A 72,089-nucleotide genomic window follows, 5' to 3' on the forward strand; every position below is an offset into this window, starting at 1 on the left:
GTCTGCTCTACTAACTGCTGCTGCTGCTAAGTTGCTTCAGTCATGTTCGACTGTGTGACCTCATGGAGAGCAGCCCACCAGGCTCCTCTGTCCACAGGATTCTCCAGGCAAGAATACTGGAGTGGGTTTCTATCTCCTTCTCCACTTGCATTGGCAGGCAGATTCTTTACCACTAGCGTCACCCGGGAAGTCCCTTTACTAGGTAAATATCTATTCAAATTTTTCATTTCTTTTTTAGCCATGTATGGTATTTTTGATTTTCTATCAACTTGTGCATTTCCCAGTTTCCCACGTAGCTCAGTTGGTAAAACATCTGCTCCCAATGCAGTAGACCTGAGTTCAATTCCTGGGTCGACAAGTTCCCCTGGAGAATGAAATGACAACCCACTCCAGTATTATTTCCTGGAGAATCCCATGGACAGAGGAGTCTGTCAGACTAATGTTCATGGGATCACAAGAGTTGGACGTGACTTAATGCTATCATTCTTTCTTTGTGCATTTCATCTAATCTAATTATCTAATGTATTTGTATGTACTTGTTCATAACAGTCCCTGAAAATCCTTTTCATTTCTGTGAGATTGGCCATAATGTTTACTCTATTTTTCTTTAATTTTAGTAATTTAAATAGTTTCTTTTTCTTTCTTTCTTTCTTTTTTTTTTTTTTCTGGTCTCAGGCAGTCTAGCTTAAATATGCCTATGTTGTCAGTTTTTACAAGTGAATATTTGTGTTTTTGTTGAAGTTGTCTGTTTTAATTTTAATATTATCTATTTCATAATTTCAGTGCAAATTTTATTATTTTCCTTTTAAATATTTTCAGTTTGCTCTTCTAGTGTCTTAAGATAGCAGTATAGACTATTCAGTTGAAATATATATATATATTTATTTATTTAATATAGTAACTTTCAGCTAAAAGTTACCTTTTAACATGGAGCAGCTCTATACAGGCAACAAAAACAAGACAAGGAGCTGACTGTGGCTCAGATCATGAACTCCATATTACCAAATTCAGACTTAAATTGAAGAAAGTAGGGAAAACCACTAGACCACTCAGGTATGACCTAAATCAAATCCCTTATGATTATACAGTGGAAGTGAGAAACAGATTTAAGGGCCTAGATCAGATAGATAGAGTGCCTGATGAACTATGGAATGAGATTCTTGACATTGTACAGGAGACAGGGATTAAGACCATCCCCATGGAAAAGAAATGCAAAAAAGCAAAATGGTTGTCTGGGGAGGCCTTACAAATAGCTGTGAAAAGAAGAGAAATAAAAAGCAAAGGAGAAAAGAAAAGATATAAGCATCTGAATGCAGAATTCCAAAGAATAGCAAGAAGAGATAAGAAAGCCTTCTTCAGCAATCAATGCAAAGAAATAGAGGAAGAGGTGGCAAGAATACACGGAAGAACTGTACGAAAAACATCTTCATGACCCAGATAATCACGATGATGTGATCACTCATCTAGAGCCAGACATCCTGGAATGTGAAGTCAAGTGGGCCTTAGAAAGCATCACTACGAACAAAGCTAGTGGAGGTGATGAAATTCCAGTGGAGCTATTTCAAATCCTGAAAGATGATGTTGTGAAAGTGCTGCACTCAATATGCCAGAAAATTTGGAAAAATCAGCAGTGGCCACAGGACTGGAAAAGGTCAGTTTTCATTCCAATCCCAAAGAAAGGCAATGCCAAAGAATGCTGAAACTTCTGCACAATTGCACTCATCTCACATGCTAGGAAAGTAATACTCAAAATTCTCCAAGCCAGGCTTCAGCAATATGTGAACCGTGAACTTCCAGATGTTCAATCTGGTTTTATAAAAGGCAGAGGAACGAGAGATCAAATTGCCAACATCTGCTGGATCATGGAAAAAGCAAGACAGTTCCAGAAAAACATTTATTTCTGCCCTATTGACTATGCCAAAGCCTTTGACTGTGTGGATCACAATACACTGTGGAAAATTCTGAAAGAGATGGGAATACCAGACCACCTGACCTGCCTCTTGAGAAATCTGTATGCAGGTCAGGAAGCAACAGTTAGAATTGGACATGGAACAACAGACTGGTTCCAAATAGGAAAAGGAGTACATGAAGGCTGTATATTGTCACCCTGCTTATTTACTTATATGCAGAGTACATCATGAGAAACCCTGGACTGGAAGAAACACAAGCTGGAATCAAAATTTGGGGAGAAATATCAATAACCTCAGATATGAAGATGACACTACCCTTATGGCAGAAAGTGAAGAGGAACTAAAAAGCCTCTTGATGAAAGTGAAAGAGGAGAGTGAAGAAGTTGGTTTAAAGCTCAACATTCAGAAAACAAAGATCATGGCATCTGGTCCCATCACTTCATGGGAAATAGATGGGAAAACAGTGGGAACAGTGTCAGACTTTATTTTGGGGGGCTCCAAAATCACTTCAGATAGTGATTGCAGCCATGAAATTACAAGACGCTTACTCCTTGGAAGAAAAGTTATGACCAACCTAGATAGTATATTCAAAAGCAGAGACATTACTATGCTGACTAAGGTCCGTCTAGTCAAGGCTATGGTTTTTCCAGTTGTCATGTATGGATGTGACAGTTGGACTGTGAAGAAAGCTGAGTGCTGAAGAATTGATGCTTTTGAACTGTGGTGTTGGAGAAGACTCTTGAGAGTCCCTTGGACTACAAGGAGATCCAACCAGTCCATTCTGAAGGAGACCAGCCCTGGGATTTCTTTGGAAGGAATGATGCTAAAGCTGAAACTCCAGTACTTTGGCCACCTCATGCAAAGAGTTGACTCATTGGAAAAGACTCTGATGCTGGGAGAGATTGGGTGCAGGAGGAGAAGGGGACGAAAGAGGATGAGATGGCTGGATGGCATCACTGACTTAATGGACGTGAGTCTGAGTGAACTCCGGGAGTTGGTGATGGACAGGGAGGCCTGGCGTGCTTCAATTCATGGGGTCGCAAAGAGTCGGACACGACTGAGAGACTGAACTGAACTGAGCGACTGAACTGAACTGAGTTGAATGCATGATTCATGGTAAGATGACTCAGGGGCCTTTTCAGTATTTCAACCATAATAGTTCTGCCTTTAAATTAGTTATCAATTAACATATAAACAAGATTTTCATTCAAAGATATGTTTTGTGTTTGTGCATACGTGACTGTGAATGATCTAAAACCAAATGCAGAGAACAAACTCTTAGAGAGAGCCTTAGTTGGAGTAGAAAATATATAAAAATAATAAGAAATTGGAATTTAGTGAATAATAGCACATCATAAAATGTGAAAATGGTGACAGATATTGCTATTTCATAATTTTGCCTTTGACACTTATAATAGAAACTTTTTATGCAACATATTTATGGGAAACACTTATTCATGTTTTTAAGACACACAAAGAAACAAGATCCACTCAACTCATGTTTCAAGAATATATCATGTATGTTCTTGATTAGGTGGATCTACACTTAAAACATTATTTATATATTCCTCCATCTGTAAATTAATTTTAATATAACATCAGATAAAATAATATTACAGTCAGATCTTTGACTTATAGAGCAAGCTGGTAGGAAAAGGAAATATGGAAACATACTCTGATATTTAGGTGCCTGTCAATTATGAAACTATAAAAAAAAAATGGAGAGAAAATCTATCTGGGATATTTAAAGATACCAATGTTTGCTCCTAATTCTAGTGATAAATACTCCATCTGGAAATTTGGAAAACCTTAAAAATTTAAAGAAGGATTGGAATTTTTTGGTTTAGGATAAATTTTCTGAGATATCTACTTCTTTATTTTTAAATTGGCATTACACAACTATAAAGTGTTTTCAAATATTCATAGAAACATACATGATGGACTAATTTAAAAATTTCTATTAGTACAAAAACACCCTAAGCATTCATGATGGAGAAGGTACCACTTTTCCCATACTATGGCAGTTGCCATAATAAATATTAACATCCCAGTCAGGAGGAAGGACATTCTCCGTCTTCACCTCTGAGTATGTTTTCAAATTAAGTGAAAAGTAATCCTTATGAAAGAAGTAGGTCCCAGAGCACTACAATTACCTTGACTATAAAGTAAACATGAAGATGAAAGTGGCTCAGTCTTTGAGACCCACGGACTATAGCCCTCCAGACTCCTCTGTCTATGGATTCTCCAGGCCAGAATAATTGATTGGGCACCATTCCCTTCTCCATGGGGTCTTCCCAACCCACGGATAAGACCCAGGTCTCCCACACTGCAGGCAGATTCTTTACTGTCTGAGCCACTGGGGAAGCCCAAGAATGCTGGAGTGGGTAGCCTATCCCCGCTCAAGTGGGTCTTCCAGACCCAGGAATCAAATCTAGGTGTACTGATTGGTGGCAGAATCTTTACCAGTTGAGCTACTAGGGAAGCCCAATGTGGACATAACTTATTTTTTTTAAGTGTTTATTACAGCAAGAAAATTAACAGTTACTTACTATTCTTGGCTGGAGAATCCCATGGACAGAGAAGCTTGGAGGGCTACAGTTCATGCAGTCACACAGAGTTGGACATGACTGAAGTTACTTAATATGCACAAGTACGCACATTTGAGTTGGCACCATAAGTTTTAATTCATGGGTTTGCTTTGCATAGGTAATTTAATAACAATTACAAGCAAGGTTTTTCTAAAACCAATAATTTTTATTTCTAAATTTTATAAAACAAAGCCAGATAAAAATGGCTATAAAGGAAGATGAATATTCATATCTCATGAATAAAAAAAAATCAATGAGCCAGGTTTAAAAAAAAAAAAAAACTTTATGAAAAAGAGAAAGGGGGAGAAAGTACCAAATATATCAGGATGTATAATCCATATAGGAAGAAACCTGAAGATATTCCTGAAGGATAATAATTTCCACTGGTGACATGTATTGGTTCATAAGCTTTGCACTATTTAACTTAAGAGCAATTTTATAATTTGACTTGTTTTTCTTACTCTGTCTCACGAGGGTTGATTCCCATGGTTATTCATTAATTTTCAATTCCTCTGAAATAAGCCATGCTTTTTAGTGCAAACTGATTCCATTATATATTATGTAAGGGGAAAAAAAGGATGAATTTTGATTTCATACGTTGTTTTGTATAATAAAGAATCATAGTAATGGGGCAGTTACTTCATGCTATATAGTGATATTACATGTCAGCACTTTAAATAGATACATAACTAATGATGAAAGTCTTTTAAATAAGGAGAAATTGATAGCAGAATCATCAGATCAAATTCTATTCAAATTATAAATAACTTAATCTAGATCTCATCCTTTTCACCAAAACTAACCCAAATCAATAAAATATTATATGAACATTCAAAATGTTCCAGGAGGAGGAGGAGACAATTATTCATAAATATTTCAATATTATAAAAAAAAATAGTAACTTTGATGTCTGTTTTCCAGTCCGGAAGATGATGGTTTACAAACTGACACTTTATCCTATCAACAAATAAAAAGCTATAAATTTTACATATTGTAGTTAAGGGCCTACTGCACAGCACTGGAATTCTACTCAATATTTGGAATGACCAATATGGGAAAAGAATCTATGAATAAGTAGACATCTGTATGTGTATAACTGATTCATTTTGGCTTTACCACAAAGTTTTAAATAAAATATTCCAATAAATATTGGATATTTAAATAGAATATTGGATATTTAAATAAAATATTCAAATAAATATTTAAATAAAATATTCCAATAAAAATTTAAAAATAAATTATCTTTATAAAACCAGTCTGTGCCAATACCATAAATGTCTTTTAATGTCTAAAAGTGTATTAGTTACATTTTGCATTGTTTACCTTTTCACAGGATTTTCTTAGATTTGGGACTAATTACTGATGCTAAAAGTCTTAATCACTCAGTCATGCCTGACTCTTTGCAACTTCATGGACTGTAGCCCTCCAGGCTCCTCTGTCCATGGAAATTTTGAGGCAAGAATACTGGAGTGGGTAGCATTCCCTTCTCAAGGGGATCTTCCTAACTCAGGGATCAAACCTGGGTCTCTTTCATTGCAAGCAGATTCTTTAGCATCTGAGCCACTAGGGAAGCCTTCCCCCACAAAGAAAAACATGATTACTATATCGTCAAACAATCCTACTTCTGTGTGGATTCAGTTATGTCTGACTTTTTGAGAACCTGTAGACCTGAGCTCACAAGGCTCCTTAGTTCATGGTATTCTCTAATCAAGAATACTGGTGTGGATTGCCATGCCCTCCTCCATGGAATCTTCCCAACCAGAGATCTAAACTACATAGCCTATGTTTCCTATGTTGTCAGGAGGGTTATTTTTCAGAAGTGCCACCTGCAGCCATGAAATTAAAAGACACTTGCTCCTTGGAAGGAAAAACTATGACAAACCTAGACAGCTTATTAAAAATCAGAGACATCATTTTGCTGACAAAGTTCTGCATTTTCAAAACTAAGGTTTTTCCACTAGTCATGTACAGATGTGCAAGTTGAACTGTATAAAAGGCTGAGTGCCAAATAATTCATGCTTTTGAATTGTGTTGCTGGAAAAGATTCTTGAGAGTCCCTTGGACTGTAGGGTGATCAAATCAGTCAATTCTAAAGAAAATTAACCCTGAATATTCATTGGAAGGAATGAAGCTGAAGCTCCAATACTTTGGCCACCTGTTGCAAAGAGTATACTCATTGGAAAATACCTTGATGCTGGGAAAGATTGAGGGCAGAGGGGAAGTGGATGACAGAGGATGAGATATTTGGATGACATAACCAACCTAATAGACAGGAATTTGTGCAAACCCCGGGAGATAGTGAAGGACACGGAATCCTCCCTGCTGAAGTCCATAGCGTTGCAAAGTGTCGGAAATGACTTAGTAAATGAACAACAACTGATGATGAGGTCACAACTCATTTAGAACTTTGTCATATGTACAGAAAACATGTACATATAACAGAAGAGTCTTTTGGGAAGGGAGAAATCCTGGAAACTTAATCACTTCAATTCATCCTAACATTTCTCACTTCAAACTAGCAACACACCAGCTTTATCCTTCATTCTGAGCCATTTGATGTATCTCAGGCCTTTTTCCGTTAATGCAAGCCCTGTAAGAAAGAAAGAACTCTTTCCTTATGCCTATGTATATGCATCTTACATATTAATATTCATGAAATTTAGGTATGGGTATTTTTTAAACTGCATTATCTAGTTTCAACAGTGTTCAGAGGATAGCTTTATAAATGTGAGAGTATTTACTTGGAGGTCATGTCTAGAGCAGACTAAATTTAAGGTATTTTTTGGTTCCAATACCAGAAAAAATATCCTAAGCACTGGAGGTGTTTTAACGTAATTATCTGTATGAATCTCTCTAATACATTTTTAGTCATCATAACTGCCGTATTTGGCATTTCTATTTTTCAGCGTCACTTCTTGTTAATGCACTAGTTCTATTAGTGTCATTAGATGACTTTTCCATTGTCATTTTACTTAATTAACTGATTATTTTCTAATTGCTATTTTATGCCAGTGTTTGATTCATCAGCTTTTAATGTTCCACTTAATTGACTTCTTTTGTCTAAATGATGTGAGAGAAAATGTGGCTGAATTAATCATTTAGCTTCTAAAGTCTGACATAGTGAGAGCTTATTTTGACAGTTCCATCTTCTAGACAGCTAAACTAAGGAAATATACCTGCAGTCTATTCATGTTTCTCACTAAAAATATTCTTACTCCTTGCTTTTTCCAATCTCTTTTAATAGTCAAATGATGTCAAGAACACCTAAGTGTACACGACATTTTGCTTTTTTGAAAATCTATATTGTCTCTAATTTTTTCATAGTATTTCCTTTGACATGATTATAAATCATAACAAATTGTGTTTTATATAAATTAGAAAAGAATTTAAAACTAGCACAATATTATAAATCAACTATACCTCAATAAAATTGTTTTAAATTCAGAAACTGTGAATCAAATAAATTGGTGATCTATCACATGATCCACAAAACCATCTCTGGATTCATGTTGATATATGGCAAAACCAATACAATATTGTAAAATAATTAGCCTCCCATTAAAACAAATAAATTTAAATTTTTCAAAAAAGTGGGTTGAGTAGCTTAAGTCTTACTTCTTAACCTTCTAAGGTTTCCCTTCTTCTCTTCTTATTGAAGACATGTCTATAGTTAATTTACACTTCTAAATGCCTAAGGTGAGGTATCACAAAAAGGGAATGATATCTTTATCACAAAAATATAATTCCACTCAATTTAAGCTGAAGAAAGGAAAGTACTGTGGTAAATTCTAATTATTCAGTAAATTATTCCTTTATTTAAGAAAACATGCAATTGCTATATAGTGTTATCTGTGCAGCAGTGGATAATTGTACCATAAGCACACAATCTTGAGATCAATTTATTTGGGGAGAGAGTATCATGGCATTTATGCTGATTATTTTTAGCTCCACTGCACAACTTGTGGGATCTTAGCTATCTGACCAGGAATTGAACCAAGGCCCTCAGCAGTGAAAGCACCAAGTGCTAACTACTGGACATATGGGGGATTCCTTGAATTATTATTATTATTAAGACTTTTTAAAGGTTCACAGAATAATTGAGGAAAGGTACAGACATTTCTTATACATTTGTAGCACTCACATAAACATATCCTCCCCTAAACCACAGCCTTAAGAATAAGTAGGAATGCATCGAGACAAAAAATACATATAGGCAAAAAAAAAAAAAAAAAAGCAAAAGACATTGGAACCTGTGACATACTGCAAAGGCTCTTGTTAGCTAAGTCAAAGAAATCTGAAAATGAACAGTAAGAAGCTGGATTAGGAGATAGACAGCAAAAACAAGGTTATGTGTGATCTTATTACTCACAGATGTTTAGAATCATATTTGAGCATTGTTTTGTTGCAATACATCAAAATATTTGAATGACTTTGATGATCAGGAGTAGTTTATTATTATTTTTGATTTAGTAACTCTTACATGACTGATTTTCAGGAAATATATGCTAGGAATAATGCTAGAGAAATTCAGAAATTTTAATATTGGATAACTCAGTCCTTAACCTAAAAGAACACATAATTCAATAAATTGAGAGAAAGGTTAAGAAAATCACTCATGGTAGGACAGATCAGAATATATTTTAGTCATGGTTTTCAACCTAACTTTTAAAACAGATGCTTCAGAATATTTTTGTTTTTTCCAATACCAAGTTGATTATGTCCCTTAAGGTCTGAGACTTAAGCAATGTAAACAAATTAAAACTGTAAGTTGAAAGAAGGAGATTTTGTTGAAGACAATCATTATTTTCTCAGAGAAACAACTTAATATGTCTTTAGAGAGCATTTTACTGTTGCTTAGCTAAAGAAGTGCTAAAAGAGACAACTACAAAATTATACTGAATGCTATTTCTCATACATCAGAATAAGTTCTTCCCATCATCATTTATTCAGGAAATAAAACAAAGCTTATTTGCATCAGTTCAGTCAGTTCAGTCGCTCAGTCATGTCCGACTCTTTGCGACCCCATGAATCGCAGCACATTAGGCCTCCCTGTCCATCACCAACTCCCAGAGTTCACTCAGGCTCACTTCCATCGAGTCCGTGATGCCATCCAGCCATCTCATCCTCTGTCGTCCCCTTCTTCTCCTGCCCCCAATCCCTCCCAGCATCAGAGTCTTTTCCAATGAGTCAACTCTTTTCATGAGGTGGCCAAAGTATTGAAGTTTTAGCTTCAGCATCATTCCCTCCAAAGAAATCCCAGGGCTGATCTCCTTCAGAATGGGCTGGTTGGATCTCCTTGCAGTCCAAGGGACACTCAAGAGTCTTCTCCAACAGCACAGTTCAAAGCATCAATTCTTTGGCGCTCAGCCTTCTTCACAGTCCAACTCTCACATCCATACACGGCCACTGGAAAAATGATAGCCTTGGCTAGATGGACATTTGTTGGCAAAGTAATGTCTCTGCTTTTGAATATGCTATCTAGGTTGGTCATAACTTTTCTTCCAAGGAGTAAGTGTCTTTTAATTTCATGGTTGCAGTCACCATCTGCAGTGATTTTGGAGCCCAAAAAATTAAAGTCTGACACTGTTTCCACTGTTTCCCCATCTATTTCCCATGAAGTGATGGGACCGGATGCCATGATCTTTGTTTTCTGAATGTTGAGCTTTAAGCCAACTTTCTCACTCTCCTCTTTCATTTTCATCAAGAGGTTTCTCAGTTCCTGTTCACTTTCTGCCATAAGGGTGGTGTCATCTGCATATCTGAGGTTATTGATATTTCTCCCAGAAATCTTGATTCCAGCTTTTGTTTCTTCCAGCCCAGTGTTTCTCATGATGTACTCTGAATATAAGTTCAATAAGCGGGGTGACAATATACAGCTTTGATGTACTCCTATTCCTATTTGGAACCAGTCTGTTGTTCCATGTACAGTTCTAACTGTTGCTTCCTGACTTGCATATAGGTTTCTTAAGAGGCAGGTCAGGTGGTCTGGTATGCCCATCTCTTGAAGCATTTTCCACAGTTTATTGTGAGCCACACAGTCAAAGGCTTTCGCATAGTCAGTAAAGCAGAAATAGATGTTTTTCTGGAACTCTCTTGCTTTTTCCATGATCCAGCGTAGTTACAGCAATAGGAAATAATAGCACTGTTACTTAGATGGTTCAATAATCTTTCTTATTTAATAAAAGCAATCTTCCTATTCTGGATCCTTTTTTGGACTGACCCAACAGAAAATGAAAATAATTACCCAGTAAATTATTCAGTAAAACTTCAATAAAGAATTTCAAAACTTTGTTAAGTCTTTAGAATGTCTTCCAAGTTCAAGCCCAGAGTATCCTCCTTACTGCTTTCACTCTAACACATGGTATCCATTGCCTCAGATTTTGATTGTTGTAATAGTGTTTCAGGTTTTGCTTCAATAACTGGCCCTCCAAACCTGAAAATCTCTTTCAAACTAGTTTTAAACTAACATTCGTTAAACATCATAGTTAATTCATCATTTCCTTATGTTCAAGAATGGAAAATGGGACTCTTTATTTGAAATAAAATACAGTGTTAAGTTTTAAAGTCTTTCATATTCGGGTTCCGTCCAAATTTGGTTTTTTTTTTTTTTTTTTTGCTCCAAAGTAAGTTCATGTTCCATACAGGACACACAATATTTTCTGTCACTATACTATGGAGGGATGTTCCTAGCCTCCACAAATTTGTATGCTGTAATCTTAAACTGCAGTATGATGGTGTTTAAAGTGGAGGATTTTATAAGTAATTAGGTCATGAAGGTGGAACCCTCATGAACATCATTAGTGCCCTTATAAGAAGAGAAAAGACCCTGGTTCTGTGAAAGGTTGAAGGCAGGAGGAGAAAGGGATGACAGAGGATGAGATAGTTGGATGGTACCACTGACTCAATGGACAGGAGTTTGATCAAATTCTGGGAGATGGTGAAGGACAGGGAAGTCTGGCATGCTACAGTTCATAGAGTTTCAAAGAGTTGGACATGACTTATTGACTGAACAACAATAAAGAAGACGTTAAAGAGCATGGTCTTGCTCTCTGATGTCTTGCCATGTGAGGATCCAATGAGAAGGCTACAATCTTCCAACCAAGAAGTGGCCTTTCACCATATTCTAGATTTCCCAATGCCTTGATCTTGGACTTCTAAGTCTTCAGAAGTGTAACAAATATAATTTCTACTTTTTAAGCCATCCAGTCTATGGTAAATTGTTATGGTATCCTTCAATAAGAAATAATACCATATGTTTATCTACTATATCCATTTGGTTTTCTAGCAAAGAATCCCCTTATTATTCATCTACTATGAAATTATATCTGCATTCATGTCCCACATTTCATAGTGTTCTTTCAACCCAAAACAAACAGGTCTACTTCTTTGCTTCATCAGCATGCATTTATATTTAGAAGTTTTATTTTTTTAAGTTTGTATTTCTCAAATTCCTTAAAAATAATGGGCCATATGTTTTCATCCTTTGTAGTCCTCCATGGTAGTGACTACCGTGGTTCTTAGTTTATAGAAAATAGTCTTTCCTCTCCCAGTCTCCTATTCGCTCACTGTTCTACTCAGTCTCAAAACATAAATTTAGATCTTAACTTAGGAAAGTGAAAGACACAAGAAGACATTTCTCTCATCCATCTTCTAAAAAATACAAAAGTTAACTATAAAAGAGTTGACTCATTTAAGGTCAATAACTTATGCAGTTGTTCTCATCCATAGATACTATGATTATCATCCATTCATTTTCTCAGCTATGAGTGAAACATTTCTTCTTTAATATTCATATTTTTCACATTTAAATACCTCTCCTGAGCTTAAAATAAAATATGTCTTTCCACACCATACAGTTATGACTCAGGCTGTTCTTGCCTTTCTTATTATTTGCTTTCAGTTAGCACCTGTGTACTAAGTATTTCTGAAAGTACCCTTAGATGGGCTTCTTTTCTGATCAGTATACTACTTATCCAATGGCTTATTAAAGAAATCAACAGTTGGTTGACTCAAACATGTAAAAAATTTAGCTCATAATCACCCCCCCTCAAAATAAAACCTAGTCTTCTATCAGAGAGTAGTAATCCCAACAAACCAAAAACCTAGAAGTCATCCATAACAATAGTCTTTTATTTTTACTCCTCCACCAAAGAAAATTAATCATAAAATCTACTCATTTTTACTTTCTCAGTACCATTTAACATCATCAGCTTCTGTTCTATAACCATCCTTCTACTTAAACTAAGTTTTTTAATGAATTCTATTTTGGCTTTTATTTGCCCCATTTCAAGAAAGCCACTCTCTATTACTACCATGCTTCTAAATAAATAGAAATGCCATTTCTTATCTTACTTGTCCTTATGGGAAACTCAGTAACTCTATTCTTTAATGCCCTCTCATTTAGAAATACTCTTCTTTCTCAGATTACATGGTTTCTTTCTTATTCTATCTCATTTTCTGGTTCATCAGTCTTAATTGGATGATTAAATATTTGAGTTTCAAACTGTTCTATCATAGACACTCTTCTTTCTCTTAAAAGATGACCTTATTAATTATTGAACCTTCCATCTTTGCATATGTGTGTATCATCTATTAATAAAAGCCTTTCCAAAACCTTCCTGTTGATGTCAAAACTCTTATTAAAGTTGTTATAATACATGTTGTTTTCCTTCATTGCCCTTATCACTGGCCTAACTTCATACATAATTATGTGATTCATCCTTCAATTTACTTCCCTGCCATTAGACCCTTGAATATGAGAGCTACAGTTATAACTTCTAGCTTTATTTTTCTTACTTAAAATATGCAGATATTTAATACATATTTGTTGAATTAATGAATTATTACAATAATGATTTAAATATTACACATTTAGTGGCACTTTACTGAGAAGTTAAATATATCCAGAACCAGATTAACAGTTTCACTCTAAACTTGGTCTTCCAGCTTTTCGTTACTTGGTGAATGTTATCAACCATCAAGTCAGAAAGGTACCATTTTCTTTCTTTTATCATACTTGTAAAATTATCCAGTAGAATTATTTAATAGTATATTAGTCATAGTATTCCAGAGCAACACACCCCCTAGGATATATATGTATGTATATACACATATGAAAGTGAAAGTAATTATTATCTGACTCTGTGCGACTCCATGGACTATATAGCCTGCCAGATTCCTCTGTCCCTAAGATTTCTCAGGCAAGAATACTGCAGTGGGTTGCTATTTTCTCCTCCAGGAAATCTTCTCAATCCAGGAATTGAACCCGGGATTGCTGCATTGCCGGCAGGGCAGACTCTTTACCGACTGAGCTACCAAGGTGCCTGTGCATGCGAGTGCACGCATGCGCGTACGCACGTGCGCGTGTGCACACACACACACACACACACATATCGTCTGCTATCTGTAAGCTGGAGACCCAGCAAAATTGGTGATATGATTCATTCCGAGTCTGAGAACCAAGGGAGTCAATGCAGTAAATCCCAATCTAAGGGCAGGAGAAGATGAAATGTTCCAGTTCACTTAGCCTTTTGTTTTTGTCAGGTTCTCTAACTGTATGAAGCTCAAAAAATTGGGGCACGAAATCTATTGAGTCCACTGATTCAAATGCTAATTTGGTCCCAAAACACTCTCACAACACACCTAGAAATAAGGTAATCTGGGTACTTTATGGTCAGCCAACTTGACATGTAAAATTAACCATCACAAATGGCATATTTTAAAGGTATATCAGTTTTGATCTGGCGATAGATTATTGCCTATTTATGAATCAGGTTGTACTAAAATTGATCGTTTTTCTTTTTTTTCGGTTCTATGAACCAATGAGAATGGTCACAATAAAATAATTTTGTTTTACTGATTATAATGAAGATAATGGAGACCTCCTTCAAAAGGTCCCATGTATGTACTGCTGCAATGTCCCCAACACTGCAGCAGGCCACCACCAATCCCTGCCTCTGCCAGAGACTACTGGCTGCTCACAGGCACAATCAACAGAAAATTGGATTAGAGATATATTGACGATGACTCCACTCATCAAAACAGGACCCTGTTTCCCCTATAGTCAGTCTCTCCCATCAGGAAGCTTCCATAAGCCTCTTATCCTTATCCCTTAGAAAGTGAAAGTGAAAGTTGCTCAGTCATGTCCCACTTTTTGCAACCCCATGAACTGTCCATGGGACTCTTTAGGCTAGAATACTGGAGTGGGTAGCATTTCTCTTCTCCAGGGGATCTTCCCAACCCAGGGATTGAACCCAGGTCTCTTGCATTGTAGGAGGATTCTTTACCAGCTGAGCCACAAGCGAAGCCCAAGAATGATGGAGTGGGTAGCCCATCCCTTCTCCAGAGGATCTTCCTGACCCAGGAATCCAACTGGGGTCTCCTGCATTGAAGGTGGATTATTTACCAACTGAGCTATCAGGGAAGTCCTTATACCTCAGAAGACAGGCAGAATGAAAACCACAATCACAGAAAACTAATCAAACTGATCTCATGAACCACAACTTTGTCTAACTCAAGGAAACTATGAGCCATGCCATGTAAGGACACATTTAGGAATTCATTCCTTCATGTAGGAATTAAGATATTCATGGTGGAGAGTTCTGACAAAATGTGGTCCACTGGAGAAGGGAATGGCAAATCACTTTAGTTTTCTTGCCTTGAGAACCCCATGAACAATATGAAAAGGCAAAACATTGGAAACTGAAAGATGAACTCCTCAGGTCAGTAGATGCCCAATAAGCTACTGGAGAAGAGTGGTGAAATAACTCCAAATAGGATGAAGAGATGGAGCCAAAGCAAAAACAATACCCAGTTGTAGAAGTGACTGGCAATGGAAATAAAGTCCAATGCTGTAAATAACAATATTGCATAGGAATATGAAACGTTAGGTCCATGAATCAAGGCAAATTGGAAGTGGTCAAACTGGTGATGGCAAGAGTGAATATCAACATTTCAGGCATCAGTGAATGAAAATGGGCTGGAATGAGCAAATTTAACTCAGATAACCATTAGATCTACTACTGTGGGCAAGAATCCCTTAGAAGAAATGGAGTAGCCATCATAGTCAACAAAAGAGTTCAAAGAACAGTTCTTGGGTGCAATCTCAAAAATGATTCAAGAGAATGATCTCTGTTCCTGTTCAAGGCAAACCATTCAATATCCAGTAATCCAAGTCTATGCTCCAACCAGTATTTCTGAAGAAACTGAAGTCGAATGCTTCTATGAAGACTTACAAGATCTCCTAGAACTATCATCCAAAAAAGATGTCCTTTTCCTCATACGGAATTGGAATGTAAAAGTAGGAAGTAAAGAGATACCTGGAGTAACAGGAAAATTTTGCCTTAAAGTACAAAATGAAGCAGGGCAAAGGCTAGCAGTTTTGCCAAGAGAAAGCACTGATCAAAGCAAACACCCAACACCCTTTTCCAACAACACAAGAGAAGTCTCTACAAATGGACATTACCAGATGGTCAATACTTAAATCAGATTGATTATATTCTTTGCAGCCAAAGATGGAGAAGCTATATACACTCAGTAAAAAATAGACCTGGAGCTGACTGTGGCTCAGATCATGAACTCCTTATTGCCATATTCAGACTGAAATTAAAGAAAGCAGGGAAAACCACTAAATAATTCAGGTATGACCTAAATCAAATCCCTTAAGATTATGCAATGGAAGTGAAAAACAGATTCAAGGGGTTAGATCTGATGGACAGAGTACCTGAAGAACTATGGATCAAGACCATCCTCAAGAAAAAGAAATGAAAAAAGGCAAAATAGTTGTGTGAGGAGGTCTTATAAATAGCTGAAAAAAAGAAGAGACACTAAAGCAAAGTAGAAAAGGAAAGATATACCCATCTGAATGTAAGTTACAAACAGCAAGTAGAGATAAGAAAGCCTTTCTCAGTGATCAATGCAAAGTAATAGAGGAAAACAATGTAATGAGAAGACTAGAGATATTTTCAAGAAAATTAGAGATACCAAAGGAGCATTTCATGCAAAGATGGCAAAATAAAGGACAGAAATGGCATAGGCCTAGCAGAAGCAGAAAGATCTAAGAAGAGATGGCAAGAATACGCAGAAGTACTATACAAAAAAGATCTTTATGAGCCATATAACCACAATGGTGTGATCACTCACTTAGAGCCAGACATCCTGGAATGAAAAGTCAAGTGAGCCTTGGGAAGAATCACTATGAACAATGCCAGTGTAGGTGATGGAATTCCAGTTGAACTATTGCAAATCCTAAAAGATGATGCTATGAAAGTGCTGCAGTCAGTAAACAAACAAATATGGAAAACTCAGCAGTGGCCACAGGATTGGAAAAGGTCAGTATTCTTTCCATTCCCAGAGAAAGGCAATGCCAAAGAATGGAATGTTCAAACTACCGCACAATTGCACTGATCTTACAAGCTAGCAAAGTGATGGTCAAAATCCTCCAATCCAGGCTTCAACAGTACATGAACCGTGGATTTCCAGATGTTCAAGCTGGATTAGAAAAAGCAGAGGAACTAGAGATCAAATTGCCAACATCCATTGGATCATAGAAAAAGCAAGAGAGTTCCCAAAAAAACCATAAACTTCTGTTTTATCGACTAACCCAAAGCCTTTGACTGTGTGGATCACAACAAACTGGAAAATTCTTCAAAAGTTTGGAATACCAGACCATCTGACCTGCCTCCTGAGAAGTCTATATGCAAATAAAGAAGCAACAGTTAGAAATGGACATGGAACAACAGACTTGTTCCAAATCGGGAAAGGAATACATCAAGGTAGTTTATTGTCACCCTGCTTATATAACTTATATGCAGTATACATCATGTGAAATGCTGGACTGGATGAAGCAGAAGACGGAATCAAAATTGCCAGGAGATATATCAATAACTTTAGATATGCAGATGACATCATCTTTATGGCAGAAAACAAAGAACTAAAGAGCCTCTTGATGAAAGTGAAAGAGGAGAGTGAAAAAGTTGGCTTAAAACTCAACATTTAGAAAACTAAGATCACAGCATCCGGACCCATCATTTCATGGCAAATAGATGGGGAAACAATGGAAACAGTTGGAGACTATTTTTTGGGCCTACAAAATAACTGCAGATGGTGACTGCAGCCATAATATTAAGAGATGCTTGCTCCTTGGAAGAAAAGTTATGACCAACCTAGATAGCTTATTCAAAAGCAGAGACATTACTTTGCCAACAAAGGTCCATCTAGTCCACTGGTTTTCCCCAGTAGTCATGTATGGATGTGAGAGTTGGACTTAAAGAAAGCTGAGCTCCGAAGAATTGATGCTTTTGAACTGTGGTGTTGGAGAAGACTCTTGAGAGTCCCTTGGACTGGAAGGAGTTCCAACCGGTCAACCCTAAAGGAAATCAGTTCTGAATATTCATTGGAAGGACTGATGCTGAAGCTGAAACTCCAATATTTTGGCCACCTGATGTGAAGAACTGACTTGTTGGAAAAGACTGTGATGCTGGGAAAGACTGAAGGTGGGAGAACGGGATAGACTGAGGATGAAATGGTTAAAATATCATCAGTGACTCAATGGACATGAATTTGAGTAAGCCCCAGGAGTTGATGATGGACTGGGAAGCCTTGTGCCCTGTAGTCCATGGGGTCATAAAGAGTCGGACATGACTGAGTGACAGAACTGAACTGATTAGATGCAATATCTGGGAACTATGTATGTTTCTTTTTTGGGGGAATGTGGTACTTCTCAGTTCAGTTGCTCAGTTGCACAGTATGACAACGCTTTGCATTGTCACCCTGCTTGTTTAACTTAGTTTGCATGCATACCGTCTATTATAGTTGTATTGTGTCCCACCTCCCAAAAGGTAGTTGAAGCTCTAACTCCATGTACCCTTAGCTGGAAATGGAGCCATTGTATATGTAATCAGGTAAGACGGGGTCATACTGGAGTAGAACGAGACTCTAATTTAATATGATTGGTTCCCTTATCGATTGAACATGTGAAGGTATGGAGACACTGTGAGAGCGACAGGTAAAAATGCACGCAGATATCAGAGTAATGCATCTACTAGTCAAGGGATGGCAAGGAACGCTGAATGTCACCAGAAGTTGGGAGAGAGGCTAGGAAAAGTGTATTGCTCAGAGCGCTCAGACAGAAGCAGCTCTGCTGACACCTTGATTTCAGACTTCTAGCCTCCAGAACTAACGATAAATGTCTGTTGTTTGAAGCTATTCAGCATGTAACACTGTATATGGCAGTACCAGTAAGTTGAGTAAACTAGATGAACAGTTGTATGCATGTACACATGTGCACATACATGCATAAACACATACATACACACATGTATGTAGCCAAATTTCTGCCACTTTTCAACCCTATCTTTAAGACAGAAAGAAAAACACCAATACAGTACACTAACACATATATATGGAATTTACAAAGATGGTAATGATGACCCTGTATGCGAGACAGCAAAAGAGACACAGATGTGTAGAGCAGACTTTTGGATTCTGAGGGAGAGGGTGGGATGATTTGGGAGAATGGCATTGAGACATGTATACTATCATGTAAGAAATGAATCACCAGTCTATGTTTGATGCAGGATACAGGATGCTTGGGGCTGGTGCACAGGGATGATCCAGAGAGATGATATGGGGTGGGAGGTGGGAGAGGGGTTCATGTTTGGGAACTCGTGTACACCCGTGGTGGATTCATGTCAATGTATGACAAAATCAATACAGTATTGTAAAGTAAAATAAAAATAAAAATTAAAAAAAAAAAGACTTAAACTGTATTTCTATTTAGAAAATTATATTGTTAGGTATGTTGAAAGCTAACTTAAATGAACTCAACTTACAAAATCTTATTTGTAAATCTTGTTTGTGTGAACATTTGAAATCAGCACAAAAATTAAGTGTAGGTGAAATCTATAGGTCTCCACAATCACAGCTTCACTTCTGTGTAGAAAAGCAATGACCATGAAACTTGAAAAATACATTCTCACCTGTGTCCTTTTAGGATCTTTGTATGTACCTTGAAAGAAATGTTCCCAAAAGGCAATAAGAGAAATTGTAGAAGTAAGACCATTTATCATTATAAATCAATTATAGGCAATCAAAATTCTCCAAATCTCTCACAGTATAATTAGACTATAATCTAATCAAGTGTCAAGGACCATTCTAAAGACTGATGAATACAGTTCTTCATAGATGGAGTATATACTGTTCATCCAATTTGTAGTATATCTTTACAATATCATAGGAAATCCAGGTAGCTTAAACACTTTCACAATTAAAAAAAACAACAGTAATTCTAATCATAATTTAATTAAAATGTGACAAATTTTAAAGTGATAATCCTTCAAAATTCACTCTTAAGAAAAAGGAAACTTCTAACCTTTATCTAAAGCCATCATTAGTTAGAATTAAAGATGGATGAAATGTTGACCAGTTGTTTCTGGAGTCTGGCCTTTTATGTAACTCACAGCTAACCAAACCTGGAAAGTGTTTTATCAATTACAGACACTAATTTGCATATTAAATACTGAACACTTGACTTCTGTTTCCAGCTATGACAGAATGGATTGTTTGAGGGCAAATCTCCCATGAAAAACAACAGGAAATATAGTGTACACCTGTTTGAAAGCATTTGAGTACTGATTAAACAATGAAAACTGGAGAACATAAGATTTTAGACTGGAGAAAAGTGCTAAGAAGAAACTCTTAGAATTAACTCTATTATCCTCTTGAGACATTTTCCATTTATTAAGTGGCAGACTAGATGTTGAGAAGATGAGGGAGTTTTAAGCAGTTTCACTAGGTTGGGAACTAGGTTGGACTCTGAACTCACAGTTGGAGTTCAGAGTCCACCGAGGAGGAGAAGCCTTGGTGAGCATGTGTTCCTCTGTTGGGAAATATGAAGGGCTGGTTACTCCTTAGAAGTGAAGGTGCAATAGAAATAAATAATCTGACACAAGGTTTAAATTCAAGCCATTTATTACGTCAGTCTCAGATTAGATCAAGATTAAATGTCTCTACTCCATGCCTCCTAAGAATATTCTCTCTAGAGCAAGATATAGATGCATTCTGAGCCTCATGTTTTCAGGCATACTATTGGTTTTCATTCTTTTAAATCTAGCAAATAAAGACAAAATAAAATTGGCAAAAATGAATATCTATCTATCTAGATCTGTCCATCTACCATAAAACTTTCCAATTATCCTTGGCATATTTTTATTAGTAAAAAAGCCAGTGTATATCACTAATTCCTTTTGCAAAGGTTTTAATACCTATAATGATATGCATTAGTCAGATTAACTCAAAATTTAGAGAGCTATTCCTCTAACACAATAATCTTTTAACTAGTACAGATAGTGTACAATTTACAGTTGTATAATGAAAGTTTAATCTCAAAACATCTCTGTTATCTTCTCTAAGATTACTGCTGTCTAATTAGAGAAAAGCCTGCATTGTTATTGCTTTAACTGAAGATCAGTTTCTCTATCACAAAGCACTGAGTGTGATAATACTTATTATTTCTGTCTTCGATTTGCTAGACCTTTCTGACTTGTCAATGTGTCTAGATTTGTAATAAATGTTAAGATAGTAGTTTATCTTTAATCTGTGAGGAGATTTGACAGCTGAGATTTTGTAATGATAAGCATCTTTGCCATCTCTGCTTATGATTTTTGAGAATACAGCATCACTCTGCAAATTATAATCTGTCTGCTCTGGTCTCCTGGAATGCAGGTTTATATCTACATCGTAGCTCTTACTACTCCATGATTCTTTCTTTCAAATGTCATAAAAAGACATAATTCTTTCTTCCTATCTCTGTTATTATTAAGTGAGGGGAAGTTTGTTTGTTTTTTTTTTTTTTCCTAGAAGCCAATTGGGGCTCCCCTGGTTACCCAGTGGAAAAGAACCCACCTGCCAAGGCAGGAGACATGGGTTTGATACTTGGGTCAGGAATATTCCCTGGAGAAGGAAATGGCAATTCATTCTGGTATTCTTGACTGGGAAATCCCATGGACAGGGGAGCCTGATGGACTATAGTCCATGGGATCACAAAAGAGTTGGATATAACTTCACAATTAAACAACAAGCCAATTAAATTTTCCTTTGACAACAGAAATAAAACACAAAGTTCCTACACCACTGTCATTATGTCAGTCTATTAGGACAAGGTAAATGATCCAATAAACTAGCAATAGAAATACTAGGAGCAAAAGTTCTTCCCAATAAAGAACATAAAATCTCAAAATATATCATTCTTTTGATGTTGCCTGGCCTTCTTAAGCCTGTGGTAGGTATGAACTGTGTACCCCTGGATCTTCCTAGAGGAAACAGTTTGCCATCCATCTGTTTAAGACTTAACTGAGAGATTCCAGCATTGCTCTCTTCAGCTTTTGAGTTGGGGCCCATGCTTTTTCCAGGCATCTTTCAGCAGATGACACTGCATGGTCAGCGTACTAATGCCTGGATATTTCTGCCCATAGTGAAACTCCTTTTACAGGGTAACTTCACTTTCAAGACTTTGTCTTCTGTGACCCAGTCTAGGACTTTCTCTATCTAATCCTGCTTCCTTTATATTTTCTGTTCACAGCTGTTTGATCTTTCCCAAGGTCTATCAGCTTCTCAGGTCACTCAGTAAATAGGCCCAAATAACATAATGTCATATTTGTAATGGACCAGGTGATATCTTGTGGAAGGATAAGGAAATCAAAATCCCTGTGAACTGAATTATCATAGAGCTGGAGACTGATGAATTCTTGAGGTAGGATGGTGAAGCTGGATTATTGATCTTACAGGTAAACCGATCCTGGTCATCTTTACTAATAGAAATGGGGGGGGAAAGAATTTTTCAGCTACATGCCAGGTACCAGGGCATGTGTTAATTTGCTCCAGTAATGAAATCATTTCTGGTACAGAGCTGCATTTGAAACAGCTATCTAGTTAAGCAAGTATTATAATCCACTGTCATTCTCTAAGATCCATGCCTTTCGCAGGATCCAAATAGATACGTTGAATGTGAATGTACTAGAATTCACAGGTCCTGCATCTTTTAAGTCTTTAAATGGTAGAACTAAGCTCTGCAGTCCCTCTAGGACTGCAGTAATGCATGTGGCTTATCCTTTTTTAGGTAGTTCTAGAGATTTCTGCTTGACCTTTTCCAATGTAATAGACTTCGCTTCACAAGTCAGGGAGCCAGTATGGGGATCTGCCTGTTATTGAAGACGACGTCTATTCTAATTATGCATTCCAGAAGTGAGGACAATAGGAAATCTTCAGGTTCATACCAAACTTGTAAAATACGTAGTCTACTTTTATTGCCTCCAATTTCTCATTGCAGTCAGTTCTCTTTCAATTTCAGATTTGCCTTCTATCAAGAACAATAGTGAGATTGTTTTTCCAAGGTCTACAGAAGATCTAAATGACAAAGCAATGATCATGTTTGTTCTTCATCTGTTTATTCCCTCTATGAAATTGTCAGTGTTAACATTTTCCCATTTTGTTTGTTTTTAAATTTTTCCTTTTGTGTCTTTCACAGCATGACATAATCTCAGTTTTCACCACCTTCTGTGTTAATCAGGATAATTTAACTACTGTGTAGTAATTAATAAACCCTAAAGCACAAATGATGATTTCTTTTTCTTGCAAAAAAATTCCAATGCAAGATCCAAGCTGCTTTCATTTTGGGGATCTGTCAACTCAACACATGATCTCCTTAGTTACCACAGAAGGGGAAGTAAAGAATGGAGGAGGCACATTTACCTCTAATTGTTTTAGCCCATAAATGTCAAGAGACATTTCTGGTCATAGTTTATTGGTCAGGACTGGTCACGTGAATGATTCTTCAAGGGTGGCTGGGAAATGTAAGGGAGACAATGAGAATATTCTGGCAACTAAAGTGTCACTTTGTTCATTCTTGTCAGCATACAGACTACCTACATCCTTCCAAAGAAATACAATCAGAGTTTCATCCAGTTATTATCTCAATTACAAGTTCAGGATCTTTGGGAATTAAATTCTTTTATCAATTCCAACTTAACATAGCTTTTTTTTTTTTTTTTTTTCATCTTGAGATGCATGTTTTAAATAAATACCATTGAAACACAAGTTTAAATAGTGGAACAGGGATAAGGTAATAATAATAAACAATAAATTCAAAGGAAATAAAATTAAGAGGTGCAAAGTTTATAGTATTTCAGAAGTCCCATTGTGTAAACATTGGGAAGCTTCCTATTCCATAAAAGTTTCCCCGATGAGTATCTGATTCTTCTGCATGGGAGCACCCTCTTATGTAGTGATTTCCAGAGCCCTTAGCTCTGTATTTCAGTTATCTATTATCTCATTATTTTTGCTGCTTCTTAAGTCAACATTGGGGAATATATCATTTTTTTAGTTAACTATTGCTTTATAACAAAACACTGTTAAAAATTTTGTGTATAAACAACCCCCCTCAATTTACTGATACTATGTAAAATAGGTAAAAGTTCACAATATAACCTGACTATTTCAGCCAAGCCATTTTAATTAACTGAGAAGTATTTTAGGGATGTGTTTCTCAAAGCCTTTTAAAAAGTCAGGTCTTAGTATTTGGAGAATAGAATTGATTGGTTTTCCCAGCCCAGAAAAACTCCTAATTCCCAAATTATCTCAGTTCCCTTTCATTTATTTTTGCAAACAAGCATTATGAAGTCTGAATTCACATCTTCCTGATTAACACTTTGCCAAATGTTTGAATGGCATCACCAACTCAATGGACATGGGTTTGGGTGGTCTCGGGAAGTTGGTGATGGACAGGGAGGCCTGGCATGCTGTGGTTCTTGGGGTCGCAAAGAGTTGGACACAACTGAGCAACTGAACTGAACTGAAAATGAAGTTAAAATTACACAACAGAAAATATCAGTATCCAATTTTATGTATTCTTCCTGCATAATTACAACCTTCTTAGGCACATAGACTCCTTTTCTGGTTGACTTAGATGATAACCTAGAAAAAATTACAACTGTATGCTATGGTTCTCCATCTAGCAGGCCTTTGATATCCATTTCCTCCACATATTCCATTCATCTATGTAGGCAAAACCATAGACTTTAGTTGTTGTTGTTGTTTTAGCACATTCCCCCTGTAGATATTCAAAGATAGGAGCTCTGAGAATGCTCAATTACAATTAACCTCAACTACCTCAAACAGGGAGTGATATAAACATTCCTATTTCTGAAAAGTGAATCATAACCAAGGGACACTTGAAAATATACTCTTTCTGCATGACAACGAAGAGGAGTCATTGTGGGAAGTATATTGTCTTTATCTAATATGCATGCATTCTAAGTTGCTTTAGTTGTGTCTGACTCTTCATGAACCCATGGACTGTAGCCTGCCAGGCTTCTCTGTCCATGAGATTTTCCAGGCAAGAATACTGGACTGGGTTGCCATTTCCTAATCCAGGGGATCTTCCTGGTCCAGATATTGAACCCACATCTCTTCTGTCTACTGCACTGGTAGGCAGATTCTTTATCACCAGTGACATCTGGGAAGCCCTTATCTAATATAGAAGGAATAATTATATATCTAACATAAAATTATCCAATATATAATTTCATTTTCATCCCTTTGATAAACTGTATTCTAACTTCATATTCTTAAAAGAACTTATTATATTTATAACTTTGTGCTATTTTAATTTTATATCCATTATAGCTTTTTGTTTTCAGAATTCCCCTATTATAGGAGTTCACTTAGTTGTATAAAAGAAAAATAAGCCATATAGAAAAACTGTCCAAATTCACCAAAATATGTATAGTAAAAACTATCTGACTCAGAAATAAATGTTCAGTGTGTTACATGATGCCACTTTAAATTTACCCGTATATGTTTTCAACCCTAATATTGACAGAGTATCAATTTACAAAATGAGCTTCATATGTTTTTCGAGTTATATAACCACAAGTCTAAACTACCTCACCACCCTGCCACCTTTTTGATTTCCCTAATTATCTCTATATCACTATGTCTCCAACCCAAATTCACTGCTTTTTTAAAAGTCATTTCCCAAAGCACATCTCTTTTGAAATGACCTCAATCTCAAAAGCTAAGAATCCTAGATGTGTTTTGGGACCCTGGACAGAGTGAAGATTATGAGCACATCAGACTTACAGAAAATTTCTTCCCGGATTAAACAAGAATTTCACTTTTGATATGTAGTTCCATCAAAGGGCCAACACACACGCTTGAGATACCAGACTAGAGAAAACAGGTACAAAACAAAAGATTCAAAGCAGAGCCTAGAACATGCCCTCTGCACTGGAGTTTAGCAGCTTTAGAAACTACAGATAAATATTTGGACTGGTTGTGAGGTGAAACTCTACAGGGCTGACCCAGATGTTGATTCCCATGCTTTAGTTAATGGCACTGGCATAGTCTGATTACTCACAGTTTTACTCTTGAAACTAACTTAGAGCCCTAGATCATTTTGTTTTTCTGAAAATCATTATCATTTCCTGTGAACTGAAAAGTTTTGTTATCTTGCTCAATATACTCCTATAACCCTGTTATCATGCTTTAACCTACTCCTATCACCTTAGTCCAGACACTTAGCTGTTTTTACTTTGCTCCTTGCCTCTTAGCTTGTCCTCAACTTATCTGTACAATCATTGCTGATTTTCTCTCCAATGGCCTTTCCTGATCCTACGTTTTTCTCCCTAGCAAACATGTCTTCATATCTTATAAACTTAAAAACCAAGAAACATGTTTGCTCAGAAGTGTAAATAAAACAGAATTTGTACCCCAATCCTTCTTAATGAAAGATAGAGGAGAGATGCAGGAATTCTTAGAAAATTTCCCTCCCTTAAACACATACACACACAAAGGCACACAGACCAAAGCACCATTTTCTTCTCCACTGGCAGTAACTGATTGTGTTTGCATGAGACACCCGGGGCTGCTAAATAGGCTGACCCTAAGAAGAATTTGCTACCACAGCAAGGATGAAAGAACAAAAGTAGGAAAATCTCTTACATCTTTGGTAATGTTGAACTGCTGAACCAAACTTGGAAGTTTTAGTTCTTCTTGGGCTTCCTAGGCAGCTCAGTGGTAAAGAATCCACCTGTGATCCCTAGGTCAGGGAGATCCCCTGGAGAAGGAAATGGCAACCCACTGCAGTATTCTTTCCTGGGAAAATCTATGGACAGAGAAGCCTGGTAGGCTATAGTCCAGGGGGTCACAAAAATGTCAGACATGACTCAACGACTAAACAACAACAACATAATACCTGCCTCCTGAGAAATCTGTATGCAGGTCAAGAAGCAACAGCTAGAACTATCCATGAAACAACAGACTGGTTCCACATTGGGAAAAATGTATGTAAAGGCTGTATATTGTCACCCTACTTATTTAACTTATATGCAGAGTACATCATGAGAAATCCTGGGCTGGATGAAGCACAAGCTGGAATCAAGATTGTTGGTAGAAATATCAATAACCTCAGATATACAGATGACACCACCCTTACGGCAGAAAGCAAAGAGGAATTAAAGAATTTCTTGATGAAAGTGAAAGAGGAGAGTGAAAAACCTGGCTTAAAACTTAACATTAAAAAACCAAAGATCATGGCATCTAGTCCCATAACTTCATGACAAATATATGGGGAAACAATAGAAACAGTGAGAGACTTTATTTTCTTGAGCTCCAAAATCACTGCAGATTGTGACTGTAGCCATGAAATCAAAAGATGCTTGCTCCCTGGAAGAAAACCTATGACCAATGTAGACATCACATTAAAAAGCAAATACATTACTTTGCTTACAAATGTCCATCCATTCATAGCTAGTGGTTTTTCCAGTAGTCATGTATAAAAGTGAGAGTTGGACTATAAAGAAACCTAACCACTGAAGAATTGATGTTTTTGAACTGTGGTATTGGAGAAGATTCCTGAGATTCCCTTGGAAAGCAAGGATATCAACCCAGTCAGTCTTGAAGGAAATCAGTCCTGAATATTCATTGGAAGGACTGATGCTAAAGCTGAAGCTCCAGTACTTTGGCCACCTGGTGCAAAGAACTGACTCAATGGAAAAGACCCTGATGCTGGGAAAGATTAAAGACAGGAGGATAAGGGGACGACAGAGAATGAGATGGTTGGATGGCATCACTGACTCAATGGACATGAGTTTGAGCAAGCTCTGGGAGTTGATGATAGACAGGGAAGCCTGGCATTGTGCGGTCCATGGAGTCACAAACAGGCGGACTTAACTGAGTGACTGAACTGAACTGATTGGTTGGATGTTCTGTTCCTTGCAACAGGAGGTGTCATAAATGATGAACTTCCAAGTCTTTTGCATTTTTCTCCTTTTCAAGTAAGACCCATCATTGCTGTTCAGATGTGATACATATGTTAGCCTTGTTCTTGTTTTCTTGCCACATACTCCTGAGAGGTCAGGCCTAACCACATAGTCAAGTAAACAAAATCATTTCCATGCTCTAAGGCTCAAGCAGAAGATATTAGCAAGCTAGTCAGATAAACCATTCCAGCTCTAAAATTGCATACACTCTGAACATTGAGCCCAAGATACCTACCTATAAGTAATGGTAGAAAGTAGTTTTGGTTTTCCATAGACCTGAGTTAGTGAAATCCATTTTTTACTGAGCAATTATGTGATCTTAAGAAACTTATTGAATCTCTCTTACTTTCATTTTAAAATGGACATAATGATACTTTTTTGCTGAATTCTTATGAAGACTAAATTCCAGTCCTTCCCTTTCAAACTCTGCAATTTTAAGAAAGTCCTGCTTAAGTTTCTATGTATATAAAATGTGAGTAGGTATGTTTACCTCATAGATCTTTGTTAAGTATTAAATAGGGAAATAAAAGAAGTCTAACACATAGCATGCTGTTTGCCACATAGACAGCATTATCTACTTTTTGTTGTTGTTGTTCTTAGTAGTTCACTGCCTGACACTGAGATATGTTTTTGATAAATACCAACTACTCATTATTATAATTGTTTTTATATATTTATTAATATTTTCACTTATCTAGAAAACACCTCTAACATGGCATGTGCCATATAGATCCTAGCACTATGCCCATAAATAGATCTCATCAGATATTTTAAAATTATGCTAATTCTTCAAATAATACCTAACACAAAGGACAAAACAATGCTAAGAATAAATTTTAAGAATTTTTGCCCCAGATATTAAGAAAACTGAAAGCTGTCACTGAAGTACTTGTAAAAATGACAAAATAATTGAATCAATATAATTGTCCACTTACAAATGATTGATTAAATAAATAATGTTACATTCAGCCAGAAAAAATCAATTAATTATTAAATAGAAGAGTGCCCCTTCATTGCAGGTGGATTCTTTACCATCTGAGCCACAAAGAAAGCCCTGTTTTAAAATATATAATTTTATTATCAATCATATATGGCAGGACCAAAAAAATCAAGCGATGATTGCCTTTTAAAAAATAGCTCATTATAGTCACAGATTCTAAAAGGAGGAGCATGGGGAAGGGGCCAACAGGAAAGACCAGAGTTAGTCAAAGGGAGAGAGAGAGTGAGGAGAAAGCAAGGACATGAGTCTTTATTGCAATTATTAAGGAAAGAATGGATGAGGTGGGGTAAGGAGGCTTAGGATAGGCTAGTTTTAACAATTTCCACAAATTCTGGTTATAAGATCTGTCTCCAGTTGCTTGATACCTAATCTTAAAATGATTAGGGCAAAGGAATAGTGTGTGAGCTCCATAAAGGAGATGGTTGGGGGTATGAACTCTGAACTGATTGGTTTGTATATGAAAAATATGCTTGAGACAATTTGTTTGCTATGCTAGTTAAGGATTTACTAACTCTGGGAGGAGCAATGTCTCTAGGTAGTAAGGCCCTAAGATGTCAAAGCATCAAACACAGAAAATAAAATACATGGTATCATAAAGAGGTAAAGCAACATGGCATGGAAAGAAGTCGATAGAATGTTATAATGAACTATTGTGTTAGAACTAGGTTAACCTGCAGCCTATCTGTGTTTCTTCAACATTTTTCAATTGGGATATCTGGAAACATGATACTGACTTGTAAAACAGTGATAAAGAGCATTCAGTTCAGTGCAGTTCAATTGCTCAGTCATCTCCGACTCCCTGCAACCCCATAGACTGCAGTACGCCAGGCCTCCCTGTCCATCCCCAACTCCCAGAGTTTACTCAAACTCATGTCCATTGAGTCGGTGATGCCATCCTACCATCTCATCCTTTGTCGTCACCTTTTCATCCCACCCTCAATCTTTCCCAGCATCAGGGTCTTTTCCAATGAGTCAGTTCTTCACATCAAGTGCCCAAAGTATTGGAGTTTCAGCTTCAACATCAGTTCTTCTATTGAATATTCAGGACTGATTTCCTTTAGGATGGACTGGTTGGATTTCCTTGCAGTCCAAGGGACTTTCAAGAATCTTCTCCAACACCACAGTTCAAAAGCATCCATTCTTCAGTGCTCAGCTTTCTTTATAGTCCAACTCTCACATGACTACTGGAAAAACCATAGCCTTGACTAGATGGACAATTACCTTATGATTTATGATGGGAAAATTCTAAAACTCACCTTTTGTACTAGCGTACTTACATTGTTTATCAAATGTGTATAGATGATGGTATGCACATGATTTTAGCTGGGTGACCAATAGAGGATAAAAGATTCTTTAGTAAACTCGTTCTTTGGCTCACCTGAGAATAAGGTGTTTCATATTTATAAATCACAGTCTAATGTTGAGATATCTTCTGTGTAATTGAGAATAAGCTCTGAGATCTGTTTTGGAAAATGTAAACTTCACTGATCTTTGCTTATTTCTTTTATAATATTATGTATCTTTATCAAAGACTTTATACATATACCCTATGGAGTCTCCTGAGTTCTCTCAATTACCTTACCCAAACTGTTGAAATGATGTATGATACCATCTGTCTTATCTTAAAGATAAATATGTATGTATATGGATTTCCCAGGCAAGAGTGGGTTGCCAATTCCTTCACCAGGGGATCTTATGGACCCAGGGATTAAACCCTAGTCTCCTGCATTATAGGTGGATTATTTACCAACTGAGCTATTAGGGAAATCCATACATATATACTATTTACATATAAATATACATTGTAAAAATGAATAAACAGAAACCTCAATTAAATAGAATATGGGAAACCAGAACTGGGAGCTCTCACATCTTGTGACAATAGCAGAGCCCAACAAGAAGAAAGATTTTCTTCTCTGCCTAAAGCTCAGCCAGTAAGAAACTGTCACAACTCAGCCAATGAAAAGTCATAGACTCTAGTTACTATAGCCCTATGCTTAGAGAATAAAGAATCTGCCTACAGTGCAGGATACCAGGGTTCAATTCTTGGGTTGGGAAGATCCCCTGGAGAAGGAAATGACAATCCACTACAATGTTCGTGCCTGGCTAATTCCATGGACAGAGGAGCCTGGTGGATTACAGTCCATAAGATCACATGACTGAGGAACTAACATTTCACTTCCTAACTTCCTTTTCCCCTCTGTAAATGAGTTATCCTCTTCATTTGTGTTGGGTACTTGCATGTGACTTGACATGATTGCAGGCTTCATGTTGCAATTCTCTGATGATCCCAATGAAACACAGTTTTGCTGGGGAATAACTAAGTATAATTGTTTTAGGTAACTGTGTATATGCATTTATAAAATTGTAAACTAAATCTAAAACAAACAATATTTTTTGTTAGTTTAATAAAGTACATACATAACATACATGGTCAGTCGTGCTCCACTCTTTGTGACCCCATGGACTTTAGCCTGCCAGGCTCCTCTGTCTATGGAATGTTCCAGGCAAGAATACTGGAGTGGGTGGCCATTCCCTTCTCCAAGGGGTCTTCCGAGCCCAGGGATAGAACTCAAATTTCCTGCATTGCGGGCAGATTTTTTACCATCTGAGCCACCAGGGAAGCCCAATTTAGTAAAATAGGTGTTAATATATTCACATTAATATATTGATCTTCCTCCGATCCTAGTGGCATATATAATAATTAAAAAAAAAAAAGGCTTTTCTCACTGAGACTGGTTTTTCCTGTTTATCCTATAGATCTTACCTTAGTTGAACAGCATTAAAGGAAAGTTGCATGCCTTGTTTTCTTACTAATTTATGTTATGAGACTCAAAGGTACAGAGAGCTTACTTTAGTTTCCTTTACATATGCAACTGCCAAGAGGTACTAAACAAACCTTACTAGTATTGACATACATGAATATCATAATTTTACACATAATGAAGGATTTTTCCTATTGACTACCTTAGAGTGGCTTATGAGCTACATTATAGAAACTATTTTTTTTTCTGAAAATTAGGCATGTTGTCATTCCAAATCTCTATTAAATGCAATAGGAGAAAGGGGTGACAGAAAATGAGATGGTTGAATGGAATCACTGACTCATTGGATATGAGTTTGAGCAAACTGAGGGAGATAGTGAAGGACACAGAAGCATGGCATGCTGTACTTCATGGGGTCGCAAAGAATCAGACACGACTTAGAGACAGAACAACAAAGAGGCGACGTATTCTATGTCTAGTTTCTAGTCATCAACATCTAGTTGATGTCTTAGTCTCCACACAGGAAGTGAAAATTCCAATAGCTATGGTACAGAAAGAGGGAGAATCTCCGAGTCTTAAAGCTATGACAGTATTTTATGGTAAAAGAAAAGTGAATAGTCTACATGTCAATCAAGTTTTTCATCAGCACACAAGTGAATGAAATAAAGACCATACATGTCAAGTGGTCGTGTACCCAGTTATCAATGGAAAAAATGTATTACAACCCGAGTATAGCATTAGATATTGTCTATTTTTCTAAGTATCTGCCACATTCTCACTTTATCATGTACCAAACATGTGGAAGCATCTCAAAAAAGATGTCTTTTAGCTTACAGAACACAAAATATCAATATGGACATTCACAGGGTACCACTTTGACTGCTTTCACTCTGTCAATTGTCCTTATGTACAGAAATCGTATGCCCTTTATGGACTTTGTTTCTTTGTCTGGAGCAGGCAATACATCTTCTATGATGAAGATAGAAAGGCCCAGGAAATGTATACAACATTTCTCTTCACTGGCCAATTATAGCTCGCATAATCAGTAAGAACAGATTTTGATGGGAGCTATGAGAATGAAGCATAAAGTGCACATATCCTAAATGTCACTAGAATCAATACAACATGAGCTGAGCAAATAAGGTCCATATGGAGAGGAAAAATAACTGAAAACCCTGTAGCAGCAAAGTAATTTTAGGACACAATCATCTAAGGCCATTAAATTCAGTCTCCACCTGTGCTGCAGATCAAAGAGGTCTATAATTGCTGAAAGGACTCTCTATGAGCCTGTTTTGAGGAGGTGAGAGACAATGGATTGTGTCCAATAGAGTTGTTTACAAGCTAGTTGTAAAAGTCATGGATGTGAGATCTGATGAATAAGTGGGCGGGCAGAAACAACATTCCTTCAGTTAGGATTCCAAAAGGAGTGTTTTCTGTCTAAGTCCCCTTTGGGGTGGATTATAAAGCTGTGCTCCCACTCAATTACTTGTTGTGGGCCTTACCTTAGCTGCCAGACTGCATCTCCTTTCCTGGCTTCTGCAGAAAAGCTGAAAATGCTGTTTCTCTTCCTTTTGTTATGCCTTGGCTCACTGAGAACTCTCCTGGCAATAGTCCAAGGGCACACATATGCCCTGACACAGGGATGCCAAGTTTCTTCCTAAATGTCTTTCTCTGGGTGTCTTTACCTTGTTACACTATGTGCAATAGAGTTTTAGCACACATTTCCACAAATATACTGTTCCAATCCAGAGGGGTGATTCTTTTCACTGGATTAAGACTCTGTCTCTTAATTGTTTTGCCCAAACAGTACATTTGAGTTTAATTTCTATTGTTGTGGTCTGTATACATAGAATACTTTTGCAGTGTGTTGTATAGTATCATAAGTAGGAATTATTCTATGATAAGTTATTTGAGTTAATCACATCTGGAAGGAGAGAGGACAAGAGCAAAGGTAAAGCTGTGATTGGTAAAGAAGTGCCAGTCATTTAAATTTCCCAGGAAGGGAGATGTTTGGGAATTTTTTGGGCATGTGGTGATAGGTGTGTTTAGATGCTTTAATATTTAGTACTTCAATATTTACCTAAAATGTTATCTTCCTAGGAAAAGTTCAACTCAGTGTTAGGAGACTGTAGTGAGGCTACCCACAGGCAGCTCTATGAGAACAGCTCATAAACTCCATTCTTCTGGTGACAGTGCCTGCTCCAGTCACAAGCACAGAAGGAAATCTGGATGAATGACAGCATGCAAAGATGGGAGGAGGATATTTCTTAGTCCCTGGAATCATATACTCCTGGTGAGCTGTGGCCTATATTATCACCTAATTGAAGAAGACTGAGAAAGAAACCAAATTATCAGAACCATGAGAGGGAACTGGTATGACTAACAGAAAGCCCTGAACCACTGGATCCATCTGTGCCTGAAAGAAATATTAATATTATTCCTTCAACTTTAGCTACATAAGACATCTTTTTTCCTCCCTTAACCTAGTTTCCATTGAGTTTCAGTCATTGCAATGGAAATAATGATAAACAAATTCTAATATAATTATTTACTTTTCTATATAGGAAAATGCACACATTCCTATTGGGAACATTTTTTTTTTCCCCTCTAACTATGATCAATCAGTTTGGGAGGATCTCAGCCACTACAGGCAGCTATAGAAACACAGTTTTCTCATGAGATTTTCATGTGAGCATTCTTTAAAAGCTGATTGTGTGAAAATTCTGACACTGAAAAAAGCTGTTTTAAGGGACTATTTTATTCACATTATAGAACATGCAATGTTGTATGTACTTTAAATAATTCAGAATTGAAGAAGTTTAATGATAAGTAATCATTTAAATCATTTATATCCAAACATGTTTATATCAAAACATTTTAGTGGGAATGTATAGTTTCATAAATACTTATTTCTGATTGCAACTTTGATTTTCTTTTATTTTTTATTGTTTTTAATATAAATTTATTTATTTTAGTTAGAGGCTAATTACTTTGCAATATTGTATTGGTTTTGCCATACATCAACATGAACCCACCACAGGTGTACATGTGTTCCACATCCTGAACCCCCCTCCCACCTCCCTCCCCATACCATCCTTCTGGGTCATCCCAGTGCACCAGCCCCAAGCACCTTGTGTCATGCATCAAACCTGGACTGGTGATTCGTTTCATATATGATATTATACATGTTTCAATTTTCTTACCTCCATTTCTCAATGAATAGATTTATTTTCAATTTTAATAGTTTGAAAAACTACTTTGATTAGTTTCAACTGGTAAAAACCTTTAGAAAATGATGCAATCTATAGATTCAATGCAATCCCTATCAAGCTACCAATGGCATTTTTCACAGAGCTAGAACAAATAATTTCACGATTTGTATGGAAATACAAAAAACTTCAAATAGCCAAAGCAATCTTGAGAAAGAAGAATGGAACTGGAGGAATCAACCTGCCTGACTTCAGGCTCTACTACAAAGCCACAGTCATCAAGACAGTATGATACTGGCACAAAGACAGAAATATAGACCAATGGAACAAAATAGACAGCCCAGAGATAAATCCACACACCTATGGACACCTTATCTTCAACAAAGGAGGCAAGAATATACAATGGATTAAAGACAATGTCTTTAACAAGTGGTGCTGGGAAAAGTGGTCAACCACTTGTAAAGGAATGAAACTAGAACACTTTCTAACACCATACACAAAAATAAGCTCAAAATGGATTAAAGATCTAAACGTAAGACCAGAAACTATAAAACTCCCAGAGGAGAACATAGGCAAAACACTCTCCAACATAAATCACAGCAGGATCCTCTATGACCTGTCTTCCAGAATATTGGAAATAAAAGCAAAAATAAACAAATGGGACTTAATTAAAATTAAACGCTTCTGCACAACAAAGCAAACTATAAGCAAGGTGAAAAGACTGCCTTCTGAATGGGAGAAAATAATAGGAAATGAAGCAACTGACAAGGAACTAATCTCAAAAATATACAAGCAACTTATGCAGCTCAATTCCAGAAAAATAAATGACCCAATCAAAAAATGGGCCAAAGAACTAAATAGACATTTCTCCAAGGAAGACATACAGATAGCTAACAAACACATGAAAAGAATCTTAACATCACTCATTATCATAGAAATGCAAATCAAAACCACAATGAGGTACCATTTCACTCCAGTCAGAATGGCTGCAATCCAAAAGTCTACAAGCAATAAATGCTGGAGAGGGTGTGGAGAAAAATGAACCCTCTTACACTGTTGGTGGGAATGCAAACTAGTACAATCACTATGGAGAACACTGTGGAGATGCCTTAAAAAACTAGAATAGAACTGCCTTATGACCCAGCAATCCCACTGATGGGCATACACACCAAGGAAACCAGAATTGAAAGAGACACATGTACTCCAATGTTCATCACAGCACTGTTTATAATAGCCAGGACATGGAAGCAACCTAGATGTCCATCAGCAGGTGAATGGGTAAGAAAGCTGTGGTACATATACAAAATGGAGTATTACTCAGCCATCAAAAAGAACTCATTTGAATCAGTTCTAATGAGGTGGGTGAAACTGGAGCCTATTATACAGAGTGAAGTAAGCCAGAAAGAAAAACACCAATTACAGTATCAGTTCTGTTCAGTTCAGTCACTCAGTCGTGTCCGACTCTTTACAACCCCATGAATCACAGCACGCCAGGCCTCCCTGTGCATCACCAACTCCCAGAGTTCACTCAGATTCATGTCCATCGAGTCAGTGATGCCATCCAGCCATCTCATCCTCTGTTGTCCCCTTCACCTCCTGCCCCCAATCCCTCCAAGCATCAGAGTCTTTTCCAATGAGTCAACTCTTCGCATGAGGTGGCCAAAGTATTAGAGTTTCAGCTTTAGCATCATTCCCTACAAAGAAATCCCAGGGCTGATCTCCTTCAAAATGGACTGGTTGGATCTCCTTGCAGTCCAAGGGACTCTCAAGAGTCTTCTCCAACACCACACTTCAAAAGCATCAATTCTTTGGCGCTCAGCTTTCTTCACAGTCCAACTCTCACATCCATATATGACCACTGGAAAAACCACAGCCTTGACTAGATGGACTGTTGTTTGCAAAGAAATGTCTCTGCTTTTGAATATACTATCTAGGTTGGTCATAACTTTTCTTCCAAGAAGTAAGCGTCTTTTAATTTCATGGCTGCAGTCACCATCTGCAGTGACTTTGGAGCCCCCAAAAATAAAGTCTGACACTGTTTCCCCATCTATTTCCCATGAAATGATGGGACCAGATGCCATGATCTACTTTTTCTGAATGTTGAGCTTAAGCCAACTTTTTCACTCTCCTCTTTCACTTTCATCAAGAGGCTTTTTAGTTCCTCTTCACTTTCTGCCATAAGGGTGGTGTCATCTGCATATCTGAGGTTATTGATATTTCTCCCGACAATCTTGATTCCAGCTTATGCTTCTTCCAGTCCAACGTTTCTCATGATATACTCTGCATATAAGTTAAATAAGTAGGGTGACAATATACAGCCTTGACATACCCCTTTTCCTATTTGGAACCAGTCTGTTGTTCCATGTCCAGTTCTAATTGTTGCTTCCTGACCTGCATATTGGTTTCTCAAGAGGCAGGTCAGGTGGTCTGGTATTCCCATATCTTTCAGAATTTTCCACAATTTATTGTGATCCACACATACTAACGCATATATATGGAATTTAGAAAGATGGTAATGATAACCCTGTACGCGAGACAGCAAAAGAGACACAGAGCTATAGAACAGTCTTTTGGACTCTGTGAGAGAGGGAGAGGGTGGGATGATTTGGGAGAATTGTATTGAAACATGTATTATATCATATAGGAAATGAATCACCAGTCCAGGTTCAATGCATGATACAGGATGCTTGGGGATGGTGCACTGGGATGACCCAGAGGGATTGTACGAGGAGGGAGGTGGGACGGGGGTTCAGGATGGGGAACACGTGTACATCCATGGCGGATTCATGTTGATGTATGGCAAAACCAATTCAATACTGTGAAGTAATTAACCTCCAATTAAAATAAATAAACATATTTTTAAAAAAGAAAATGATGTCAATGAAACCTTGGCTTTCTAATATGAAACACTGCAAACTTTAATTCTGATCATCAATTATTTCAAAATTTCTTGCTTGCTTTCTTAGTAGCTGGACAATTAAATGAGGGCACGTTATGAGAAAGGTATAGGAAGACTTCTTAGACTCCTGTCTACTTAGCCTTATCTTGTTGATCCAGATGCTCTCATTCTTATGCTCTAATGCCTGAGCTAGTAATTAATTGAATTGTGTATTCCAGTGTTTTTTTTAAAAAATTTAATTACAAATGCCATAGCATTGATAACTTTTAACTGGAGAAATAAAGACTAAATGATACATATGCTTTGTCTTTATATTATCTCCATCTTTCTTCATTACCACACACAAACAACTTGTGCAGAGTTCTAAGAAATTGTTTCTACTACTCAATCTCAAACTTCTCAATTCTAAAACATTCAAAATGATATGTATGCTTATCTTTGCCAGGTCTCAGGAAATGTTGTACTCCTATGCTGTTTTGAGGAATATGTTAGCTGATTAGAAAATATTCAGCAAGATGGAAGTTGGTGAACATTGAAGGTATTTATCTATATAGAGCATTAAGAATAAACCAAAGGTTTATGAAATAAAATGCAAATTTATATTTCAGTAAATGGAAAGAAAATAGATGATATTGTGAATTATTTAATAGGTTGTTAAAGAAAATAAAATTTTAGATGGAGTTACAGAACAAAAACAATTTAAAAATATGCTTGTATTTAATGTACCTAATCGTGAAATGTTTTTTACCTTCTTTAGGACTACACCACAATAAAAGGTATGTAGGGATGTAGCTTCTTATTACTATGTTCTCTAATATGCTGCAGCAGATGGTGGACATGCTTAAAGATTTATGGCTTGAGTTCTAATCCAGATGCTTTCTTATTCCTTTGTTTTAAGTTTTTACAAAATCAAATGTACTAGATAAATTGATGAATGTAACTTAAAATTGTAGCATTACCTGACTTGTTCCAAATGTGTAATATCCATACCTATCTATATATCTCTGTAGATCTATTCAGCTAGGACTCTTTTGGCTATTGAATATGATTGAGTTGTCCTTTCCAGTGATAAGTGTTTTGAAAAACATAATGAAAGGTGACCTAAGGGGAAAATTCTTCTAGTTCTCATGAGTTTATTATTCCAAATAATTTTAGCTTTTCAAGAAAACAATTTCATAAGCACCATCTATCTAGCTCCAACCCTAATTCTAGCCTATAAACTCTTAAAAATCATTTTGGCTGTTGTTAGTAAAGGCAGTCTCAAGCACAGTATTTCTACCACTCATTTGGGTGCTTAAGGATGGACCAAGGGTTTGGGATACTTCTTTATCAAGAGATAAAAAAAGCCATAAAGCCTGTGTGGAGCTTATTATCTTGTGGAGGAATATGTTTCACTGCCTCAAACTCAATGAGTATCCTTTTGTCCTGCTTAAGTGTGATCTCATGTCACCATGCCAACCCCACTGCTGTTGTCTGTCCTTCATGGAAAGATTATCAATCCTATTGTTATTGTAAAAAGTGTTTTACACAGGTAAATGCCCTGCCAGGAGAGACCCAGAAGAAACCAGTAACCATGCCCACCATGAAGCATCTGTATGTAAGTTAACCATTGTTTCATCAGGACTTGATAGTATTATGTTTTCCTTGCCAACTTTGATGCCAGGATACAATGAGCAGAAGTGTTTGGATTTCTGTTTCTGGAGTTTGGCACAGTGATGAACTTTACTATCCTCAATGTGGTTGGAATCATCCTCTGAGACTGATAACATGGACATGATGTTCTGCTCAAGAGTTTTTTTTTTTTTTTTCCCAGTGATTTTGTCTACAGATACTCATAAAAGTTATTCAGTTAGTTACTGTATACTCACAATTACTCTGTAGGTCAGGAAGGGCTTCCCACGTGGCTTAATGGTAAAGGATCTGCCTGCCAAGGCAAGAGATGGAGGAGATGTGAGTCTGAGCCATGAGTCCAAAAGATCCTCTGGAGTGGGAAATGGCAACCCACTCCAGTATTTTTGCTTGTGAAAACCTGTGGACAGAGGAGTCTGGCGGGCTTCAGTCCACTGGGTTCAGTTCAGTTCAGTAGCTCAGTCGTGTCTGACTCTTTGCGACCCCATGAGTTGCAGCGCACCAGGCCTCTCTCTCCATCACCAACTCCTGGAGTTCACTCAAACTCACATCCATCGAGTCAGTGATGCCATCCAGCCATCTCATCCTCGGTCGTCCCCTTCTCCTCCTGCCCCCAATCCCTCCCAGCATCAGAGTCTTTTCCAATGAGTCAACTCTTCACATGAAGTGGCCAAAGTATTGGAGTTTCAGCTTCAACATCAGTCCTTCCAAAGAAATTCCAGGGCTGATCTCCTTCAGAATGGACTGGTTGGATCTCCTTGCAGTTCAAGGGACTCTCAAGAATCTTCTCCAGCACCACAGTTCAAAAGCATCAATTCTTCAGCGCTCAGCTTTCTTCACAGTCCAACTCTCACATTCATATATGACTACTGGAAAAAACATAGCCTTGACTAGATGGACATTTGTTGGCAAAGTAATGTCTCTGCTTTTGAATATGCTATCTAGTTTGGTCATAACTTTCCTTCCAAGGAATAGCATCTTTTAATTTCATGGCTGCAGTCACCATTTGCAGTGATTTTGGAGCCCCCTCCAAAATAAAGTCTGCCACTGTTTCCACTGTTTCCCCATCTATTTCCCATGAAGTGATGGGACCAGATGCCATGATCTTAGTTTTCTGAATGTTGAGGTTTGGGTTACAAACTGTCAGACATGACTTAGTGACTGAGCATGCACACACGTGCTGTGGGCCAGGCATCATACTAGAAGTTAGGGATAACACCACTGCTATCCCTAATATGACCTTTGGTCTCTGGGAGATTCTATTCTGTTTAGAAGATAAACAGAAAACAATTCTAATTTTGTAAAAAGAGTCTATTGGATGCAAGTTCAATAGGGTAATCTTTTCCCTTAAACTCCTTTATTTTCCATGAGAACAAACTGGCAACTGTGATAGCAGGAATGCCTAAATTCAGTGACCTTAGAACTGCGGGTGTTTTGGAGCACCATTTTTACACTTGCAGTTTTCTTTTTAAACAATTTTTAAAAGTCGAAGCTAACAAAGGAGTCTGTTGATAAATTTTTTATACTATTAAATGGCATAAATGCCTGATTTACTTGTTTTATATTTTACATGTTTTTTTTTTTACTTGTTGTTTTACATTATTGAATGCTAATTTTACATCTCTTACAAGATTAACTGATTAGACTCATTCTTATGAGTGTTCAGACCATAAGAAAGAATCTAATAAAATGCAAGTGTGGCACTACTAATGGCATTTCCCAAAATGCGCTCTGATTCATGTGTGCATTGTTCACACTGGAAGAGGGAGAAGCATTTCTACAACACATGTGCTTCAACACCTAAGATCTTGTCATGTTATCCTGTAATTATGGGTTTGTCTGTATTTGTGCTTTATTTTCTTATCTCTTAAGGCCATTTTGTTGGAGAAGGAAATGGCAACCCACTCCAGTGTTCTTGCCTGGAGAATCCCAGGGACAGGGGAGCCTGGTGGGCTGCCGTGTATGGGGTCACACAGAGTTGGACACGACTGAAGCAAATTAGCAGCAGCAGCAAGGCTATCTTGAAACTATTAAATGCTATCTAGTGAAGAAATGAGCTGATGGGCTTGTTATTAAAAGACTTTTGTATTAAAAAATAAACTATATCAATTATATTAGGTTGACCAAAAAGTTATGACCAATGGTGATATTATAGCAATGGCTTTTATAATAAAATCTTTTCTGGAATTGGCATGCTCATTTCTAAGCACCAAGATTCTGGCACAAATTAAAAATAATAACATCCTCTTTTCTTTTTAAAAATTATTTATTTTAATGGGAGGCTGATTACTTTATACAATATTGTGGTGGGTTTTGCCATACATTGACATGAATCAACCATGGGTGTACATGTGTTCCCCCATCCTGAACCCCCCTGTTACCTCCCTTTCACCCCATCAGCGTTTTAATGATAAATGGACATAGAAAATAATATGGCTTATTTCTTAGAAACTTAAAGTAATTACATAATGTCTGGACATTATATATTCTAGACCATATATATCCTGGTCCTATTCCAGAATGAATATTCTTTTCTTTTTTAGTTTTAAATTAATTTATTTATTTTGAAGTGAAGTGAATTCGCCCAGTCGTGTCCAACTCTTTGAAACCCCATGGACTGTAGCCCACCAGGCTCTTCCCTCCATGGGATTCTCCAGGCAAGAATACTGGAGTAGGTTGCCATTTCCTTCTCCAGGGGATCTTCCCGACCCAGGGATCGAACCCAGGTCTCCTGCATTCCAGGCAGACGTTTTAACCTCTGAGCCACCAGAGAGGCTAATTACTTTACAATATTGTAGTGTTTTTTGCTAAACATCAACATAAGTCATCCACAGGTGCACATGTGTTCCCCATCCAGAACCCCCCTCCCACCTCCCTCCCCATTCCAACCCCCAGGGTCATCCCAGTGCAACAACCCTGAGCACTCTGTCTCATGCATCAAACCTAGACAGGTGATCCATTTCACATATGATAATATACACGTTTCAACAATACCCTCTCAAATCATCACACCCTCACCTTCTCCCACAGAGTCCAAAAGACTATGCTTTACATCTGCGTTTTTGTTTTTTTTTTTTTTTTTGCTGTCTTATATATCGGATCATCATTACCATCTTTCTAAATTCCATATATATGCCTTAGTATACTGTATTGGTGTTTTTCTTTCTGACTTACTTCAAACTGTATAATAGGCTCCAGTTTCATCCATCTCATTAGAACTGATTCAAATGCATCCTTTTTAATGCCTGAGTAATATTTTATTGTGCATACGTACCACAATTTTCTTATCCATTCATATGCCAATGGACATCTAGGTTGCTTCCATGTCCTGGCTATAGTAAACAGTGCTGTGATGAACATTGGGGTACACATTTCTCTTTCAATTCTTGTTTCTTGGGTGTGTATGTCCAGCAGTGGGAATGCTGGGTCATATGGCAGTTCTATTCTGAGTACAATTTTTAATGTAAAAGAGAGAAAAAATGACCTTTTAATTTTGTTTAATTTTGTAAACTGTACTACATGAGTGTTGACTGTAAGTACAATGTACAGAATATTGAGCTTATTATTATTCATTCTTCTTTCCTGTAACATTATGTCACTTGATTAATAACACCCCAGGGACAACCTTTTGAATCAAAGCACTCCCTACTTCCAAATAGGAAAAGGAGTACGTCAAGGCTGTATATTGTCACCCTACTTATTTAACTTATATGCAGAGTACATCATGAGAAATGCTGGACTGGAAGAAACACAAGCTGGAATCAAGATTGTTGGGAGAAATATTAATAACCTCAGATATGCAGATGACACCTCCCTTATGGCAGAAAGTGAAGAAGAACTAAAAAGCCTCTTGATGAAAGTGAAAGAGGACAGGGAAAAGTTGGCTTAAAGCTCAACAATCAGAAAATGAAGATCATGGCATCCAGTCTCATCACTTCATGGGAAATAGATGGGGAAACAGTGGAAACAGTGTCAGACTTTATTTTGGGGGGCTCCAAAATCACTGCAGATAGTGACTGCAGCCATGAAATTAAAAGACGCTTAGTTCTTGGAAGAAAAGTTTTTTGTTGTTGTTGTTGTTGTTTGAAGAAAAGGTATGACCAACCTAGATAGCATATTCAAAAGCAGAGACATTACTTTGCCGACTAAGGTCCATCTAGTCAAGTCTATGGTTTTTCCAGTGGTCATGTATGGATGTGAGAGTTGGACTGTGAAGAAGGTTGAGCACCAAAGAATTGATGCTTTTGAACTGTGGTGTTGGAGAAGACTCTTGAGAGTCCCTTGGGCTGCAAGGAGATCCAACCAGTCCATTCTGAAGGAGATCAGCCTTGGGATTTCTTTGGAAGGAATGATGCTAAAGCTGAAACTCCAATACTTTGGCCACCTCATGCGAAGAGTTGACTCTTTGGAAAAGACTATGATGCTGGGAGGGATTGGGGGCAGGAGGAGAAGAGGACAATGGAGGATGAGATGGCTGGATGGCATCACGGACTCGATGGACGTGAGTCTGAGTGAACTACAGGAGTTGGTGATGGACAGGGAGGCCTGGTGTGCTGCAATTCATGGGGTCGCAAAGAGTCAGACACAACTGAGCGACTGAACTGAACTGAACTGACTGACACCATTCAAACAGTTTACTTCAGGGTAATTATTGGGGAACAGACAATCTTGCTATTCAAATTTAATGAGCCAGATGTTTTTCTGTGTTATCCTGCTTTAATTTGTATGAGCTCCCAGTACTTTTTGGCTTGCTCCCATAAATATTGGGGCTTGAGTCACTTCTCACTCACCTAATATACACCCTTTGGGCAAATAATTAGAATTACAGATAATTTACACATCAATCAAGGGAAAGTTGAACAAGGGAGTGCAGGTTATCACTCAGAAGCTTATTTAATGGATGAAAATGCTAAAGCACTCTTGACTGTACAAATGCAGGAAATTTGACCTAACATTGACTGAAATCCTGCTTCTCATAAGCATTTTTTTTTATTTGTGTAGTTCCCATAGTTTTTTTTTTAAAAAAATACCTAATGCAAAGTAACTGCAATCATTATCATGTCTAGAATAAGTCATGTGAGAGGTGGAATTACATAATGTGTTGAGGGCTGAAGGTCTAACTTGCTGATAAATTGTCTTTTAGTGGTATCTCATTCTCACTTTTGCCTGAAGCTTGCTGTGCTTAATGACCTAGTTAGACGTGTTCTCACTTCTGGTAGATGAAGAATCAACTTTATAGGTTTCAAGATGAAAAAGTTTATTACCACTTTCTCACATTCTTCATAACTGTTAATCTGATTCTTCTAAGCCTCTGAATGTGACCTTGCATAGATACACATTCTTTTTGATTGTTATGTTGTCACTTTCCTAGTATGTTTGGAATGTGTCACCAAAAGAGACCTTGGGTGCTCTGAGGACCTGATGTGGCTTTTCCTGTGACCATGTAATTATTTGGCTTTATTTTTCAGTTTTAGTTTATGTCTTGGCTCTTTTTCTTTTTCTAAAATGGCAGCTGCAAAGAACAGAGTGTACCATTTCTAATTTAGTTCAAATTTAACACTCTCTCATTAGCTGAATATTATTCTTCTTTGACATTTTGATCTAAACATTAACAATCTGGAGACATTGGGGAAAAGTCTACTTCCAAACTCATTCAAATTATAAGAATAATTCATTTTCTTAAATCTGAAGTTTTGATTTCCTTGTGGACTGTGATCCAGGTAAAGTTCTGTTTCTAGAGGCCACTTACATTACTTCTTATCGTCAAAGCAGCAAGGACCACACATTCTCTTCACAATTTGAACCTGTCTGACTTTCTCTTCATCTAAAAGTCAGAGAAATTTTCGTCTTTTAAGGGTACCTGTTATTACCCTAAAACCACCTAGATTCCATGCAAAACAGCATAAACACTGAAGCTTATTGTGTTAGGGGATTCAGTGGAACAAAAAACTACCTGCTAATGTAGGAGAAACGGATTTGACCCCTGGGTTGGGAAGACCCTTTAAGGAAGGAAATGGCCAATTCAATACAGTATTCTTACCAAGGAAGCCCAATTTACAGAGAAGCCTGGTGGGCTACATTTCCAGTTCAGTTCAGTTCAGTAGCTCAGTCATGTCCGACTCTTTGTGACCCAGTGAACCACGGCATGCCAGGCCTCCCTGTCCATCACCAACTGCCGGAGTCTACAAAAATCCATGACGATTGTGTTGGTGATGCCATCCAAACATCTCATCCTCTGCAGTCCCCATCTCCTCCTGCGCTCAATCTTTCCAAGCATCAGGGTCTTTTCAAACGAGTCAGCTCTTCACATCACATGGCCAAATTATTGGAGTTTCAGGTTCATCATCAATACTTTCAATGAACAACCAGGACTAATTTCCTTGAGGATGGACTGGTTGGATCTCCTTGCAGTCCAAGGAACTTGACTTCAAGAGTCTTCTCCAATTCTTCACTGCTCAGCTTTCTTTATAGTCCAACTCTCACATCCATACATGACTACTGGAAAACCATAGCCTTGACTAGATGGACCTTTGTTGACAAAGTAATGTCTCTGCTTTTTAATATGCTATCTAGTTTGGTCATAACTTTCCTTCCAAGGAGTATGAATCTTTTAATTTCATGGCTACAATCACCATCTGCAGTGATTATGGAGTACCCCCCCCCAAAAAAAAAAAAGTCAGCCAATGTTTCCACTGTTTCCCCATCTACTGCCATGAAGTGATGGGACTGGATACCATGATCTTAGTTTTCTGAATATTGAGCTGTAAGCCAAATTTTCACTCTCCTCTTTCACTTTCTTCAAGAGGCTATTTAGATCTTCTTCACTTTCTGCCATAAGAGTGATGTCATCTGCATATCTGAGGTTATTGATATTTCTCCCAGCAATCTTGATTCCAGCTTATGCTTCCACCAGCCCAGCATTTCTCATGATATACTCTGCATATAAGTTAAATAAGCAGGGTGACAATATACAGCCTTGATGTACTCTTTTTCGTATTTGAAACCAGTCTGTAGTTCCATGTCAAGTTCTAATTGTTGCTTCCTGATCTGCATACAGGTTTCTCAAGAGGCAGGTCAGGTGGTCTGGTAGTCCCATCTCTCTCAGAATTTCCCACAGTTTATTGTGATCCACACAGTCAAGGGCTTTGGTATAGCCAATAAAGCAGAAATAGATATTTTCCTGGAACTTTCTTGCTTTTTCTATGATCCAGTGGATGTTGGCAATTTGATCTCTGGTTCCTCTGCCTTTTCTAAAAAAAAAAAACAAAAAAAAAAACAGCTTGAACATCTGGAAGTTCATGGTTCACATATTGCTGAAGCCTGGCTTGGAGAATTTTGAGCATTACTTTAGTAGCGTGTGAGATGAGTGCAATTGTGCGGTAGTTTGAGCATTTTTTCACATTGCCTTTCTTTGGAACTGAAATGAAAACTGATCTTTTCCAGTCCTGTAGTCATTGCTGAGTTTTCCAAATTTGTTGGCATATTGAGTGCAGCACTTTCACAGCATCCTCTTTTAGAATTTGAAATAGCTCAACTGGAATTACATCACATCCACTAGCTTTGTACTTGCCTGGTGGCTCAGACGGTAAAGCATCTGTCTACAGTGCGGGAGACCCGGGTTCAATCTCTGGGTTGGGAAGATCCCCTGGAGAAGGAAATGGCAATCCACTCCAGGACTATTGCCTGGAAAATCCCATGGACAGAGGAACCTGGTAGGCTACAGTCCATGGGGTCGCAAAGAGTCGGACACGATTGAGTGACTTCACTTCACTTCAATGCTTTCTAATGCCCACTTGACTTCACATTCCAGGATGTCTGATTTTAGGTGAGTGTGAACGATCACACCATCATGATTATCTGGGTCGTGAAGATTTTTTTTTTTTTTTTTTTGTACAGCTCTTCTGTGTATTCTTGCCACCTCTTCTTAATATCTGCTGTTTCTGTTACGTCCATACTATTTCTGTCCCTTATTGAGCCCATCTTTGCATGAAATGCTCCCTTGCTATCTCTAATTTTCTTGAAAAGATTTCTAGTCTTTCCCATTCTATTGTTCCTCTGTTTCTTTGCATTGATCACTGAGGAAGGCTTTCTTATCTCTCCTTGCTATTGTCTGGAACTCCTCATTCAAATGGGTATATCTTTCCTTTTCTCCTTTGCTTTTCACTTCTCTTCTTTTCACAGCTATTTCTAAGGCCTCTTCAGACAGCCATTTTGATTTTTTTGCTTTTGGTGTCCTTGGGGATGGTCTTGATTCCTGCCTCTTGTACAATGTCATGAACCTCCATCCATAGTCCATAAGGCACTCTGTCTATCACATCTAGTCCCTTAAATCTATTTCTCACTTTCACTGTATAATCATAAGGGATTTGATTTAGGTCATACCTGAATAGTCTAGTGGTTTTCCCCACTTTCTTCAATTTAAGTCTGAGTTTGTCATTAAGGAGGTCGTGATCTGAGCCACAGTCTGCTCCCGGTCTTGTTTTTGCTGACTGTATAAAGCTATGGATTCTTTGGCTGCAAAGAATATAATCAGTCTGATTTTGGTGTTGACCATCTGGTGATGTTCATGTGTAGAGTTTTCTCTTGTGTTGTTGGAAAAGGGTGTTTGCTATGCCCAGTGCATTTTCTTGGCAAAACTCTATTAGCCTTTGCCCTGCTTCATTCTGTACTCCAAGGCCAAATTTGCCTGTTAGTCCTGGTGTTTCTTGACTTCCTACATTTACATTCCAGTCCCCTATATGAAAAGGACATCTTTTTTGGGTGTTAGTTCTAAAATGACTTGTAGGTCTTCATAAAACCATTCAAATTTAGCTTCTTCAGCATTACTGGTTGGGTCATAGAGTTGGATTCCCGTGATATTGAATGGTTTGCCTTGGAAACGAACAGAGATCATTCTGTCGTTTTTGAGATTGCATCCAAGTACTGCATTTCAGACACTTTGTTGACTATGATGGCTACTCCATTTCTTCTAAGGGATTCCTGCCCACAGTGGTAGATATAGTGGTCATCTGAGTTAAATACACCCATTTCTTCTTAATATCTTCTGTTTAATGCCACCTCTTCTTAATATCTTCTGTTTCTGTTAGGTCCACACCATTTCTCTCCCTTATTGAACCCATCTTTGCATGAAATGCTCCTTTGCTATCTCTAATTTTCTTGAAAATATCTCTAGTCTTTCCCATTGTATTGTTTTCCTCTATTTAGTTCGCTGATTCCTAGAATGTAGACGTTCACTCTTGCCATCTCCTGTTTGACTACTTCCAATTCACCTTGACTCCTGGAACTAAGATTCCAGGTTCTTATACAATACTGATCTTTACAGCATTGGACCTTGCTTCTATCACCAGTCCCATCCTCAACTGGGTGTTTTTTTTTTTTTTTCTTCTTCTTTAACTAGATTTCTTCATTCTTTCTGGAGTTATTTATCCACTGATCTTTAGGACAAATCTGGGGAGTTCATCTTTCAGTGTCCTATCTTTTTGCCTTTTCATACTGTTCATGGGGTTCTCAAGGCAAGAATACTGAAGTTGTTTGCCATACCCTTTTCCAGTGGACTTACCTGGTGGCTGCAGTTCCAAGGGATCATAAAAGAAATAGATATAAATTAGTGACCAAAAAAACAACATCTTTAGCTAGGGGGATATTTAGAAATGTGTCCTAATATATTTAAATGGGAAGTTTATTTTGCATAGTATAGTATAAAAGTTAGAACTACATGCTCCCTTATGGCAGAAAGTGAATATAAACTAAAGAGCCTCTGGATGAAAGTGAAGGAGGAGAATGAAAAAGTTGGGTTAAAGCTCAACATTCAGAAAACAAAGATCATGGCACCCAGTCCCATCACCTCATGGCAAATAGATGGAGAAGCAGTGGAAACAGTGGCAGACTTTATTTTGGGGGGCTCCATAATCACTGCAGATGGTGACTGCAGCCATGAAATTTATATATATATATATATAAACACACACACACACACACACACTCTCTCTCCTTGGAAGAAAAGTTATGAACAACCTAGATAGCGTATTAAAAAGCAGAGACATTACTTTGACAACAAAGTTCTGACTACTCAAGGCTATGGTTTTTCCAGTAGTCATGTATGGATGTGAGAGTTGGACTGTAAAGAAAGCTGAGCACCAAAGAATTGATGCTTTTGAACTGTGGTGTTGGAGAAGACTGTTGAGAGTCCTTTGGACTGCAAGGAGTTTCAACCAGTCCATACTAGAGGAAGTTAGTCCTGAATGTTCATTGGAAGGGCTGATGTTGAAGCTGAAACTCCAATACTTTGGCCACCTGATAGGAAGAGCTGAACATTCAAAAAGACCCTGATGCTGGGAAAGATTGAAGGCAAGTGGAGAAGGGGACGACAGTAGATGAGATGGTTGGATAGCATCACCAACTTAATGGACATGAGTTTGAATAAATTCTGGAAGTTCATGATGGATAAGGAGGCCTGGCGTTCTGCATTCCATGGGGTTGCAAAGAGTCACACCACTGAGCGACTGAACTGACTGAGGTAGAGAGTCTCATAACAAAACAAACAGAAGTCGCTCAGTCGTGTCCAACTCTTGGTGACCCCATGAACTATGCAGTCCATGGAATTCTCCAGGCCAGGTTATTGGAGTAGGTAACCTTTTCCTTCTCCAGAGGATGTTCACAACTCAGGGATCAAACCCAGGTCTCCCATGTTGCAGGCCGATTCGTTACCAGCTGAGATACAAGGGAAAGCCAAGAACACTCTAGTGGGTAGATTATCCTTTCTCCAGGGGATCTTCCTGACCCAGAATCAACCTGGGGCCTCCTGCATTTCAGGTGGATTCTTTACCAACGGAGCTATGATCCTCAACCCAGTTTTGAATTCTGGTTCTCCTGAATCTATACTGCTTGTTGATCTTGGATATTTTAATCTTTTGGAAACAGTGGTTTCCTCATTTAAACATGTTGTGAATAACACCATAGTACTCATAAGAATACAGAAAAATACTGTTTGGGAAGCACTGCACAGCACTCCATGAAGTTTATAAATTATTATTATTGCTTTTTTAATTCTATCTATAAATGAAATTTTATCTTCAGCAAGTCATTTCCTTATTTCTCTCTTGATTCTCACAAACTGGTAATATAGTTATTAAAGTTGAATATGTATTAAAAAGTACCTGAAGCAGGTAGGCTTCAAATTAAGGAATTTAACTACTTCTATTCTCATATATTTTTTCTTTACAGATTTTTGAAAGGAGACTGCTAAGAGTCTTTATTTTTCCTTTAGTTCATGTAGTTTATAGCTTTCTAAATTTTTTTTCAAAGATTAACTACATTTGTTGTTTAGTCACTCAGTCGTGTCTGACTATTTCTGACCCCATGAACAGCAAAACTACAGGCATCCCTGTCCATCACCAACTTCTGGAGTTTACTCAAACTCATGTCCATTGAGTCCGTCATGCCATCCAACCATCTCATCCTCTTTCATCCCTTTCTCCTCCTGCCTTCAATCTTTCCCAGCATCAGGGTCTTTTCAAACAAGTCAGTTCTTCACATCAAGTGGCCAAAGTATTGGAGTTTCAGCTTCAACATCAGTCCTTCCAATTAATACTCAGGACTGATCTCCTTTAGGATGGACTGGTTGGATCTCCTTGCAGTTTAAGGGACTCTCAACAGTCTTCTCCAATTCTTCAGTGCTCAGCTTTCTTTATAGTCCAACTCTCACATCTATACATGACTACTGGAAAAACCATAACCTTGACTAAATGGACCTTTGTTGGGACATTACTATGTCTCTGCTCTTTAATATGCTGTCTAGGTTGGTCATAACTTTTCTTCCAAGTTATGCTTCCAAGGAACATAACTTTTCTTTCATAGCTGCAGTCACCATCCAAAGTAATTTTGGAGCCCAGGAAAATAAAATTCATCACTGTTTCCATTGTTTCCCCATCTATTTGCTATGGCTTGATAGGACCAGATGCCATGTTCTTAGCTTTTGAATGTTGAGTTTTAAGCCAGATTTTTCACTTTCCTCTTTCACCTTCATTAAGACGTTCTCTAGTGGTTCTTTGCTTTCTGTATTAGGGTGGCATCATCTACATATCTGAGGTTATTTATATTTCTCCCAACAATCTTGATTCCAGCTTGCACTTCATCAAACCTAGCATATCACATGATGTACTCTGCATATAAGTTAAATAAGCAATGTGAAAATATACACCTTTGACATGCTGGTGCTACTGCTAAGTCACTTCAGTCGTGTCCGACTCTGTGCGACCCCATAGACGGCAGCCCACCAGGCTCCCCTGTCCCTGAGATTCTCCAGGCAAGAACACTGGAGTGGGTTGCCATTTCCTTCTCCGATGCATGAAAGTGAAAAGTGAAAGTGAAGTCACTGAATCGTGTCCGACTCTCAGCGACCCCGTGGACTGCAGCTTACCAGGCTTCTCCATCCATGGGATTTTCCAGGCAAGGTACTGGAGTGGGGTGCCATTGCCTTCTCCACATCTTTGACATATTCCTTTCCAAATTTGAACTAGTCCATTGTTCCACATTTGGTTCTAACTATTGCTTCTTGACCTGCATACAGTTTTCTCAGAGGCAGGTACAGTGTTCTGGTATTTCCATCTCTTTAAGAAGTTTCCGCATTTTGTTGTGAGCCACACAGTCAAAGGCATTGGTGTAGTCAATGAAGGAGAAGTAGATTTTCTCTGGAATTGTCTTGCTTTGTCTATGATCCAGTGGATGTTGGCAACTTAATCTGTGATTCCACTGCCTTTTCTAAAACTGGCTTGTACATCTGGAGTGCACAGTTCATATACTGTTGAAGCCTATCTTGAAGGATTTTGAGCATTACCTTGCTAGCATGTGAAATGAGTGCAATTACATGGTAGTTTGAACAATCTTTGGCCTTGATATTCGTTGGGATTGAAATGAAAACTGAATTTTTCCAGTCTTGTGGCCACTGCTGATTTTTCCAAATTTGCTGGCATATTGAGCACTTCACTTCAGCAGCATTATCTTTTAGGATTTGAGATAGCTCAGCTGGAATTCCATCACCTCCACTGGCTTTGTTCGTGGTGATGCTTCCCTAAGGACCACTTAACTTCACACTCCAGCCTGCCTAGCTCTCGGTGAGTGATCACACCATCGTGGCTGGTCAGGTAAGAATTTTTTGTGTGTATTTATTCTGTGTATTCTTGCTGCCTCTTCCTAATATCTTCTGCTTCTGTTAGGTCCATACCATTTCTTTCCTTTGTGTCCATCTTTACATGAAACATCTCTTAGTATACCTAATTTTCTTGAAGAGATCGCTAGTCCTTCCCATTCTATTGATTTCCTTTATTTCTTTACATTGTTCTCCTAAAAAGGTTTTCTTATCTCTCCTTGCTATTCTTTGGAACTCTACATTCAGATGAGTATATCTTTCCTTTTACCCTTTGCATTTCACTTTTCTTCTTTCCTCTGCAATTCGTAAAGCATCCTCAGACAGCCATTTTCCCTTTTGCATTTATTTTTCTTGGGGATTCTTTTGATCAATATGTTCTGTACATTGCTACAAACTTCCATCCATAGTTATTCAGGTATTCTATTATTTCTAATCCCTTGAATTTATTTGTGACTTCCTGTATATATGCATAAGGGATTTGATTTAGGTATTCCTGAATGGTCTAATAGTTTTCCCTACTTTCTTCAATTTAAGTCTGAGTTTTGTGATAAGGAATTCATGATCTGAGTCACAGTCTGCTCCTGGTCTTATTTTGCTGACTCTATAGAGCTTCTCCTTCTTCAGCTACAAACAATATAATCAATGTGATTTTTGCATTGACCATCTGGTGATGCCCCTGTGTAGAAATGTCTCTTGTGTTGTTCAGTGATGGTGTTTGCTATGCCCCGTGTGTTCTCATGGCAAAACACTGTTAGTCTTTGCTTTGCTTCATTTTGTACTCCAAGGCAAAACTTGCTGGTTACTCCAGGTGTGTCTTAACTTCCTACTTTTGCATTCCAGTCCCATATTCCCATATGATGTAAAGAATATCTTTTTTTTTTTTTTGGTGTTAGTTAGGTCTATATGGTCTTATAGGCCTTCATGGAACCTTTCAGATTCTTCAGCATTAGTGCTTGGGGCATAGACTTGGATTACAGTAAAATTGAATAGTTTGGCTTCGAAATGAACAAAGACCATTCTGTTGTTTCTGAAACTGCACTCTGGAATTGCACTTTGCTCTTCAAGATAGCAGAGTAGAAGTATGTGCACTCATCTTTTTCAAGAACTCAAAAATTAGAGCCTTCTGCTGAGCAATCAACAAGAGAATATTGAGTTTCACCAAAAAAAGATACCCCACACCCAAGGGCAAAGGGGAAGCACCAAAAAGACAGTGGGAGGGGCAAAATCACATTTAGAATCAAACTCCATATCCTCCAGAGATAATTGAAGGGCTCAAACAAATCTTGTGCAACCAGGACCCAGAGATCTCACAGATACAGAGCCAGAACTGTGTCTGAGTGTCTGATGCAGAGGTACTAGTCAGCAGTGGCTTACAGCAGGGGCGGGGGTTCTGAGTGCAGCAGACCTGGGTACAGCATAAGCCCTCTAGGAGGAGGCATAAGCCTTCTTGGAGGAGGCACCATTAACCCCTCCATAGAGCCACTAGTACTTACACAGGACTGGGGAAACAGACTGTTGAAGGACACAACAAAATATTGTATGCACCAGGACCAAGGGAGAAAGGAGCAGTGACCACACAAGAGACTGACCCAGACTTGCCCGTGAGTGTCCAGGAGTCTCTGGCAGAAGTGTGCATCAGTGATGGCCTACTGTAGGGTTGGGGGCACTGAGTGCAGCAGTGCATCCATGGGACCTTTTAAAGGAGGTCTCCATTATCTTCGTTACTTCTACCATAGTTTGACTTCAGGTCAAACAACAGGGAGGAAACACAGCCCCACCCTCAACAGAAAACTGGGTTAATGATTTACTAAGACTAGAGATCTCTTCAAGAAAATTAGACATACCAAGGGAACATTTCATGCAAAGAAGGGCTCTATAAAGGACAGAAATGGTATGGACCTAACAGAAGTAGACGGTATTAAGAAGAGGTGGCAAGAATACACAGAACTGTACAAAAAAAGATCTTCATGACCAAGATAATCACGATGGTGTGATCACTCACCTAGAGCCAGACATCTTGGAATGTGAAGTCAAGTGGGCCTTAGAAAGCATCACTATGAACAAAGCTAGTTGAGGTGATGGAATTCCAGTGGAGCTATTTCAAATCCTGAAAGATGATGCTGTGAAAGTGCTGCAACTCAATATGCCAGCAAATTTGGAAAACTCAGCAGTGGTCACAGGACTGGAAAAGCTCAGTTTTCATTCCAATCCCAAAGAAAGGCAATGCAAAAGAATGCTCAAACTACCACACAATTGCACTCATCTCACACTCTAGTAAAGTAATGCTCAAAATTCCCCAAGCCAGGCTTCAACAATATGTGAACCGTGAACTCCCTGATGTTCAAGCTGGTTTTAGAAAAGGCAGAAGAACCAGAGATCAAATTGTCAACATCTGCTGGATCATCAAAAAGCAAGAGAGTTCCAGAAAAACATCTATTTCAGCTTTATTGACTATACCAAAGCCTTTGACTGTGTGGATCACAATAAATTGTGGAAAATTCTGAGAGAGATGGGAATGCCAGACCACCTGACCTGCCTCTTGAGAAATCTGTATGCAGGTCAGGAAGCAACAGTTAGAACTGAACATGGAACAACAGACTGGTTCCAAATAGGAAATGTGGTCAAATAGGAGGTGGCAATTGTGAACATCAACATTTTAGGAATGACCAAAATAAAGGGGACTGGAATAGGCAAATTTAACTCAGATGACCATTATATGCCGTATGGTGAACAAAAATCCCTTAGAAGAAATGGAGTAGAAGAAGATGAAGTTCTATGAAGACCTAGAAAGCCTTCTTGAACTAACACCTTGAAAGTTGTCATTTTCAATATAAGAGACTGGATGCAAAATTAGGAAATCAAGAGATACCGTGAGTAACAGGCAAATTTGGCCTTGGAGTATAAAATGAAGCAGGGCAAAGGCTAATAGAGTTTTGCCAATAAATAAATAAATAAATAAATAAATAAACAAATAAATAAATGCACTGGTCATAGCAAACACCCTCTACCAAAAACACGAAGGAAGACTACACATGGACATCACCAGATGGTCAATACTGAAATAAGATTTGATTATATTCTTTGCAGCCAAATATGGAGAAGCTATATAGAGTGAGCCAAAACAAGAACGGGAGTTTACTGTGGCTCAGATCACAAACTCCTTATTGCCAAGTTCAGACTTAAATGGAATAAATTAGGGAAAAACACTACTTTCAGGTATGATCTACCTTTCAGGTATGACCTAAATAACATAACTTTCAGGTATGACCTAAATAAAATAACTTTCATGTATGACCTACCTTTCAGCTATGACCTGAATAACATAACTTTTCAGTATGACCTAAATCAAATCACTTAACAAATATACAGTGAAAGTAATGAATAGATTCAAGGGATTAGATCTGATGGAGTGTCTGAAGAACTAAGGATGGAAGTTCCTGACATTGTACAGGAGGCAGTGATCAAGACCATCCCCTGGAAAAAAAGGAAAATGATTGTCCAAGGGGGCCTTACCAATAGCTGAGAAAAGAAAAGATGTGAAAGCCAAAGGAGAAAAGAATAGATATAGCCATTTGAATGCAGAGTTCCAAAAAATAGCAAGGAGAGATAAGAAAGCCTTCCTCAGTGATCAGTGCAAAGAAATAGAGGAAAACAATAGAATGGGAAAGACTAGAGATTTCTTCAAGAAAATTAGAGTTACCAAGGGAACACTTCATGCAAAGATGGGCACAATAAAGGACATTAACAGTGGACCTAACAGAAACAGAAGATATTAAATATAAGTGTCAAGAATACACAAAAGAAATATACAAAAAAGACCTTCATGACCCAGATAGCCATGATCGTGTGATCACTCACCTAAAGCCAGACATCCTGGAATGTGGTTGAAGTCAAGTGGGCCTTACATTTAATCACTATGAATAAAGCTAGTGAAGGCGATGGAATTTCAGTTAAGCTATTTCAAATCCTGAAAGAGGATGCTGTGAAAGTGCTGCACTCAATATGTCAACAAATTTGGAAAACTCAACAGTGGCCACAGGACTGGAAAATGTCAATTTTCATTCCAATCCCATAGAAAGGCAATACCAAAGAATGTGTAAACTACTGCACAGTTGCACTCATCTCACACGGTAGCAAAGAAATGCTCAAAATTCTCCAAACCAGGCTTCAACAGTACATGAAATGTGAACTTCCAGATGTTCAAGCTGGTTTTAGAAAAGACAGAGAAACCAGAGATCAAATTGCCAACATCCATTGGATCATAGAAAAAGGAAGAGAGTTCCCTACAAAACATAAACTTATGCTTTATTGACTATCCTAAAGCCTTTGACTGGTTGAATCACAACAAACTGTGGATAATACTTCAAGAGATGGGAATGCCAGACCACCTGACCTACCTCTTGAAAAATCTGTATGTAGGTCAAAAAGCAACAGTTAGAAATGTACATGGAGCAAAACATTGGTCCCAAATTGGGAAAGGAGTACCTCAAGGCTGCATACTTTCAGCCTGCTTATTTAACTTATTTGCAGAGTACATCATGAGAAATGCTGGGCTGGATGAAGCACAAGCTGGAATCAAGATTGCTAGGAGAAATATCAATAACCTCAGATATGCAGATGTCACCACCCATATGGCAAAAAGTGAAGAAGAACTAAAGAGCCTATTGATGAAAGTGAAAGAGGAGAGTGAAAAAGTTGGCTTAAAACTCAACATTCAGAAAATTAAGATCATGGCATCCGGTCCCATCACTTCATGGCAAGTAGATGGGGAAACAACCAAAACACGATCAGACTTTTTCTGGGGGGAAGGAGGGGCATGGGCTCCAAAATCACTGCAGACGGTGACTGCAGCCATGAAAATAAAACACGCTTGCTCCTTGGAAGAAAAGTTATGACTAAACTAGACAGTATATTAAAAAGCAGTCATCATTTTGCCAACAAAGGTTTGACTAGTCAAACTTTGACTTTTCCAGTAGTCATGTATGGATGTGAGACTTGGACTCTAAAGAAAGGTGAGTGCCAAATAATTGATGCTTTTGAACTCCTCTGGTGGTGGAGAAGATTCTTGAGAGCTCCTCGGACTGTGAGGCGATCCAACCATTCCATCCTAAATGAAATTAGTCCTGAGTATTCATTGGTAGGAGAGATGCTGAAGCTGGAACTCCAATACTCTGGCCACCTGATGCGAATAACTGAATCATTTGAAAACACCTTGAAGTTGGGAAAGATTGTAGGCTGGAGGAGAATGGGATGACAGAGAATGAGATGGTTGGATGGCATCACCAACTTGATTGACATAAGTCTGAGTAAGCTGTGGGTGTTGGTGATGGAGAGGGAAGCCTGGTGTACTGAAGTCCATGGGGTCTCAAAAATTCTGACATTACTGAGTGACTGAACTGGACTTAACTGAACTGCATTTTGAACTTTTGTTGACTCTGGGGGTTAATCCATTTCTTCTACAGGATTCTTGCTGACAGTAGTAGATATAATGTTCATCTGAATTAAATTTGCCTCTTCCTGAGCATTTTAGTTTACTGAATCTTATATCAATGTTCACTCTTGCCATCTCCTGTTTGACCACTTCCAGTTTACTTTGATCATTTGGCCTAACATTCCAGGTTCCTATGCATTGTTGTCCTCTACAGCATTGGACTTTACTTTCACCACCAGACATATCCACCACTGGGTGTTGTTCTGCTTTGGCTCAGACTCTTCATTCCTTCCGGAGTTATTGTTCCACTCTTCTCCAGTAGCATATTGGACACTTACCATCCTGGGAGATTCATCTTTCACTTTCCTATCTTTATGCCTTTTCATACTGTTCATGGGATTCTCAAGGCAAAAATACTGAAGTGTTTTGCCATTCCCTTCTCCAGTGGACCACGTTTTGTCAGAACTGTCCATCATGACCCATGCATCTTGGGTGGCCCTACATGGCCTGTCTTATAGTATCATTGAGTTAGATAAGTCTGTGAAGCATTGTGATCAGTTTCATTTTTTTTAGTTTCCTGTGATTGTGGTTTTCATTCTGTCCACCCTCTGATGGATGAGGATAAGAGGTTTGTGGAAGTTTTGTGTTGGGAGGGACTGGCTGTGGGAAAAATTGGGTCTTGTTCTAGTGGGCAAGGCCATGCTCAGTTAGTCTTTAATCCAATTTTTAGCTTATGACTGGGCATCTATTCCCTTCCTGTAATTTAGCCTGTGACTAAATTATGGTGGGGGTAATGATGACCTTCTCCTTTAGGACTTACACCAGCACCCTACACCTGTTACAACTGTTATAGTCAGTGTCCCTGACTCCACTGTCGACCCAGACCTCTGCCAGAGACTCCTAAACACACATCAGCAAGTTTGGCTCAGTCTCCTGTGGGGTCTCTGCTCCTTTCTCCTGGGTCCTGGTGCACAGAAGCTTTTGTTTGTGCCCTCCAAGTGTCTCTGTTTCCCCATTCCTGTGAAAGTTCTGTAATAAAATCCCACTGACCTTCAAAGTCAGATTCCCTAGGAATACTCAGTCCCTTTGCTGGATTGCCAGATTGGGAAGTCTGTTGTGGGGCTTAGAACTTTCTCTGCACTGTAAGATCTTCTTGATATAATTGTTCTCCAGTTTGTGAATTGCCACACAGTGGCTCTATAGTGAGGCTAATAGCAACTTCCTGCAAGAGGACTTATACCACATGCTGCCCCTCCCAGGACTGCTGCTGCCAGAGCCCCTGAACCCCCAGCAGGACACTGCTGACTCATTTCTTTGCAGGAGACCTTCAGACATTCAAAGCCAGGTCTGGCTCAGTCTCTTGTAAGGGTCACTGCCCCTATCCCTCCATCCTGCTGTGCACAGGGTTTTGTTTGTGCCATCCAAGCATCTCTGACACCTAGGAGGTTTGATTTTAAAGGTGATTGCTGTCCTCATACCATCTTGTTGAGGCTTCTCTTTTACCCTTAGTTATGGGGCATCTTTTTTTTTTTTTTTTAACTACATCAGTTCAGTCAGTTCAGATCAGTCGCTCAGTCGTGTCAGACTCTTTGTGACCCCATGGACTGCAGCGTGCCAGGCTTCCCTGTCCAACACCAATTCCCAGAGATTACTCAAATTAATGTCCACTGAAGCAGTGATGCCATCAAACTATCTCATCCACTGTCACCCCTTTGTCTCTTGCCCTCCGTCTTTCCTAGCACCAGGGTCTTTTGCAGTGAGTTGACTCTTCACATCGGGAAGAGTGGCCAGAGTATTGGAGCTTCAGCATCAGTCCTTCCAATGAATATTAAATGTTGATTTCCTTTAGAATTGACTGGTTTGATTTCCTTGTTGTACAAGGGACTTTCAAGAGTCTTTTCCAGCTCCACTGTTTGAAAGCATCAATTATTCAGCGCTCAGCCTTCCTTATGGTCCAGCTCTCACAACCTTACATGATTACTGGGAAAACCATAGCTTTGATGACACAGACCATTGTCAGCTTGATTTCTTTCTTTCTTTCTTTCTTTTTTTAGCTTGATTTCTTGTTACTTTTTTTAATCACTATTAGTCTATAAAATACCAAATACCCATAGAAAATCCTTTTGTATGTTTTAGCTTCACACTTTCCTGATTTTACAGTAGTGTAAAATCAAGGGTTGAGTTTAGCCTGCAGTATGTATAACAATAGTGTTTACTTTTATCTTGGAGTGGAACCAAAATTATTAGATACCAAAATTCAGTCACCCAACAGGAATATAATTCATTCATAATGACCTGCCCAGTGGGTTCTTGGATAAAAGGAAGAGCCCTCAACTGCCATTTGGCTTTCCTGTGTCTCTCAAAGCAAGAGAGGGTGTGGAAACACTGTGAAGTGTTCATCCTTCTACTCTGTAATTTCCTACCAATGTGTCCCAAAACTTGTCCTTAGGTGGAAGACGGTTCCACCTAAGGGAGCCACATGGCTATAATTGTCATGAGACATTCGCATCTCTGATTAGAGAACAAAAGCAGACAAATGATAAACACAATAGTGTTAATCATTATGCCTTCAATTTATATTGCTTAATCTATTGGAAAACTTTCTTCATACTATATTGGTAAGTAATACGGAGGAAAAAAAGTCTTAATAATTACTAGCCTTGTACAATTTTAAGAATTTCTATTTTGCAAAGCAAAAGCTTTAATAACTTTAGATATTTGTAGGTATGTTTTTCTATATTGTAGCACCACTGTGTTCTAGTAATGCTATGTAATATGCTTTACTTCAAATTTATATTTTTAGTTACTTCAATATTCATATAATCAGGCCGATCATACGTTTTTGAATTTTTAAAATTCCTCCTATCTACGTTCATACTGAGAAGAATCCAAAGAAATGCTCAACATCTTTATAACATATATTGGCCCATATGTTAAATTGCTAAGTCAAAATGACAATATTTTGAATAAAATTTATACAAATTATGATGCCACAAAAGTATATTCTTTTTAAAACTGAATTAGTGATTGCATAACAATCACTAATTAGTGGTTTTACAGCTCAGTGTTAGTCATTCTTTCATACTTTGTCTGCCTTTCTTGCACTTAAAATGTCTATTTGTCTAATTAGAGCTTTTTGTTCTACTTTGGGATAATATCACTGACTTTTTAGAATTCTTCAACATGTTTTAATGATCAATGACTTTATATTCTTAAATGTTAGTTACAATAATATTTTACTCTCAAATTTCCATTGAAAATTTTCTTTTAAAATAACTCCAGCAAATATTAACATTGCTCATTTTACCCAAGCAATTGTGTTTTGTTTCTTTTATATTGAGAGATAGTATAGCCCAAGAAGGACACAGACTCTGGTATCAGACTTTCTTCGTTCAATCTGTTTGCAGCCATATAGATATGTGACTTTGAACAAATTCTGTTTCTCATTTTCCTTTCAATAACAGTAGCCAATTGGGTTGTGAAGAAAAATTATAGGATTAAGTGCTTATAAAGCACTTTTCACATTGTCTGACACAAGATAAATATGAGGAAATTATTAACTAATAGTTCTAATATTACTACTTCTTAAACAACTGAGATTCTTTTTCCTTTTACATAATTTAAAGCATCAATATCAAAACTGGTTTTATTAACATGCATTTTATGTTTATCTACTTAGGCAATTACTTAAAATCTACTTTTATGGAAAGTGTGATAAAAATTTTGCCCTTGAGAAGTTTTAACTATTGTTTTAATAATTCAATTGGTATTTTTAGAATTTATTTTCTTATTATTTATTCAGTTGTGCTGGGTCTTTGTTCCAGCACGCAACGACTTCTCTCCAGCAACAGCATGAGAGCTTCTTGTGGCGTGGGCTTCTGTTGTGCAGCATAGGCTCTAGAGCATATGGGCTTCAGTAGTTGTGGCGCACAGGCTCCCTAGTTGTGGCACATGGGCTTAATTGCCCTGGGGCATGTGGGATCCTGGTTACACAGGTAAGGATCAAACCCACATCACCTGAATTGCAAAGCAGATTCTTAACCTCTGGACCACGAACCACCAGGGAAGCCTCATGTTTGGAATTTTATATCATGAGATATTTAACTTATGACCTTGTTTGGTTACATAATGCTCATAAAACATTAAGCTAAAATATTTAAAGTTTTGCCTGGTGACTCAGTGGTAAAGAAGCTGCTTACTACTGCAGAAGAAACAGGTTTGATCTTAGGCTCAGGGTGATTCTCTGAAGAAGGATGTGGCAGCCCACTCCAGTACTCTTGCCTGGGAAATCCCATGGACAGAAGAGCCTGGAAGGCTACAGTCCATAGGATCAAGAAAGATTCAGACACTTAAAGACTGAGCAACAACAAAAATCTATTTACATCTTTTACCTTATGTGCATGTGTGCTCAGTCGTGTCTGGCTGTTGGCAACCCCATGGATGGTAGCTCATCAGGCACCTCTGTCCATGGAATTTTCCAAGCAAGAATACTGAAGTGGGTTGCCGTTTCCCCCTCCAAGGTATTTTCCTGGTCAAGGAAACTGTGCCTTCTGGGTTTCCTTCATTGGCAGGCAGATTCTTCCACCTGTAAGAACTTTTATTTTTCATACTGTTCATGGGGTTCTCAAGGTAAGAATATTTCCAGGTCAGTAGGTTCTCAATATGCTAATGGAGATCAGTGGAGAAATAACTCCAGAAAGAATGAAGGCATGGAGCCAAAGCAACAACAATACCCAGTTGTGGATGGGACTGGGGATGGGAGCAAGGTCCAATGCTGTAAAGAACAATATTGCATAGGAACTTGGAATGTTAGGTCCATGAATCAAGGCAAATTGAAAGTGGTCAAATAGGTGCTGGCAAGAGTGAACATTGACATTTTAGGAATCAGTGAAGTAAAATAGACTAGAATGGGTGAATTTAATTCAGATGACCATTATATCTACTACTGTGGGCAAGAATCTCTTAGAAGAAATGGAGTAGCCAGCATAGTAAACAAGATTCTGAAATGCAATACTTGGATGCAATATCTGAAATGACAAAATGATATCTGTTCATTTCCAAAGCAAATCATTAAATATCACGGAATCCATGTCTATGCCTTGAGCAGTAATGCTGAAGTAGCTGAAGTTAAACGGTTCTATGAAGACTTACAAGATCTTTTAAAACTAACACCTAAAAAAGATGTCCTTTTCATTATAGGGGACTGGAATGCAAAAGTAGGAAGTCAAGAAACACCTAGACTAACAGGCAAATTTGGCCTTGGAGTACAGAATGAAGCAGGGCAAAGGCTAATAGAGTTTTGCCAAGAGAATGCACTGGTCATAGCAAACACCCTCTTCCAACAACACAAGAAAGACTCTACACATGGACATCACCAGATGGCCAACACCAAAATCAGATTGATTATATTATTTTCAGCCAAAGATGGAGAAGCTCTATATCAGTTTAATTCAGTCGCTCAGTCGTGTCCAACTCTTTGCGACCCCATGAATCGCAGCATGCCAGGTCTCCCTGTCCATCACCATCTCCCAGAGTTCACTCAGACTCAGACTCACGTCCAGAATCTCTATATAGTCAGCAAAAAACAAGACCAGGAACTGACTGTGGCTCAGATCATGAACTCATTATTGCCAAATTCAGACTTAAATTGAAGAAAGTGGGTAAAATCACTAGATCATTCAGTTATAATGGTCAGGCCTGGAAGAAGCACAAGCTGGAATCAAGATTCCAGCTTTGAATCCAGCCAGGAGAAATATCAATAACCTCAGATATGCAGATGACACCACCCATATGGCAGAAAGAGAATGTGAAAAGGGAGAGTGAAAAAGTTGGCTTAAAACTCAACATTCAGAAAATTAAGGTATAACCTAAATCAAATTCCTTATGATTAATGGACAGAGGTCCATGACACTGTACAGTAGACAGGGAGCAAGACCATCCCCAAGAAAAAGAAATGCAAAAAAAGCAAAATGACTATTTGATGAGGCCTTACAAATAGCTGTGAAAAAAAGCGATGTGAAAGCAAATGAGAAAAGGAAAGATATACTCATTTGAATGCAGAGTTCCAGAGAATAGCAAGGAAAGATAAGAAAGCCTTCTTCAATGATCAATGAAAACAAATAGAGGAAAACAAAAGAATGGGAAAGAGTAGAGATTTCTTCAAGAAAATTAGATATATCAAGGGAACATTTTATACAAAGATGGGTTCAGTAAAGGACAGAAATTGTATGGACCTAACAGAAGCAAAAGATATTAAGAAGAGGTGGCAAGAATGCACAGAAGAACTGTAAAAAAAAAAAAAAAAAAAAAAAAAAAAACAAGATCTTCATGATCTAGATAATCACGATGATGTGATCACTTACCTAGAGCCAGACATCCTGCAATGAGAAGTCAAGTGGGCTTTAGGGAGCATCACTAAGAACAAAGCTAGTGGAGGTGATGGAATTCCAGTTGAGCTATTTTAAATCCTAAAAGATAATGCTGAGCAAGTGCTGAACTGAATATGTCAGCAAATTTGGAAAACTCAGTAGTGGCCACAAGACTGGAAAAGTCAGTTTTCATTCCAATCCCAAAGAAAGGCAATGCCAAAGAATGCTGAAACTACCGCACAATTGCACTCATCTCAGATACTAGTAAAGTCATGCTCAAAATTCTCCAAACCAGGCTTCAGCAAATGTGAACCATGAACTTCAAGCTTGTTTTAGAAAGGGAGAGGAACCAGAGCTCAAATTGCCAACATCTGCTGGTTCATTGAAAAAACAAGAGAGTTCCAGAAAAGCACCTATTTCTGCTTTATTAACTAGGCCAATGCCTTACTGTTTGGATCACAATAAACTGTGGAAAATTCTGGAAGAGATAGGGATATCAGATCACCTAACCTGCCTCTTGAGAAACCTATATGCAGGTCAGGAAGCAACAGTTAGAACTGTACATGGAAAAACAGATTGGTTCCAAATCAGGAAAGGAGTATGTCAGTCTGTATATTGTCACTCTGTTTATTTAATTTATATTCAGAGTACATCATGAGAAACCCTGGACTGGAAGAAGCACAAGCTTGAATCAAGAAATTCCAACTTGGAATCCAGCCAGGAGAAACATCAATAACCTCAGATATGCAGATGACACCACCCTTATGGCAGAAAGTGAAGAAGAACTAAAGAGCCTCTTGATGAATGTGAAAGGGGAGAGTGAAAAAGTTGGCTTAAAACTCAACATTAAGAAAACTAAGACCATGGCGTTCGGTCCCATCACTTCATGAGTAATAGATGGGGAAACAGTGGAAACAGTGTCAGACTGTATTTTGTGGGGGGGGGGCTCCAAAATCACTGCAGATGGTGATTGCAGCCATGAAATGAAAAGACGCTTACTCCTTGGAAGGAAAGTTATGACCAAGCTAGATAGCATATTCAAAAGCAGAGACATTACTTTGTCACCAAAATTGTGTCTAGTCAAGGCTATGTTTTTGCCAGTAGTCATGTATGGATGTGAAAGTTGGACTATAAAGAAAGCTGAGCACTGCAGATTTGATGCTTTTGAACTGTGGTGTTGGAGAAGACTCTTGAGAGTCCCTTGGACTGCAAGGAGATCCAAGCAGTCCATCCTAAAGGAGACCAGTCCTGGGTGTTCATTGGAAGGTCTGATGTTGAAATTGAAACTCCAATGTGTTTGATGCCCTGATGTGAAGTTGACTCATTTGAAAAGATTTTGATGCTGGGAAAGATTGAGGGCAGGAGGAGAAGGCAAAGAGAGAGGATGAGATGGTTGGAAGGCATCACCGACTCAACAGACATGAGTTTGGGTAAACTCTGGGAGTTAGTGATAGACAGGGAGGCCTGGTGTGCTGCAGTTCATGGGGCCACAAACAGTCGGACATGACTGAGTGACTGAACTGATCTGAAGCCCTTTTAACTTATAGATCCTTACAACAATCTCATGTGATATATATATATATAATTATTAATAACAATTTTCAGATGAGGAGACAGAAGCTTCGAGTGTTTAAATATATTCCAAATACCGCACAGCTGTTTGCTGGAAATAGAACTGATTTTCCTGAATGCTGAGCAGCATATCTCAGCCAATTTTCTTTGTAGATTTGTTGTAATACTCTTTATAACTGGAATGAAACTGTGTTGTTTTTTCTGGAATATTCTTGCTTATATTTGTTACCTTAGCTCCATTAATTGTGCACTTTACATAAATAAGGGACTTCCCTGTAGCTCATATAGTAAAGAGTCTGCCTATAATGCCAGAGGCCTGGGTTGAATCCCTAGGTCAGGAACACCCTCTGGTGAACTGAATGGCAACCCACTCCAGTATTCTTGCTTGGCAATCCCATGGACAGGGGAATCTGGTGGGCTGCCATCCATTGGGGTCACAAAGAGTCAGACACAACTGAGCAACTAACACAAACAAATGTTTTTCAGTAAACTGAGTATTCTTTTCTTGAAAGAAGCAGATATTTTATGTCTCTAACCTAGGTTTATTGAATTTTGCTTATGTTAACTTTCAAAGAAAGTATGAGCAAACACACATACCATCATGATACGAATGTTGTGCTTCCCTTGTGGCTCAGCTGGTAAAGAATCCACCTGCAATATTGGAGACCTGAGTTCCATCCCTGGGTTGGGAAGATCCCCTGGAGAGAGGAAAGGCTACCCACTCCAGTTTTTCAGCCTAGAGAATTCCATAGACTCTGTAGTCCATGGGGTCGCAAAGAGTTGGACATGACTGAATGACTTTCACTTCACTTCACTTTATGAGCAAACACACACACACCATCATGATATGAACATTTTAGCCATGGCAGATGTGCTACATCTCAAATGATTTTTGAAGAGCTGAGGATTAAATGTGGAATGTCACTTAATAGCCCATTCTCATTTCCTCAGCCTTCTCTGGGAAAAAAAAAAAACAGATAGACTAATGATGAAATGGAGCAGGACCTATAGGGTCTTCCAAGGACACCCCCACCCATGTCCTCTGCCTACCTCTTCTTTGTGGAAAGAAAAAACAAAAACAAAAACAAAAACTTCAGTCAACGAACTAGTTCAATCAGAGAAGTGAAAAAGAGCAGGGACAAATGAAAAGCAGTCAAATAGGACAAAGTAATAATTAAAGTGAAAAAAATCAAAGTGTTAATTGCTCAGTCTGTCTGACTCTTTGCAACCTAATGGACTGTAGTCCACCAGGCTCCTCTCTTCATGGAATTCTCCAGGCAAGAATACTGGAGTGGGTTGTCATTCCTTTCTCCAGGGCATCCTCCTGACCCAGGGATTGAACACAGTTCTCCTGCATTGCAGGAAGATTCTTTACTAACTGAGCCATCTGGGAAGCTCCAAAATAGTTTAATCATTAAATAAAATCAAGGACATTTAGTTCCTCCTCATGGGCTGTAGATAATATTCTGAGCCATATCCTTTGAACTATTTTTTAGATACTAAAATCCCCACCAGGTGGAGAAGTCAACTATAATATATGATGATCCATTGTAGCCATAACATAAGTAAGTCAAAGTCACTCAGTCGTGTCTGATTCTTTATGACCCCATGGACTATAGAGTCCATCGAATTCTCCAGGCAAGAATCCTGGAGTGGTAGCCTTTCCCTTCTACAGGGGATCTTCCTAACCCAGAGACTGAACCCAGGTCTCCTGCAATGCCGATGGTTTCTTCACAAGCTGAGCCACAAAGGAAGCCCAAGAATACTGGAGTGGGTAGCCTATCCCTTCTCCAGTGGATCTTTCCGACCAAGGAATTGAACTGGGGTATCGTGCGTTGTGGCCATAACATAAACTGCCATAGTTCTTCTGAAATATTCCCATTTCCTTGAGAAATGGGGACAAATTGACCCTGGAACTGAAGTTTAACTGTGTTGAAAAGAATCACTATGAAGCTGATGAGAGCACTGCATGAAAAATTTCAAGATAACTTTTCTTTGTAATATAGAATCAAGAAATCAAAGAGAAAAAGATTAAAATATCAAAGTGCTGAAAAAGTCAACATTTATGCATACATATATATACCCCTTAAATTCTTGGGGATTTGTTAATCTGGCTTTGCTACTTTAGAAGTAACCCTGAGAAACTTGTATTTCTAACACTTGAAAATAAAGACTGAATCAAGTGAGAAGGCCAGAAAGCCTTCTAAAGATCTAATAACATCACAGGAGGAAGGAACCCAGGGTGACAAATCTGTACTTTTGGCTAGTCAATAGCAGTTTTGAACACAGGCATCTCTATCTTGAAAGAAAAAAAAAAGAAAAAAAATCATATGAGATTTTTTTTTTTTTTTAGCCCTTTTGAATATACTAAACTATCTTTATTTGGTTATTTCTATTGACTTTATAATCTTACTGACTCAGTGAAAGAGTTCAAGAAAACAAGCTTAGCACAACAATGCAACTTGAATCAGCAAAGTAATGAATGTGTTGTTCTGTCAAATCCCATTGCCACAATAGCTCTGTCAATTTATTTGAAAAATATACAACCCTGGAGTCTCAGCACCACTTAACAGCCAAGGAGAACAGAGTGTGTACAGTGAGATACAAATCTTTTATACCATTAGTTCAATATATTTCTGCATAGTAGCTTTTCAAAAATTGGAAGCATATTTTGGCACCATGCTGCTTCAAAATAACAACAAGAGCTGTGAGATATATGCTGAAATCTGTCAGAGCTTAGAAACACTGCTTTTGATTTCTTTCCCATAGAACTTCTGCCTGCTTGGTTTGCTTCTTTTTCTTTATATCGTTATGAAGATTTCATTGAAAATATCACCAGGTAGACTTAAAGTTTATTGTGTATATTTGTGATGCACAGAACTTTGAAAAGGGTGAATAAATCAGTTTTAAGTTAATAATCTGCAGACATTATAAAAGGGCAGGCCTTATATCATACAAGAGGGTAGGAAAAAAATGAAGCAACTAAATAATAGTACCACCTGGAACATCACCTTCAGAGTACCAAATAAGCATTGTTTGTATTTTGTTCTTTTGAAAGAAGGAGTATGCAAATGACTGGCGGTGAGTAGTTTAAAATTAGATTAAAAATTTTAAGTAAATAATTCTCATTTGATACTCTTTTTACTGAGTAACACTGTTAGAAAATAATGTTATAATTTATATCTTAATAAAATACCCTTGTATAATAATGATACAGATATCATTTTGTGTATATATAATTGGATACTATTTATTTTCAAAAACTATGCTACTTATTTACATTCACTTGAATTGTCACATTCACTGATTTTAAGTTTTTTTTTTTTCTTTTCTCTCTCTCTCTCTCTTTCTGATGAGGAATCTGAGACTCCAAGTGAGTTGAAAATCACATAACTAAAAATAAAATAATGTATTTGATTTCAATATTTTTTTTTTATATTTGCAAAAGTAACTACTGATGATATTACCAGGACTCATAAGAAGAATGCTCAGGATAAAATTCTCAAGTTTGAGAAAATGTTTCACTGTAAAATATGGGATATTAAATATAATATAATATTTTCTTAATAAACAATATTTTTGTGGTAAATATATGAACAAATAAGAGTGCTTAGTGATCATATAGTGAAATAGCCTAAAAATCCAGCTAGTTAATTTTAAGATATGTCTTATGGAATATAAAATATATTTTGGAATAGACTCTTGAATATGAGTGAGTATTTCACCCATCCATTTGATTGGAAATAATGGAAAATGTAAGAACATTTGTTATGACTCAGCTGAGAAGAATGGCAGAACTTCAGTCACATAACATGGAAGAGAAGCAATTCACTCAGGAATGATTGGGACCAGATTAAAGTTAAGACAAGTGTAGAATACACTCTTCCAGAGAAGAGAAGTTGCATGATGCATGCCAAATTTGTCTAATCTTTTCTTGTCCAGTGGAATGGCAGGAGGTCTCCCCAGGACTGAAGGCAAATATATAGCAGCAGAGGGCATGGTGTCATGCAAAGAGAAGGTCCTTGTTTCATTTAGTGTGTGGTAAAGAGAAAGTCCTAGAAATATTTTCAGAGAAATGAAGCTAAGATCTAGAAGATTATCACAGGTTCAAGCAAGGGATCTGGGCTACAGGAAAGAAAAAAAACAAAACAAAACAAAACTGAAATGTTCCATCAGAAATCAAGGTGAGATCTCTTTTATAATGTTACTGAGCATATAGATCCCCGAGTCCACCTACAGCCATAGGAAACTGGAATTTGGAGTCTTAGACAAATTCTAGGATCTGATGGAGTTTCTAACAATCTGTATGAACAATGCCCATCTGCTAAGGAAACGGATGAGTCCATTGAAAGTCTATATTTCTAAGTGGAGGACAATCTGAAGCATTGCAAACTCTCTTCAGCAGAGTTCAGTTCAGTCACTCAGTTGTGTCCGTCTATCTGCATCTCCATGAATTGCAGCATGCCAGGCCTCCCTGTCCATTACCAACTCCCGGAGTTTACCCAAACTAATATTCATCGAGTTGGTGATACTATCCAGCCATCTCATCCTCTGTTGTCCCCTTCTCATCCTGCCCCCAATTCCTCCCAGCATCAGGGTCTTTTCCAATGAGTCAACTCTTCGCATGAGGTGGCCAAAGTATTGAAGTTTCAGCTTCAGCATCAGTCTTTCTGATGAACACCCAAGACTGATCTCCTTTAGGATGGACTCGTTGGATCTCCTTGTAGTCCAAGGTACTCTCAAATGTCTTCTGCAACACGACATTCAAAAGCATCAATTCTCTGGCTCTCAGATTTCTTTATAGTCCAACCCTCACATCCATACATGACGACTGGAAAAACCATAGCCTTCACTAGACAAAAATTTGTTGGCAAAGTAATGTCTCTGCTTTTGAATATGCTGTCTAGGTTGGTCATAACTTTCCTTCCAAGGAGTAAGCATCTTTTAATTTCATGGCTGCAATCACCATCTACAGTGATTTTGGAGCCCCAAGAAATATAGTCTGGCAGTGTTTCCACGTTTCCCCATCTATTTCCCATGAAGTGATGGGACCAGATGCCATGATCTTCATTTTCTGAATGTTGAGCTTTAAGCCAACTTTTTCCGTCCCCACTTTCACTTTCATCAAGAGGCTTTTTAGTTCCTCTTCACTTTCTGCCATAAGGGTGATGTCATCTGCATATCTGAGGTTATTGATATTTCTCCCAGCAATCTTGATTCCAGCTTGTGCTTCTTCCAGCCCAGTGTTTCTCATGACGTACTCTGCATATAAGTTAAATAAGCAGGATAACAATATACAGCCTTGGCGTACTCCTTTTCTTATTTAGAACCAGTGTGTTGTTCCATGTCCAGTTCTAACTGTTGCTTCCTGACCTGCATGCAGATTTCTCAGGAGGCAAGTCAGGTGGTCTGGCATTCCCATCTTTTTCAAAATTTCCCACAGTTTATTATGATCCACACAGTCAAAGGCTTTGGCATAGTCAATAAAGCAGAAATAGATGTTTATTTGGAACTCCCTTGCTTTTTCAATGAGCCAGCAGATGTTGGCAATTTGATCTCTGGTTCCTCTTCTTTTCTAAAACAAACTTGAACATTTGGAAGTTCACGGTTCATGTTTGCTGAAGCCTGGTTTGGAGAATTTTGAGCATTACTTTACTAGCATGTGAGATGAGTGCAATTGTACAGTAGTTTGAGCATTCTTTTGCATTGCCTTTCTTTGGGATTGGAATGAAAACTGACTTTTCCAGTCCTGTGGCAACTCCTGAGTTTTCCAAATTTGCTGGCTATTGAGTGCAGCACTTTCACAGCATCATATTTCAGGATTTGAAATATATCAGCTGGAATTCTATCACTTCCACTAGCTTTGTTCGTAGTGATGCTTTCTAAGACCCGCTTGATTTCACATTCCAAGATGTCTGGCTCTAGGTGAGTGATCACACCATCATAAATATCTGGGTCATGAAGCTTTTTTTTTTGTACAGTTCTTCTGTGTATTCTTGCCACCTTTTCTTAATATCATCTGTTTCTGTTAGGTCTATACCATTTCTACCCTTTATGGAGCCCATCTTTGCATGAAATATACCCTTGGTATCTCAAATTTTCTTGAAGAAATCTAGTCTTTCCCATTCTGTTGTTTTCCTCTATTTCTTTACATTGATGGCTGAAGAAGGCTTTCCTATCTCTTCTTGTTATTCTTTGGAACTCTGCATTCAGATGCTTATATCTTTCCTTTACTCCTTTGCTTTTCACTTCTCTT

Source organism: Oryx dammah, unplaced genomic scaffold, assembly GCF_014754425.2.
Source record: "Oryx dammah isolate SB20612 unplaced genomic scaffold, SCBI_Odam_1.1 HiC_scaffold_2, whole genome shotgun sequence".
Classification (NCBI taxonomy): Eukaryota; Metazoa; Chordata; class Mammalia; order Artiodactyla; family Bovidae; genus Oryx; species Oryx dammah.